The sequence below is a fragment of the Oryza brachyantha genome, chromosome 1 (genome assembly GCF_000231095.2).
Source record: "Oryza brachyantha chromosome 1, ObraRS2, whole genome shotgun sequence".
NCBI classification, from domain to species: domain Eukaryota; kingdom Viridiplantae; phylum Streptophyta; class Magnoliopsida; order Poales; family Poaceae; genus Oryza; species Oryza brachyantha.
The window spans coordinates 14,987,271-15,059,359 of NC_023163.2; the positions used below are offsets into that span (position 1 = coordinate 14,987,271).

Here is a 72,089-nt window from a genome sequence, read left to right on the forward strand (position 1 = left end):
GATGCCGCACAAGCTTCATTATGGATATCTCTCTCTTAATCTGCAGAAAACAACAAGTAAGCTCGTGTTTTGTCAACCCTGAGACATCAATAATTCAGCTAAGTTATGCAACTCTACATCGCGAAAATAGGTTGGTAAATCTGCTTTTTTTTTTAACCTTTCGAGCATAAACTTGTGATTTTTTCTACAATGGAGGCTTATTGACATAATTAATTTAAAAGTTTCTACGACAATAACATCTTAATATGTATATAGGTATATACAGAAGATGAGCAAACTGATCAGTAGAAGTCTAAAATTACGATCCGATTCATCAATCCTGGTATACCACTATTGCCACTTTGCTGTGGGGATAGGAAGCCCCGGCACGCCAATTGGACACACAATCATCAAACGCTTGACAAACCGAGGATAATTAGGTGCAAAAGTGGACAAGAGGAGGGTCAAATTAAACATCTCTCGATCCATTCTCTACCTCAATACCACTAGGCAAAATTATTGCATGTACCAATCCCCAAGCTAACCCAACAAAAATTTTCCGGGAAGAGAGAGATAGCTCCGGGCACTTGATCAACGCCGCCAATAGAGACAATAGCACAGGAGATGGGAGGCGGGGGTCACCTGATCCGCCATCTTGTGCTTGAGGATGGAGGAGCGGTCGACCACCTTCATGGCGACGCTCTCCCCGGTCTCCGTGTTCTGCGCGAACTTGACCTTGGCGAACGTCCCCTCCCCGATCGTCCGCCCCACCTCGTACTTCCCCACCCGCCGCAGCGGCCCTCCGCCTCCTCCGCCCACCATCGCTCGCCGCCCCTCCCTCCCCAGCCGCGGTGGCCCAACCGCCGCCGCCCCGACCCCCCCTCCCCACCCGCCCGCCGGGAATCCAAGACGTGGTGGGGGGAGCTGCCTGCCTGCCTGCCTGCCTGTACTCCACCACCGCTGCTCAGGTGCTCCAGCTGCTCCACATCGCCATTGAGATGGGATTCCGAGCTTTCAAAAGGGAGACCAATTTGTTTTTCTTTTTTTTTTTACTTTATTAAAATTTTTTTCTAGCTGCTCTCTTCTCTTGTGCGTGGAGTGTGGACTTGTGGGAGCAGCCGCGCAAAAGGGTCTGAATCGAGGGAATTCCTTTTGAACGGGAATTTTCCGAGGGATTATTTTTTTATTTTATTTGTGGCCGTGAAATTTAGAGGTATAATTTTTTTTAAAAAAGAGGGGAATAGGAAAAATGGGTTGCGTTTGGTCAAAAGGTGAAGGAAAATCGCACGGACATACGGGATTGGATTGGCCTAAATGTCAGCTGTATAATAATTAAACAATGTTTTCCGCTTGACCTCGTCGTCTAGCTCCACAACAAACCGTCACTTTTATGGTGAAGCAAGATATATATATTCTATATATAAATAAGTGAAATGATATATTTGTAACCTTAAAATAATTTATAATTAAATGTCTGATATATGTGTTTTTAGTGATAAAAAAATCAAGGCCAGAAAATAAACTACGATGAACATCTTAAAATTAACTGTTGAAAATCTAAATTTTAGCTTTAAATACAAGTAAAAAGATGAGAATGCAAGTAAATATGCCACCGGTTTGTGAAACTGTCGTATTAATATAGTGATTTCCTTTCAACCGGTTTGCCTGTTGCATGGTTGGTCTGGCCAAGTTAGGTCGGGGCTAGTTTAAACATGCTTAATTTAGGGTGTTTGATTTTCCCTCCAATGCATGTAAGAAATGTGAACTTAAATATTTACATAGAGTATTCAAATCTGGCCAATGGGATGGTAGTCTCCGATCTCATAGGGCAACTTGTCTAACATGTGTTATATTGTAGGAACTAGGTATAAAATTCTAAGTATTATTGCAGGAGTAAAGTGAGACGAATAAGACAAATGTGCCAAAGGATTAGGAATTTGAGGGAAATTCGATTGAAGGCAATATAAATCTCCCTGATTACGCTTCTAAGGCATATTCCCTTCAAGATATATGGAGACCAATATTCAAGTGCTATCGGCAACTTATAATATGCTCCCGTATTGCTACCTTGGTTACCAAAATGCCCCTCTGACCCCTTAGTGGGTTGAGGACACTCGTCACTCATGTAGTTTCCTAAGGTGATACTGAGGCTGTGAAAGCACATCACCTCTAATGTAAAATTAGTACCCAATGGGTAAACAGGTACGGGTATGGGCAGACACTACCCATACCTGCTTCACTCGTTTATATAAGATTGATAGGTGGGCCCAACTATCCATATATATCTAGGAAAATTTAGGGTTTCCATCCATAGCCAAATCCTGATCTGGTTGATCCACTCGCCCCCACGCCGATTTCCTCACCCTCCCCGCCGCCGGCACCAATCCCCTCATCCCCATTGTCACCAGCATCGCCAGGCCGCCGGCGCCCCCATCCGACCCTGTTGCCTGACGCCGGCCGAGGTCGCCGTCCTCGTCCTCATCCCCACCAACGCCGCCTGATGCTGCCGTCCATGTCCCCGTCCCCGTCCGCCGCCCTACCCCCGTCGCCGTCGTCCCATCCCGGCGGTTTCTGGAGGTGAGGCTTCCGCATTGTTTTTCCATCTTGAAGATTTTTGCGGATTTAGTTCTTCCATCTTGCTATTATTCTAATCAGTGACAGAGAATCTTACTTCTTTCATCTTGAACAAGAACAAGGCTGTCAAAAAAAAACTGCAATTGTGTTGTGGCTATCATTGTGGTTGTATTTATGTTTTGGGTGGGTATACCCATGGATATACCCACGCGGGTATGTAGTGCCCACGTAACAGCGGGTAAACGAGTATGCCCATAGGTAAACGGTGCCTGTGGGAAGCGAGTATGGACTGGTTTTATACCCGTTACTATGTCACGAGTATACCTACGGACACAGATTCGTCCGATGGATACGGGTATGGGTACCTAATACGTGTACCCTGACAAAATACGGGAAGCAACCGCACAACCTTGTGCTGCATTGCATACGTGTTTATATATGCTGGAACAGCCCCAACCGTGGCGAGGTTACAAGATAGATCGCATCTCCTGGATGCGTACAGATATTGTTCACACGTGATAACAAATCAATTAACGAACTAACCAATTCTTAAGAGATAACATCTATCTACTCAAGCTAGATCATTATCGCACGTGGACTCCTCTTGTACGTTCCTTTAAGTCACGGTGGCAGATATACTCTAGATTGTTAACACCCTCTCTCAATCACAACTGTACTAAGTTGAGATTGTATTTGAAATTCTCCATTAACCGTACAGACAACGGTTTAGTAAACCCATCTGCCACTTGATCACCAGAAGGCACAAAATCTATCTCAAGCAGTTTTTGATTTACCCTTTCACGAACAAAGTGATAATCAACTTCTATATGTTTAGTCCTGGCATGAAATACAGGATTAGCTGATAGATACTTGGCTCCTAAATTATCACACCAGATGTTTGCTACTTGAGGACATCTTATACCAATCTCATTCAGTAGGGTCTGTACCCACATCAATTCTGCTGTAGCATTAGCAATAGCTTTATATTCTGACTCAGTGCTAGATCTTGACACTGTAGGCTGTTTTCTAGCACTCCATGATACTAGGTTTGAACCTAAAAAGATTGCAAACCCCCAGTTGATTTTCTATCATCGACACAGCCAGCCCAGTCTACATCAGAGAAACCACTTACCAAAGTAGAATCTGACTTATAAAATCCTACTCCCATTTTGGTGCACTGTTTTATATATCTTAAAATTCTTTTAACAGCAGCCCAGTGTACAGCAGTAGGAGAATGTAAGAATTGGCAAACTTTATTGACTAAAAAGGCAATATCTGGTCTAGTTAACGTCAAATATTGTAAGGCACCAACTATACTTCTGTAGCATGTAGCATCATCTGCTCCCAACGGTGAGCCTTCATGCAAAGACAGTTTTTCACTTACTAAAAGCGGTGTAGCCACTGGTTTGCAGTGTAACATTCCCACCTTTTAAGCAGATCAGTAGCATACTTGTCTTCTGTTAGAACTATACCATCACGAATCTTAGTTACCTCTATTCCAAGAAAGTAGTGAAGTTCACCAAGATCTTTAAGAGCAAATTCCTGTTTCAGCCCATGCAACAGTGCATTGGTTGCCCTCTCTGAAAAACTGGCTACAATAATGTCATCAACATAAACTAGAATATATATGATTACACCTCCTTTATTAAAGAAGAAGAGTGATGTGTCAGCTTTGGAAGCAGTAAAGCCAAGTCGAATCAACTTATTGCTTAATCTAGCAAACCATGCTCGTGGAGCCTGTTTCAACCCATACAGAGCTTTGTCAAGTTTGCAGATGTAGTGCGGCATATTGGGATCCTCAAACCCAGGTGGCTGCTGCATATACACTTCTTCTTCTAGATAGCCATGCAAGAAAGCGTTCTGTACATCTAGTTGTCTAAGGCTCCATCCATTTGACACTGCTAGGGACAGGACAATTCTGATCGTGGCTGGTTTAACTACTAGACTAAAGGTGTCCTCATAGTCTATCCCATACCTCTATTTAAAACCTTTGGCAACTAGTCGAGCTTTGTATCTGTCTAGTGAACCATCAGCTTTCCTCTTTATTTTATATACCCATTTACAACCAATTATATTTTTCCCTTCCTGTGGTGGGACTAGGTGCCAGGTTTTATTACTAAGCAGAGCATCAAACTCATGATTCATTGCAAGTTTCCAATTTTTATCTTGCAAAGCTTCTAAATCATTTGATGGTTCACCAGATGCAGTAAAACATGAGTATTTAATGGTACCGTCAGTGTATACCTTTTCCTTGCGTATCCCACTCTGCAGCCTAGTTCTCGGTCTATCAGGTAGTGTGTCATCTGTTGTTAGCTGATATTTGGGTATACCTGTATTATCATCATTGTTAGCACCAGAAAAAATACTCTGTCGACTTGCCGTCGCATCACTGGTTGCATTGCCATGCGGTTCCGGTGAACCCGAGCGTGACACGCTCGCGGGTGAAGACGACACGCTCACGGGTGAAGACGCATCGTCGTCTGAGAGCTGCGAGTGTCGCCCCGAGTCCGCTGCTTCATGCGCTGTATGCTGACCACGCTGACCCGTCGCTGAATGCTGTGAGGATGCCGAGGCCGTCAGCTCGTCAGAGTTGTGTCCCCTCGGGGCTTTTAACTTTTTGCCACTCTTGCGGATTTTCATAACAAATTTGCCACTTGACCCACTTGTCATAGACTCATGAGGTCCTACATGTCATAGACAGCGAGTGGCAAATCTGTTTTGGCCGCTCATAAGAGTGGCAAAAAGTTAAATTTCTCTCCCCCTGGTGCAGACGCTGCAGTAAAACATGAGTATTTAATGGTACCGTCAGTGTATACCTTTTCCTTGCGTATCCCACTCTGCAGCCTAGTTCTCGGTCTATCAGGTAGTGCGTCATCTGTTGTTAGCTGATATTGGGGTATACCTGTATTATCATCATTGTTAGCACCAGAAAAAATACTCTGTCGACTTGCCGTCGCATCACTGGTTGCATTGCCATGTGGTTCCGGTGAACCCGAGCGTGACACGCTCGCGGGTGAAGACGACACGCTCACGGGTGAAGACGCATCGTCGTCTGAGAGCTGCGAGTGTCGCCCCGAGTCCGCTGCTTCATGCGCTGTATGCTGACCACGCTGACCCGTCGCTGAATGCTGTGAGGATGCCGAGGCCGTCAGCTCGTCAGAGTTGTGTCCCCTCGGGGCTTTTAACTTTTTGCCACTCTTGCGGATTTTCATAACAAATTTGCCACTTGACCCACTTGTCATAGACTCATGAGGTCCTACATGTCATAGACAGCGAGTGGCAAATCTGTTTTGGCCGCTCATAAGAGTGGCAAAAAGTTAAATTTCTCTCCCCCTGGTGCAGACGCTGCAGTAGAGGAGTGGTCAGCAGAAAACTGTGATGCAACGTCTGTTCCTGCATTGTCGAGGATGGGATCTTCTGTGGCAACATGTGGACAAGAAGCATTAGCACCGTGCGGTATTTTATGCACTGATGGATTAGTCATGTGGTTAGACAGCCATTCATCCCCATTAGGCAAAAGAGAAATTTCAGATCTGAGTCGGGCACCAGCATTTGGATTTAAAGTGGAGAAGGGAAAGATATTCTTGTCAAACACAACATCTCTTGAAATATGATAGACCCGACCTGATGAGACATCTAGACACTTAAACCCTTTGTGCATGTTACTAAAACCAAGAAACACGCACTGTTTGGATCTAAACTGCAATTTGTGATTATTGTAGGGGCGCAAGTTTGGCCAACAAGCGCACCCGAAAATTCACAAAGCAGCATACTCTGGTTTTTGATCAAATAAAACCTCTAGAGGAGTAAGATTATTGATAGTTCTGCTAGGAACTCTATTTATGAGATACGTGGCTGCTTGGAAAGCTTCATTCCAAAACTTGAGTGGCATGGAAGCATGGGACAAAAGTGAAAGTCCTATTTCAACAATGTGACGGTGTTTTCTTTCTGCAGACCCGTTTTGTTGATGAGTGTGAGGGCAAGAAACTTGATGCACAATACCAATTTTGGTAAAGAAGGAATTAAGGGCTTGGTATTCACCTCCCCAGTCGGTTTGCATGGCAAGAATTTTTCGATCAAAGAGACGCTCAACAATAGCCTGAAATTCCTGAAACTTCTCAAAGACCTGAGATTTGTATTGTAAGAAATAAATCCAGGTAAATTTGCTAAATCATCAATAAAACTCACGTACTATTTCTTTCGTCCTACAGATTCTGGGGCAGCTCCCCATACATCTGAGAATATAAGTTGTAGGGGATGTGTAGAAACACTATTGGATACAAGAAAAGGTAGCTGGTGACTCTTTGCTTGTTGACAAGCATTACAAACTAACTGACTTGAGTGGAACATGGAAGCTGAAATTTATTAACTACTTGTTTGACAACTGGAAACGAGGGATGACCAAGACAACTATGCCACCGGTCCAAGGAGAGCTTCTCAACGCTGCAGGCTTGCTTCAAGGATGGTTTTGGAAGGGGATAGAGCCTGCGCCATGAGTGTCCCTTAAGCAGAGTTTTCCTTGTTTTTTGATCCTTAAGGGAAAAATAATCAGGATGAAGTTCAAGAAAGGCAGAATTATCAGAAACCAATCTATGAACAGAAACAAGATTTTTCTTTGCTTGAGGAACATAAAGCACATTTTTTAGCTTTATTTTATGATTATTAGGGGTATGAATAGTAGTAGAACCAACATGACTTATGTCCATACCTGCACCGCTGGCGGTGTGGATCTGATCTCTTCCTTCATATTTCTCCTTCATGGTGAGCTTATCTAGTTCACCCGTTATGTGATCGGTGGCGCTGGTGTCAATATACCAATTGGAATCAACACCATATGATGGATTCGAGATCGCAGTGGCGACATGTTTTGGATCCGGCACATATTAATCTTCGAATCTGTGCCAGCATTCTGCAGCGGTGTGTCCCTTTTTAAAACACACCTGGCAGGTCGGGCGTCGATCTGGGCCACCAGTTCCTTGACCACGCCCACGACCTCCTGTGAAGCCACCAGAACCACGACCACGGCCGCGTTGTGCTCCAGTGTTGCGGCCGCCGATGTTAGCTCCCCGGCCGCCAAAGCTGCTGCGATTAGCAGAGTTGACAACTCCACCTGATTCCTGTCCACCATTATAGAGTGCCCTGCGAGTCTCAAAATTGAGCAGTTGTGAGTACAACTCACTCAAAGTGACTGGTTCAACACGAGCACAAACAACAGAAACTACTTCACTATAATCAGGTCCAAGACCCGTGATAATATATTGAAGCAAATTTTCATCATCAATCATCCGGCCGCCAGCTAGCACATCATCCCGGAGAGCTTTCATCTTTGCAAAGTATTCACTAATTGACATGTTACCTCGCTTGGTTGTAGTTAGGGCAATACGAGTGTTGATGCACCTTGCACGAGTATGCGATGAGTACATCTCTTCGATTACCTTCCAAGCTTCGGCTGCAGTCTCGCAAGTTGCGACTTGAACAAGGACATCTCGCGTCAGTGACGAGAGGAGATATCCAAGGACCTGTTGGTCCTGTGCCTCCCAGTCTTCGAAAGCTGGGTTGATCTTCTTGGTGATTTTGCCGTCGGCGGTCTCGACGATCTCGGCGTCAGGCTTCTTGGTGGTGCCGGTCAGGTGTCCCTGGAGACGAGCTCCACGGACGGTGGCACTAATCTGTGCCTTCCACAGCGTGTGGTTGTTCTTTCCGAGTTTCTCTGAAACCGGATTTCCTTGGAGCGGATTGCTTGATCCTGAGTTGGAAGAGGAGGACGCCATTGCTTTGCACGGCTGGTAGATTGCAGCGGAACGTGTTTTGGAAGGTGGATTGGATCAGAGCGCTGATACCATGACAAAATACGGGAAGCAACCGCACAACCTTGTGCTGCATTGCATTCGTGTTTATATATGCTGGAACAGCCCCAGCCGTGGCGAGGTTACATGATAGATCGCATCTCCTGGATGCGTACAGATATTGCTCACATGTGATAACAAATCAATTAACGAACTAACCAATTCTTAAGAGATAACATCTATCTACTCAAGCTGGATCATTATCGCACGTGGACTCCTCTTGTACGTTCCTTTAAGTCACGGTGGCACATATACTCTAGATTGATAACATACCCGTTACCTAGTAGTGATATGCTGATAGCCCTTCATGAATGAGGTATATATACGAGGGCAGCGGTACACTCGAGTTGTCAATATTCCTGTTGACTGCAGCACAGTAACATTTGCCAGAAATCTCGTTAAAATTTCATGCAATCGGGGAGATCACCAAGTTAATCACCAACCCTTATTTCTTATACTCGATAGGATTCTCCAACCAAAACACAAGTGGTGCAAACCTTTGTCCAGTCCATGAGCTCACACATACATACGTAGGAGGCCTATATATCAAGCTAAAACCCAATTAATATACAACCTGCTGCACATCCAAATCCATAAAACCTATCTCCACTCAGCGTGCGTCGAAACCAAAAAACACATCCAAACCGGCAACAAATCCAAACTTTCGCGAGGAAAATTAACCGGGCATCAAGAAAAAACTTGTCGTCGTCGTCCCATGAGTGTTTGCACTTTGCCTGCCACCTGCTAGCTCATTCCATTTGCCGTTGATCTGCAGCGATCTTGAACAAATCGAGCGACGATCTTCCATGGCCGGATTCCCGGCGGGAGCGGATGAACTCCGGCACGGAGAAGCACCGGTACCGTGCCGGCCTCCCCGCGGCGAGGAGCTCCGGGAGGGGCCCAAACACGTCGGAGGCGTCGCGCTTGGCCGGGTTGAAGAAGACGGCGATGGAGACCCTGGCGTCTTTGCTGGACTTGATCACCACTCTGTGCTCCACGCTCTTGTACTCGTCGTTTGAAACCACCTGGTAATTGTGGTGTAAGTACGAATAGGTAACTTCTAGGGCATTGTTACCGTACCTCGTACAACTAAGGGTATAGTAGTGTAATAAAAATAAATCTAACTATATATTTTTATAAGTATATTAAATATTTTATTTGAAACTTGGGTAAGATATATTTACTACTTCATCTATTAATTCTAATGTGATATATTACACACAAAATTATCGTAATATTATATACTTTAGTTTTAATTTTACCCCTACAAAAAAATTTCTACTACACATAGACTTTATTATATAAAAAAATTCCAAAATGAATTATTTTAAATTAATCATTGTATTGGAGTTTGACAAAGTAAAAGACAAGTTTATTGGGTTTGGAGAAGGTGGTGGACAATTGCATTGAAAATTAAAAATTGAAATGAATTTTAGTTATTAGGTTATATATTGGGGCTTGTGGGATGGGAGAAAGATGGAGTCTTTTTTAAGACGGAGACAACATATATGAACGAGAGTACGCACAGTAATACATTCACGAACTTCAGATCTTCTTATAAATCATAAGAGATGATATACCTTAACTTCTTGATAGCTACAGATCTATTGAAGCATATGTACCATACTACAGATTTCGCATGAAAACATTTACATGCAATTGATATATATTGTCTAATTTGTAGGAAATACATAAACCGTTCTTATTAGATGCCCCTTGGTAAAAAGGAAAAAGAGTCAGCTTAGCCCAAGTATTGGATTTGGGTCTAGTTAACCCACTAAAATATAAAAGCAAGTATTCTACCATAAAGTATAATGACTGGCTCAAATAGTCACACAGAGTGATTTGTATATTGTTTTACTATGTAGATAATGACATGCTTTCATAGCACAGATAATATTAGAACACGTACAAAGGTGCTTATTAGTTCACTCTCTCAATTGCCACTAAGCAAATTTAGTAACGTGAAGAAAAGAGAGTGAGGAGAGAGAAAAAATATTGTAATGCATGGCAACGACTTAGAGTCGACTATTAGATTTATTAAAGGAAACTTTTTTACATAAGGGTGGATAAAAAGGAAACTAGCATAATAAAAAATATTTTATTGCATTAACGAAGAAACCATATCTGACTTTAACTTTACACGTATCGTTATAAAATAAGTTCTTGTTGCTGACGTGAATCAGATAAGAGTCGATAATGAACATACTCTACCTTAAAACATGCCCTAGTCCATTAAACCCAAGTTGACCCGCCTATTTCTTTTATCACACTGATTGGCGAGTCTCAAAACCATATGCTATCATAATGTAAATAATTATCAAGTCTTTATACTTGTGAAAAAAATTACTTCAACTGATCTTATCACCGTCATGGTCTCCCGTAGCCCACGTGGTCAAAATAAAACCATCGTCATGTTATCATGTCAAATATTTCTAAATTTCTTTCTATTTTATTAGTTATATTATAATTACGTCATCCATCACTGTGACGTGTCGGGTTACAAAGATAATTTAATAATATGATACCAGTTAAAATAACCTTATTTTTATTCATCAAACGTATAATAATAAAAAAGAATAAAATACTATTCACTTTATTAAATCTCAAGCTATCCCTAGTTATTATTATCTTCGATTTATAATGTAAGATGTTTATTTTTTACAATGTTTGACCATTCGTCTTATTTAAAAATTTAGTATAAATATAAAAAAGATAAGTTGTGTTTAAAGTTCTTTTGATAATAAAGTAATCATAGGCAAAATAAATGATATTTTTATATTTTTTGAATAAGACAAATAGTCGAACATTAGAATAAAAAAGTCAAATATCTTACGTTTAATAACGGAAGGAGTACTAATATATTTACTTACTTTAATACATACTTAAAAATAAACTTATTCTAGAACCGGCCGGAATGGATAAATAATCTTATTTTTGGGACGAGACACTAGTGAGTGTACCTTGAGCATGTCCCCGACGTTGACCAGAAGGGTTCCGGCAACCGGCGCCACGTCAACCCACCCTCCGCCGCCGCCTTCTTCATGCCAGACCTGCAGCCCGCCGACGGCGTCCTGCGCCAGGACCGTGAAGAGGCTGGGGTCGGTGTGCTCCAGGGTGCCGACCACCCGCTCCGGCTCCGGGCACGGCGGGTAGTAATGGCACGCCATGAGCCACCCCTCCACCTGCATCGCCCGCTCCAGCCGCTCCGCGCCGACGCCGAGCGCCTCCGACAGCAGCCCGGCCATCTCCTTCCCGAACGCCGTCAGCGACCGCTGGTACTCCGGCAGCGCGTCCCGGCAGGCCGCCGGGAGGCGGGCGAGGTCCGGCGCCGGCCCCGGGCCGAAGCGTACCACCAGCGAGTCGCGCCAGGGCAGCAGAGGAGACGCCGCGGCGGCGTGGCGGTGTTGGTCGCCGGATTCTTGCAGCGACGCCTGCTGGATGGGGATGGTGGAGTAGGCGACGCCCCCCGCGGGGGCCAGCGAGTAGCACGCCGAGCGGGACGCGACGGGCTGCTCGTGGAACGCGCGCACGGCGGCGACGGCGGAGGCGACGGTGGCGGCAGTGACGCCGTGGTTGGTGACGCGGAGGAGGCCGCACGACCTGGCGGCTTCGCGGACGAGCGGGACCGTGACCGAGCGCGGGAGGGAGAGGTCAACGCTTGGGATTGCGAAGGCCGCGGCCGTCGTCGCCGCCGGCGTGGTGCCTGGCGCGAGGAAGAGTGGCGGCACAGCGGTGACGCCGGACTCGACGAGGCCGCGGACGCCGGCGCCGGACGCGTGGAACTCGGCCAGCGACGCCGCCATCCTCTTGCTCACCCTCACTGTCCTGGCCAAAATGGCGTGCTCTCTCCGTTTGATTTCTTGAATTCCATGGTTGATCTCTCTCTCTTAAATGAATAAATGAGTAAAACTGTGGGAAGGATTTAGAGTACTGAGACCACTGAATTTTCTTGACAACCTGACTTAGATTGATCCAAGTAAAATTCTGAAAATCTCCATCCAGAAAACGGGCAAACCACATACCACACGGGCAATTGACCAATAACAGGTCGAAACGTTTAGTGATAAACCCTAGTAGCTCTCTACTGCTATGTTTGAGGCAGTTTAGCAAAAATTCAGAGCAGTGAACAACACAGCATTACAGGCCAACCCAACACCACCAATCAGCGAACGATATGAAAACCATAGTCAAAAAACATGGGCCGAAACATATGCTGATATGCATCTAGTCTTGAGTTCTGCACCTACCCAACCCAAACAAGAACATCATTAAAAAATAGTGAATTTGTCATCGCTTCACCAACAACTCTATCTTTTTATTTATTTTTTTTTTCCAAAAGGTGGCTGAGGTACCACGTATCATCTCTCCCCCACCACCTCCCTACTTTATATACGAAAAAAGAAATACTTTATGATCAATATATACATGAATTAATAGATGATATATACAAAAATAATACAAATAATAAATTAATAATAATTTTATTAATTAAAATCCCGTTAGAACACACATGCAATATAACAGCGAAAACAACCGAGAGAACCTATCAAAGAACTGAAGGTGTCGCAGATGCTGATTTTCATTTGATATGTTTGGCAGTTGGGCCTAATTGTGTTAATGGGCCGTCAGATTATCTGGATATCTGACTCAAAACATCGATCGGGTTTGTGGAACCCATCGGTACGTAAGCATTATCGTTTTCTTTTTTCAGTTTCTGCTAGCATATTAGGGCACATACGGATGATTATTAGGTAACTCTCATCGTCGTCACGTGAACAAATATAATGATAAAATGAAAGGAGAAGGGATAAAAGAGAAAATTGATTGTTATGTATGATAACGGTTTAGAGTTGACTTTTAACATTTATTTAAGGAAATTTTGTTGCATGTAGTAGAAAAAAAGAAAGAAGAGTAATAATAAAAATATTTTATAGTATTAATGAAGAAACTATACTAACTCTACTTTTATACGTATACCTATAATAAGTTAGCGTTGCTGATGTGGATGAGAAAATAGTCAATCATATATGCTCTAACTTTGAACATGTCGTTATATTAGTGGGACCAGCCTATTTATTTGTTAAATGTGTTTACATGTTGTTAAAAGTAATTAGCTAAAATATACTATTACAATTAGCATTGTAAATGAACAATTACATTGTAAATGAATAATTACAATTAAGAAAAGTCTAAAAGTTTAAGATTAGATAGTCAAAAAATCAATATAACCACATTAAAATTTAAAAGTTAGTCAGAATGCAAACTGATATACTCTCTTTTACGATTAGTTGTGGAAGATGCACGCTCTCACACATCACTCATGCACATTAGACTCGCGAACTCCCTAAGACAATATTTAAGAAATGATTTTTAATTGAAGGGTCTACTCGTATGTAGTATGTTAGATTATAAGGCACCAGGATTTAATTCTTGACGAGTGAAATGCGCCCAATCATCACACCATTAGTGTTTCTCTCAAAGTATATTTATTTTAATATGCAACAAACATTGTTATTATGACATCATGCCATTTGCAATTGTCCCAACCATTTACCGTGTGCCATAGTGCATCTTATAAATTTGCTGTGTCATTTTGCAATTTAGCGTTAATATACTTTTCTTTTTTTTTTCTTTTTGCAAAACGTTTGGGCTTAGGCCTAGTTGGTGGTGTGCGCTGGAGGCTAGCACATCTCACTCGTTTGCTATCAAGACGGACGTGTGGAAGAATCATAAATTAAAAATGTTGATATTTGATCAGTCATTTTACTAGGATTTCTCTACGATCCAACGGCAGGTGTTCCCTGTATGTTATGTTGTATCTGACGGTCTATACATCTTTGATAACGTGGCTCAGCCATATTGTATTTTGGGTTTCACTTTTTTACCCATAGGGATTTGTTTGCCCATCTCACTACTACAGAATAGGTTTGTGTAAATAGGCTAACACGATTTTTGCATGGGGTTGGGCTAGCCGCATGCGAGAAATCGTCTGCAAAGATCGCCATCTTTCCATGCGGTCAGGGCACCCGTATGCAAAAATCCGATTTTTGCATACAGACGCTTAAGCCGATCGCATGCAAAGAAAAAAATCACGAAAAAAAAATAAAATTCCAAAAAAAACAAACCCTAGCTGCCCGCCGCAATCTGTCCCCGCTCCCGCCGTCGCAGCCAGCTCCCGCTCCCGCTGCCCCCGATCCCGCCGGCCACTCCTTACGTGGACCGCGCGCAAAAATAGTTATTAAAAAATTAATTTAAAAATATGAGAACTTTAAATCAAATTTTATGATATTAAATGAACTTATACGAAAAAGTTGTCAAAAAGAAAGTTGTAGAACTCGTTGAGATCTACTAATTTTCTTTTGTGCATTTCTTCATCCGAGTTTGATTGAACTATATAAAATTTGAATTTTAAAATATGAAAAATTCAAATAATTTTTTAGTAGTAAATGATTTCAAATGGAAAAGTTATCAAAAACAAAGTTGCATAACTTGTCAAGATATATAACTTTTGTATTGATTATTTTTCTATATGACTTTGTTTGAACAGTTTGAATATGAATTTCAAATTATAACAACTTCAAACAACATTTTCAAATACTAAATGATTTCATCTGAAAAAGTCATCAATAACAAAGTTGTATAACTCATCAAGATCTATAACTTCTATTTTGGTCATTTCTTCACCTAACAAAGTGATTTGTAAGATTTTTCATAAAATGTATATTTTTTATACATCTCTTATCTTATATCGTTTTATAAGAGATGTGTATTTTATGAACGATCTTACAAATCACTTTGTCGGGTGAAGAAATAATCAAAATAGAAGTTATAAATCTTGATGAGTTATACAACTTTGTTATTGATGACCTTTTTGGTTGAAATCATTTATTGCTTCAAAATATTATTTAAAGTTTTGAAATTTAAATTTTTAATTGATAAAACAAAGTCACGAGAAAAAGATAGCCAATATAATAGGGTTACCGTCACGAGAAAAAGATAGCCAATATAATAGGGTTACCGTCAAGAACACAATAACATGATAGAGCATGATTTTAGAAACATTTAGAAAAAAAATCATTCAATTTGGTGTTAATATGAGTAAGATACACTGGTTTTAAATTTTTCAAATTTTATTTTCGCATACGGTTGCTTAAATGGCCCGTATGGAAAAATCGATTTTTCATGCGGGCGCTTAAGTGAGCCGTATACAAAAATGACCTTATTTTTGCATGTGGCCCTCTTAAGATGTCTGGGCCACTTAAGCAGCCGTATAGGAAAATGATCCTTGATTTTTGCAGGCGTCACTAGTCCATTATCGTTCATTTGTAAAAATTATGGAGTCTCTTAGAAAAATCACTTTTCTAGCGGTGTCTTATGCATGCGATGGCATATATTGACGGTAGTAATTCGATTGCTAAATGTCCTGTAAATCTCTCCTGCTGTTCTCGTTTATTGTAGACAATAACAAAACGACACCATCGGTTACCTCACGGGTGACATCGCCACGCAGATAAGAGTGTACGTGGCAGAGGCGACGACAGATCATAAAGATAAAGACAAGACGAGACAGAGATAAGCACCAATACAAATGCAATTAAGTATAGTAGTAGCTGTTCTCAGAAAAAAAGTATAGTAGTAGCTAACCAGCCTGCCAATGAAAGCGACCTAGCTAAGTTTAGTCCATCACCCCGGTGTTTCCGCTTCGGTTTATGTAATTAAAACTAAAATTATCAATCTTAAATCTAAAACTGATTTTATAATTTTTTTATCATACTTTATTTTTAACTTTAGCTTTTAGATCAATAAAAACATATATATAAAAATTTTATCATAAATTATTTTTCGTTTGATTTTCTTTCTGTATATGCTAAATGATCAACCTTTGTGGTGGTTTAATTAGCGAAGAAATAGTCTCGGTTGGCAACAGGCAGGGATGGTCTCGGTTCAACTATTTTGCATAGAAAATTTAAGAACCGGATTTAAAACAGATTAAAAATAAAATTGTATAGAGTTTTTAATTAGAACTTTTTTAAAAACTAAAGTTATGAAAGAACAGCCCCCTTGGCCCATTCCCACTTCTAGCAACAGGTAAGCATGTTAAAGTACAAAATGCTCAGCACACACGCGCACGCAACACGTACAGGAGATCGAAATATATGATGGATGGGACGGGAGGAGACGTGAGACATGGGGAAGAGAGGGACGTGCGCAAGAGCAGGTAGAGAGCGTGTGGCGTCCACAGGCAGCTCGGGGTTGGAGACCGGAGAGATGCATCGAATCTTCGTACATCACATCGAATCTTTGGATATCTAAAGTATTAAATATATATAAATATTAAAATTAATTATAGAAAATAGTGAGACGGTTCTTTTGAGTCTAATTAGGACATGATTAGCCATAAGTGCTACAGTAACCAACATGTGCTAATGACGACTTAATTAGACTCAAAAGATTCGTCTCGCTGAAATTTGTTTGTAACTAGACTAAGTTTAATACTTTAAATGTATGTTTAAAGTTTTGATGTGATGTTTTTGCAAATTTTTTACAAACTAAGCAACCCCTATATATACATATACTCGGATGGCACCAGGTGACACCCGGAAGGGGACAAGATGGATTGCGCCATCTTAGTCTCGCCTCCTGCTAGGATTATTCTTAGAAAGTTTAAGGGGTGTTTAGATTGAGAAAATTTTAAAAATATCATATCAAATATTTGATCGAATGTCGGAAGAGATTTTGAACACGAATGAAAAAACGAATTTCACGGCTAGCCTGAAAACTGCTTGACGAATCTTTTGAGCTTAATTAATTTATCATTAGCACATGTTGGTTACTGTAGCACTTATGACTAATCATGGACTAATTAGGCTCAAAAGATTCGTCTCAACGTTTATTTCATAACAGTGCAATTAGTTTTTTGGTTCATCTACGTTTAATGCTTTATTTAGGTATTCAAAAATTCGATGTAATGTTTCTGGAAAAAAATTTGAACTAAACAAGGCTTAATATTGTGCGAGAAGCAGCTGCTACGATAAATTTCGCTTCTAATTATTAGTTTTTTTTTGTCAATTTTAGCTTTTCATAAGCTGAGCTTGTTTGACGGCCCAATCTTTTACTTATGCTCGTTAACATTTAAATTTTTAACCTTAAAATTGGGGTATATTTTGTGTTTTTCCATCCAAGTTTACTTTTTAGTCTTAGCTTTTACTTTACTAAGAACACGTATATAAAAAGTTATATTCACAATTTACTTTTTTATTTATAAGTATATCGTTTGGCTAAAAAAACAATCACCCACGGGTTTCTTAGGGAACTGAAGCTACCGCAAGCTCCTCTAAACGAGGCTTGTAACCTCGTATTTTCGTTTATACTTATAAATTAAAATTTATATTTTTAATCTTATGAATTTAAAGTTAAGTTGAGGTTTTTTATCGTAATTTATTGTCAATCTTAATTTTAAATTGCTAAGAACATGTATATAAAATTTTTATTTATAAATTATTTTTTATTTGTAAATACGTATATGTAGGTCCCTTCGCATCGTCTTTGGTTAGTCCAGATGGGCACATAACGTGTACGCCGCGGATCGGATCACGCAGCAGACTGTGATCATTGAGCTACACAAATCGAATTCTCCCCTTGCAAAAGAAAAAAAAGAAACCCAGATCTCTATATATAATATGTATGTGTATGTACATCGATCGATGTAACAGTAGACCAAGTCAAGTCAACTGAAAATAATTTCAAATACTCACTCTGTCTTCGACGTCACTGACTTTTTTATACATGTTTGACTATTTATCTTATTTAATTATTTTTATTAAATATATAAAACTATATATATACATAAAAATATATTTAATAATAAATAAAATGATATAAAAAATTAATAATTATGTAAATTTTTTGAATAAGATGAATGGTTAAACATGTATAAAAAAATCAACGACGTCAAATATTTATAAACGAAATAAGATTATTTTTTAGTTTTTTGATACAATGTTTTGACTCTTCGTCTTATCTGAAATTTTTTTGTGATTAATTTTTTTGTTCTTACTAGATGATAAAACATAAATAGTATTTTATGCGTGACTAATTTTTTCTAAAGTTTTTGTACAAATTTTTTAAATAAGATGAATGGTCAAACGTTGGACACGGAAAAACGAAAATGAAGTTATTATGGGACGGAGGTAGTAGCTACCTGTTATATATATATATATAGCAAGACTAATACACGCACCCCTTAGTATAAGATATTCTACATCTCTTCCTTTCAAGGCCTCTCAAGGCCCATCCCACCTCCCACCCCTTTTTCCTAGGTTCAAAGATCATTCCCACCACAATTAAAAATTAGTCGAAGAATTCCCCACGTGGGTCAACCCCTTATGGGTTTCCCCTCGTCTCTCAGGAATTCCGTAGTAACACGAAGAAAAAAATACAGTAACACGACAACTAATTCGTAGTAACAACGTCGAAACATACCCACGAAGGATCTACTTTTTTAAAACACTTTTTTTCTAACAATTCGGTAGAAACATTTTTAAAAAATAATATATAAAGTGAGAGATAAAGTTGTTTAAAGTTTGGATCTTAAAAAATATCTATAAGATTTGTATTAGTATACACTAATGTTATAGCAATAGTTATAGGAACGTTATACATTCTATACAGTGATAATGCCATATTACTATAAAATATGAGTATTGTTACTGCAAATTATGCAGTAACATAACGATATAAGTACAGTAATACGTGTGTTGTTACTACATAATTACAGTAACGTCGTAATATAAATATAATAACATTATGATTGAAGGGTAATAACACGAAGTGTGACTGCATACTATTGGTACAATACAATTAATACATGTGAGACAACTAGAAGGTTGTATTTCCAATCTTTAGGGAACAATATCTCATGTGTTTTATATTATTTTTTAAAACCATTTTCACTACCGTGATTAAAAAAATATGATTTAAAAAACTAGATCCGTCATGATTGTTACTGTATTTTTGCCTTCGTGTTACTGTACTTTTTAAACAGACGGGACTAGACAAACATGAGATGTGGAGGAAGGTCAAAGGACAAGTTTGACCAACATAAGAGAGCTTTGACCAGACTAGAAGATAGGTTTTGGGCCCTTAGAAGAAGGTGGGAGGTGGGTTTGGGCCTTGGGCCTTATAAGGGGAGAAGAGCATAGAATAACTTATTCTATGGGACTGTACATATTAGTCTTGTTATATATATATATATATATATATATATATATATATATATCGGATAACCACGACAACAACTAATGTGAGACACGAGGCAGAGAGTATTGAACTCCATGTGATCAGAGCATGTACAACAGCAGACTATAAGCCAGCTATAAACATATTTTAAGAAGATAAGAGAGGAGAGAGAATGGCATTAGGCTACTAATTTGTAGCCAGCTGTAGCACGGACTCTAAGACACATGTGTGTATGATAGATGAGATCAAATATTAGTTGTGTAGTCTATGATATTGTATGAATTGAGACTATAGACAGGTGGTGCAACCGTTGTTGTTTGTACTATTGAACTTGCTCTCATATGATGGTAAATTATAATCAAGGATAGAACATGCGGCACGCACGGTGCCTTCCATTGGGCTTTTACCCAAAATATCGTTGATCAATTGAACTAATTATCACTTCCAAGACGACTACAAATTAGGAATCCTAGCTGAGATGAATAACAAGAAAACTAATTTGTAAATCAACCTAAAAGACCATCAATATGAAAAATTCAATTCCTAGGTATATGCTCAGTGTGAATTCAACTGTTCAGTGGCAGACGTTGATTGTTTGGCTTTTTAGGAAAAACATTAAATGGTATGTTTGTAAAAGAACTAATTTGTGAGTAAAAGTTTTATATACATGTTCTTAACAATATGAAAGACACGGCTAAAAAATAAACTACAATGAAAAAATCTCAAAATCAACTCTAAATTTAAGGTTGAAAATTCAAATTTTAACTTATAAACATCAATTATAACAATTGAAAAAGATAGGAGTGATAATTTTCTTACAACCTGGACAAATACGTTTGCGAGCGATTTTAAACGTCAGTGAACGTTTGAAATAACAAGAGTGGTATAGTTAATCCCCCAGCGAGGTCGAGCAGCCGGAGTTAATCGCTGTACTGAGAAGCCTTAGCCTTACTTAAATTTATTCATAGATAAATATAATATATATATATATATATATCTAAATTTATTAAGATTCATATGAATCTAGACAATACACATTGCGGAGGGAGTAGTGATCGGTAAAAAAAATCACGCAAGAACGTGGGGAATATATACCATCTCTATTTTAAATCTCTATTTTAAAGTATAAGTATTTATATAATTTAAATTTTATGTTATAATGTAAATATTTATGTACTGTTTTATATGATTTCAATCATTTTAATTATTCTAAAACCAATCGGATGCTAATCAATTTAGAATTTAAAAATTAATCACTAAGTGATAAAAAGAATTATTAATATTTATTTAAGCTAGTCTAGATAATAGAAATGTTTACATTTAGAAACGTACGCAGTATATCCAAATATTAAGTGAGGAGCAGATTGTACGGTTGTGCAGGTCAAGCCACATGCCGATGCCGATCGAACATACCTAACACATGTCCAAATTAGTCACCACCACGATCCCCAAGCGTGCACAAGTAGCATTTTAGTCCACGTTACTGTTTGAAGTATTAAATATAATGTTTAATAATAATTAAAAGTATTAAATATAGATTATTAATAAAACCCACATCGGACTCTGGACTATTTCACGAGACGAATCTATTGAGTCTGATTAGTCCATGATTCGCGAATATGATGCTACAGTAAACATTTCCTAATCGTAGATTAATTAGGCTTAAAAATTTGTCTAATGAAATAGCCTTTATTTATGCAATTAGTCTTGTTATCAGTCTATATTTAATACTCCTAATTAACGTCAAACATCCGATATGATAAGGGACTTCAAAAATATCTGGATCCAAACAACCACGTAAGACTTTTAAGACTTTTATGTATACGATCCAAATAGTCGACACTATATTTTTTATATATTTAGAACGTCTTAACTAATATTTAGTATTATAATTATATCCAAACTATTTGTATTTGGCATGTTCTTTATTAGTTAGTGTGTATTATAATCATATCCAAACTATAGTTATGGATTACAGAGGTGATTTAGATAAAATATTTCTTCTTAACGAGCCTAACAAATTGAACATGCCAGTTCATGAGCCAAACCAATCTAAGCTTTTAGATTCTTAATGCTAACAAAGCAAGACGATCTGGCTCGTCAAGATAACGAGCCTAAATAAGCTAAGCCTTCGTCATTACTAAACTTCTACATACGGTTGATAATAACCTGTGTAACCGTTGTTTCTTTCTATCAGCTTAAAAGTTGCATGTAATTTTGTTTTGAATTTTAGAACTAATTAAGTGACTTTCTTTTTTTTCTATTTCCAACCGTGGTTTTTTTAGCATAAATATGAAAGTTTAACTTTAACATTATTCAGTTTATAAGACGTAGCAAAAAAAAAAAGTAACTGAGCATAGATAAGTCGCTTGATATCTTTATGGTGGAATTTGTTTATCTAGATTCAAGTATCACGATATTAGCATTTTCTTACTACTAATGAGACAATACTTATAGTGTTATTAGTTCGGTAGTGACTTATGTGACCGCGCTATGTAAGGCTATATATTAATGAAGTAAAATATATGGTCGGTCCTTAAATTTAGGAACAGATATTATCTAGATCCATAATTTAACAATTATACATCTAGATCCTTAAACTACTCTAAAATTGAACATCTAGATACTTAAACCTTAAACCTGAGAGTAGATATCATCTAGGTCTGTAAACTTAAAAATTACACATTAAATCCATCATCGTGGTTTAATGAATCATAGCCAGTTAAAATCTCATTTGGCTGAATTGACTGCGAACAGGTTATTTACAAATCTAGTACCTACGAGCATGCATAAAAGTTTATTTATAAATTATTTTTTATTTGCAAATATGTCGTAACGAATACTAGTATAAAAGACATTATATTTTAATATAATATTTAAATTCTAGAAATGTATTTGACAACTGTAAGGAGTACTACTATCACGCACCATATAGTTTACCTCGATAGCTCCAAAATGATCAACACGGTGCCTTCCGGTAATGCACAAACTGAGGAACGCGTGCCAGTGTGACCGCACGAAGAAAAATACCTTGGATCTCAACATCTCTGACTGATACGTTCTTCAGTTGCAGCGTGCAGGTAAAGATCAACGTTCGCTTCAGGACTTGTTGACACACACAATAGCACGCATGTGCGCAGAGGGATGCCCACGCCGTACACATTGGACTCCAGTCAGCTCCTAGGCCCAGCTGCGATATCCCTGGTTTGGTGCCGTTTACTAGGATACTAGCATATTGCCCACGTTGCCTGTGGGTTATAACATAACTTAATTTTTTAAAAAATATCATAACAATATTATTTTTTATATACCATATTTATATTTTAATTGTTACATATATTTATTATTGATATATGGGTCTATTGATCTTAATATTTTTTCTTCTCATGATAAGTTGAGTTAGTGAGAACGAATAAGTTATGAAATTCATAATTATTTATTTTAAAAAATATAGTATACATAAAAAAAAGAAGTTGGTGAGGATGATAGATTTACTACCACTACCACTACTGGTATAGGTTCTTTTCTTCCCATAATAAGTTGAGTTAGTGGAAACAATTAATATATGGAATCCACAATTATTTATTAAAAAATAAAGTATAGATAAAAAATAAGTAGTCCGTAATGGTGACAAATTCACTGCCACCAATGTTAGCAATGTTTATAGTAGTATAGTGTTGACGTAAAAAATATGATCTGACGTGTCACATACGAAGGTTTGAGAGTCAATCTTAGACAGCTTCAGTGCAGAACCTAAATTCTTGGGTGTGCCAGTCAGTTTCATCTTGCAACTGACAAGATAAACAGTAAAACAAGCCGATCGGTTATCGAGCCGATAGGTAACAAAATATCCCGTCGATAGGATGTTGGTGTAGCAACGGTTAGCCGATAGGATAAGTGATCGGCTCTAAAAGGCTTGGACCGGCTAGAAACTTGATATAAATATACTTGAATTAAATATTAGGCCAATATAATCCGCCAAGTTACTTATTAAGCTTAGTCGATTGGATGAGCTCCTATAACCAGATCGAACCAAACATACTTTGACTTAACCAAGACAGTATGTAGTCGAGCATGATATAATTATAGGAAACATGGATCGATAAGGCTAATAAATAACCCAACGAATTACATAGAATAATATTAACTCAACAATGAATGCTTTGTTGCGATCGGCTAAAACCAATTTGCGTGTAATTCTCGCGAGCCGATGCAACATAAATAACTATCGATCTAACTAAATCAGGCCGATTGGTATAAAAATAACACAGTAAGGCAATCAGCTACTTTATTGATATAAATATAACAAGCATGTAGATCGACAAAGATTATCGGCTATAAACGACAGACAATCAATCGAGATGTATAAAATATCTAACTTAGCTTACTAAGAATAATCATAGCAGATCGGACCCAACCGAGACAGTTCAAGATTACGCCTAGCAATATCAAGCTAGATACTAAACAGATCTAGATCCCTATCAAGCCAATGCGCCGATGACTGATAACTTATCTGCTGGTACTCCGATAAAACTATAGGTTAGTTATCCAGCGTGAAAAATATAGTAATTGATTAGTATATGATTAATTAATTAATAATTATAAAAAATATAAAGTAGATTAATAGGATTTTTAGAAATTTTTATAAAAATACACCGTTAGCAGTTTAAAAGACGATTTTTTTATTAAATAAACCTTTTTAGCAAATAATTTTTTACTAAACAACCGAACAAAATGTTTTCAAAACCAAACCTATTTGGCCACGCCAGTGTTGGTGGTGTGGTAAGACAACACTGCCATGTAGCCTGGTTGACGTGGCATTGCATGGCATGGCAGTTTTGCCTGGTAAGACAAAGCTGCCACGCCACCGACAATGGCATGGTTGTCCTGCCTGGTAAGACAATGCTGATAATGGTGTGGCAAGCCGTTTCACCACGTCAATGTTGGTAGCATGGATAAAAGGTTTATACGGTAGAAATGTTTTTCCTAGAGTTTAGTAATAAAATTATTTATTAAAAATGTTTAAAAAATTAAAAAAATTCTTTGAAAAGCATGCCACAAAAAATAAGGCCATATACAGTGCTCCGACGTGGCGTGTGACTCTAGCCCACCACGTCGGAGCACACTCGACAGCTGTTCGTAGACCGTCCCTCCACAAGGACCCGCGCGACCTAGAGGGCACGCGACGCCTTGTTAGAGTGGGTCAGAAAGTGGGAGAAAAAGTGAGAGGGAGGAGAGAGACACCGAGGTCGTCCATTGCCGCCTGGGCCGCGTCCGTCACCGCCTGGGCCAAGGTCGCCGTCGCCTCCCGAGCCACGTCTGTCACCGCCCGGGCCGAGGCTACCCGTCGCCCCCGAAGTCGGCTAGTCGCCCGTCGGGATCGTCGTCGCCTCCCAAGCTCCGCCAGGGCGTTAGATCTACCGCCGCTGTCACCGGGATGGCCCCGTCGCAGCTCGGACGGGAGGGAGACAGAGAGGAGAGGGAGAGAGATTAAAAAGTAAAAAGTAATATTTATGTAGAATCTAAATAGAACACCTTGCATTGTTAGAGAGGTATCTTATCTATGAGTTCATCTTACGTGACATTTTTTTTTTCTGTAGTGCTACTCGATAGAGGTGCGTGCATGCACTAAGGGAATCTACAAAGGGAGAGCAGTACCGGATTAGACCTCCTGCTCCACAGGGCAGACTCGAGAGACCACGACCTCAGCTGCCTACACGAGGAAAAATAAACCAAGCAGCATATCCCAAAAGGAAAAAAAAAATTCCCCACGATTAATTTCACGGCCACGCCAACGTAATCCCGCATTCCCCGCATGCTTATATCGCGCGACAGCGCAAGCCAAGTTACCAAGCCTTGCCACCGCCACCACCCCGAAACGCAGGCTACCAACGACGATCAGGGCGGGGTGAACCACCCTGCCGATTCTTCGATTCATCTTCTTCCCCTCACCGGCGAGCTGCCCGCAGTTGCTTCTCTTCTCTTCTCTCTCTCTGCCGCGATATTGTTCCCTTCCCTTCCCTTCCCTGGGGGGATCCAAGGGGCGGGATTCAGTGGCAGCAACCAGCAAGCAGCTTCCTTTGTTTTGATTTCTCTCTCTCTCTCTTTCCTTTTTTTTAATAAAAGAAAGAGCTTTCTTTGATGAACTCTCTGGGCTTATCGGTGGCGGCCGCCGGTGCCACGACCACCGGCTCTCCCTTCCACGACGTCTGCTGCTATGGGGCGGGAATCGCAGGTGAGGCCGTTTGCTTCCTCTACACATTCTCTTCTCTGCTACTGCTAGAGTAGTATACTTCTCTCCCATCTCTCCTCTCCTCCCATTTTTTGGATGCTCTCCCGTTCTTGGCAGTTTTGGTTGGATTGGGGAGACAGTTCTTGGCACTTCTTCCGTGCGTATTTTGATTGTTTTTTGCTGTGACGCAGGCAACATCTTCGCTCTGGTGCTCTTCGTCTCCCCGCTGTAAGTCCCCCTCTTTTTTTCTCAAGAAGAATTGATTTTTTTTCCCCTCAATCGCTTCAATGGCGGACAAACTGATGAAAATGGCTGACGATTCCAGGCCGACGTTCAAGAGGATCGTCCGGAACGGGTCGACGGAGCAGTTCTCGGCGATGCCGTACATCTACTCGCTGCTCAACTGCCTGATTTGCCTGTGGTACGGCCTCCCCTTCGTCTCCTACGGCGTCGTGCTCGTCGCCACCGTCAACTCCATCGGCGCCGTCTTCCAGCTCGCCTACACCGCCACCTTCGTCGCCTTCGCCGACGCCAAGCAGAGGGTAGCTTAACCAGCCTCTACCTGCCCTGCCACCTTCAGATCAGATTCCAGCATATGCTCTTGACCTTGACTTTTTCTTTCTTTAGTTTCTTCTTTATCTTTATCCGTTTAAACTAATGAAGGTGGCTTGTTGCTGGCATTGCTGCAGGTGAAGGTGTCCAGCCTGCTGGTTATGGTGTTCGGCGTGTTCGCGCTAATTGTGTATGCTAGTTTGGTGTTGTTTGATCACCAAACTCGGCAACTGTTCGTCGGTTACCTCAGCGTCGCGTCGCTCATATTCATGTTTGCTTCACCCTTGTCCATCATTGTGAGTTCTAATGAGTTGTAGTTTTTAGTTTTTTTTTCTAATTCACTTAAAGTTGTAGATTGAAGTAAACATTATATGCATTTTTATGTAGTTAAGCTTGACTGGTTTTTCCATAAATGTTCTTTAGAACGGTGTATTCATGTTTATTATGTTTCTATGCATTTTTGTCTTCAATAGAACTTGGTGATCAGGACGAGGAGCGTGGAGTACATGCCCTTCTATTTATCGCTATCTATGTTCTTGATGAGCATATCATTCTTCGCGTATGGAGTTCTACTGCATGATTTCTTCATTTATGTAAGATTTCAGTTAGCTGTACCTTTTGCTTAGGAGGCTGTCTTAGATTCTTATCCGCTTGACGCGTTCATTCATTCATTCATCTTGTTGAATTGTCAATTTCAGATTCCGAATGGGATTGGAACCGTTTTGGGTATCATACAATTGGTGCTCTATAGCTATTTCAGAAAAGGATCTACAGAGGACAGGCTCCCATTGCTTGTCACACAAACATGAGCAAGGTCCTACAAGCAATTTGCCACTCCCTTCTCTTGAAACTTCCTCGCCTGGTTATCACAAATTGAGGTTTTGTGGTGGTGGTGATGGTGTTTACTGTTCTTTTGTAAAATTATTCTGTGGTATGAAATGTACAAATAGCTTTTTGTGAAAATATTGAGATGAATGGATAGCTCCAGCTCTGTTTGTTAGCTGCCATATCATTTCTTGATTCTTTGTTCCCTTTGTTCAAAGCTACCGTAAAATGTAAACAAGAATAGTCTGAGAAAAAAATCGTCAAATTTTCAATTGGAGTCATAACAGGAGAAAAATTATCTACCTGAGTTTGTAAGCAAGCAGTAGCGCTTATTTACTTTAAATTATATTTGTAGCGCCTAATTTATTTTAGCCAAAGGCCAGTAAGAAAATTCACGTGGTCTCAACTGGGCCTTTCCATGGGAGTAGCTTTCATTGAGATCACTTTCTTGCAAGCTATTTCTGTCTCAGTACAGCTTGCACGTTTTGTTTTGTTGATCACAAGAACACAAAAATGTCAGCAATCTACTTGATTCATTTTAGGATTCTAGTACAGAACAGTTGATGTATTAAATTGGAACTGGTCCTAAATCAATCCAGTTGCTTTCTTCTCCCAAATTCTAGCTATTTTACCAGATTTGCGCGAAATTGCGAACAGGAAGCTTGGATTCAATTCTCTGCTGGATGGTTACATCTCTGTTTGACACCTGATTGAGGTGATCTGAAAAATTCTGAAGATATAACAAGTGTATGCGGTGGTTATCCGAATTGATCAGTTTTTCTGTAAGAAAGATCGCTGCTTCTTGATCTCTTCCATTCGTACACGGCGACGCAACTAAGCAAGCGATCTTTCTTTTTGATCGTTTATAGTACCGGTCAGCTTTGCTGTAATGTCATCGAGTTATTATTTGTTTAGGTACAGTGTTCCTTAATTATACAGAATTGTTGTTGCGTAGACTTCATTCACGGTTGTGATTTGTACACAACAACATTAATGAGGCAATAATATTATAAATGAGTTTTTTTTAACTTCACATGACATATCGTGGCCTGTCACACTTATTTGCACCCTATCTTTTTTTTTCTTATACTTATAAATTACTTTCTCTGTTCCATATTATATAGGATTTTAACTTTCTATTTGTAATATTTGATCACTTGTCTTATTAAAAAAATTTAAAAATATTATTTATTTTGTTTATTATTAAAAGTAGTTTAAGTATTACTTATATATTTTTATATTTACACTAAATTTTTGAATAAAATAAATTGTTAAAAATTACAAGTGAATATTCATGATCTCACATAATCTAGGACTAAGGGAGTAATATTTAAATTTTCAATAGTTGATTTAAAGACTTTTTAATCATAGTTTATTTTTTAGCCTTGGCTCTAAAATCGTTAAGAACACGTATATAAAAGTTTTATTTACAAGTTATTTTTCGTTTGTAAATATACCATTTGATTTTTTTCTCCAAAAAGCGAAAAGATGACTCACGGTATTTATTAAGATAAGTACAGCTGGACCAACAATTAATTTTCACGTGCCTCACGGCTTTGGCAAAGACAAGTTGCCTCCGAATTATCCAGGTTTGGCAAAGAAAATTTTGGTACTGTATGAATAACGATTATCTAGCAGGTGAATTGATCAAACTGACAACACGAAAGCATTCAAACTTGGACCATCGACAATTCCACAAAATTTCAAGGGGTCACTACTGAAGAAATATGTTTTGTTCTTTTGGCCTGGAAGGTGCACAAATGAGACGAAAACAGCGTTGCATAAATTGCATAAACATTGACCAATAAAAGAATGCTAAATCTCCTTCTATCAGAAAGACTAATCATCTTTCTGCCCTAGACAGGGTGATCCCAACTTGTGTACAAGAATGACTATTTGCCTTATTTTCATTTGCTCTGGTGATAATGGCATGTAAAAAAATACAGTAATGATGAAGTTACCAACAAGGCTCTGTGGTTAGTATATTCGCTCAGCAGTGGTGACGGGGCGAAGGAACACGACGATGACAGTGATGTTGTCCTTGCTGCCCCGCGCTGCTGCCTCCGTTGCCAGTCTCTTGGAGCACATTCCAGGCTCCTTTACTGTCTCCTTGATGATGGACAGGACATCCTCGTTGCTCATCACGTCCCACAGTCCATCACTAGCCATCACCTGCAGGTAATCAAATGAAGTAATGCGAATCTATAATGAGATTTGTTATCTTTGATGTCATGTTGCAGTGCTTGGAATTTGCACAAGCACTACTCTGTTTTGAGGTTCATTGGTAGAGTATTACTCCTTATAAATGAAGTCAGAACTTTGGAATGGCATCTCTTTTTCGAAGAGTCGTGTTTACATTAAGTTAGGAACAGAAAAGAAATGCATATTAGAAGCAGCGTCCAACAATGTAGAAAGAGCTTCATTGCAGCCAAGCAGAGACAGGATTTTCTAGTGAAGGGGTTTCTCAAAGAAATGTAATTTAATTACATACCTAACGAATAATTAGAAAAAATAATTTATCAATTCAAATGCATATCAAGTTTCAGAAAACTATGCATACTTTGACTAAATTATCACACAACTATAGATTTAAGGGCGTTAATCACAAAACTACAGATAACACCAAATTTATCACAGAAGTACATATTGAAGGTATTATATCACAAAACTACAGATTTAGTGAACTTTATTAGCAAAACTACAAAATTTAGAGTTTAGAGTACATAACACTTACTTTTTTTAAGTTACAAAAGCTGTAATTTGTGATAAACTTAACGTTAAATTTGCAGTTTTGTGATAAAATATCTTAACTATGTAATTTTGTGAAAGTTTTGGTGCTAAATCTATAGTTTTGTGATACACGTTCTCAAACCTTTAGTTTTATGATAGTTCATCAAAGTATATGTAGTTTTGTGAAATTTACTCTAAAAGTTTTGAAAAAGTAAATAATACTGGATTACTGATATCCTTACCAACACAGGAAAGCAAAATTTTAAAAAAAGGGCGATTGGTCTATTTCTCAGCACTTAAGAATGATCATACACATGTTTGTATTTACCGCTATGTTTTGGTGACAGTTATTGCTCAGTGTTCTTATATAAGGAAAAAAAAGTACCTCCCAGCAGAATATCTAAACTTTGAAAAGCTGATGTGATCATTCAAGTGACAGATTAACAATCAATCAAACAAAAAGTACATAATATATTTTTGTGGCGTACTGATGTCAACTTTGTTCTAAGACATAACAATTGATGTATGAGAAGGATAAGAAACCGCACAGATTAAAAACTATGGTACCTACCAGGAACTCATCATCAGACGATAAAATGGTTTCTATAACCTCCGGTTGTGCTGTGACTGCTGGCTTGAGATCATCATCACCAATGGACCGTGTGACCTGTCAAAAAATAGCCACTCATTCGTGTAAACTACAGACCCTACAGTTTATCTTTTTTCTTCTGCAAGAAACAGGATTATCAAGCCATAATTTATAGTGTGAAAGATTATAGAACGAATTTTCTTAAACCAATTAACCCAAGTAGAATTTTGGGCAAAGTAGCATATGTATGTTTGGTTGGACCTCAACAATTGTGGCTACCATAGTGTATGATGCTCACATGATCACATGCCAGAAAGAGTACCTGAAGAGCAGCTGCCCCAACACGCCATGTATCAATTTGCCATTTAACTTCAGTTCCTTCCTTTATAATCCGTTCTCTTTCCTTTGGGCAACTAGCAACATGATCCTACCAAGATAGAATGGAAACATATCTTACGTTATATATGCTTAAACTTCAAGAAGAGTGAAAAATAAAGAAGAAATATGTGCGAACCCTAGTCACAGGAAATGGTTCACCAGCACGATTCAGAATCGCTCGGCAATCACCAGCATTTGCTACAAAAAGCTTGTTCCTCACTACCAGTGCTGTCACTGCTGTGCAACCAGGATGCCAGTTTTTCTGTGTTATCCTTTTTGATTTCTGGTGAAGAATTAATTCCTCTCGAAATGCTCTGTCAGTCCTTACAAAGGCTTCTGTAAGGGCATTAGTTGGGCTAGGAGAAAACAAAAGTTAGATGTAGACCTCAGGCATGAAAGATGTCACCAGATTGTTTGCATTCATTCCATACCTTGTATTGGAATCAAACTGCTTCAGAAAACCAGGGACTGCTCGAACTGAGAACTCAGCAGCTGCTGAACCTGTAGGAACTGTGGTGTAAGATACAATAATGCGAGTTAGTAAAGAATTAACATTGTTGAGTGTTGAATTGTAGACCTCTGTGACCATCAAAAATGCCAAAAGCATGCAGATCCTTTTCTTCCCTCATGTTGGGAAGCATAAAATGGGTATCCTCCATTGTTTCTCTTCGTCCACATGTTGCAAAAGATCCCCAACTTAATGTTGGACAGTACTTAGAGGACTGATCACAAGTATCAGACAAATGATCAACTTTACAGCCCAATTTGTTTCCTTTCTTCACAAACAACTCCCCTTGGTTGAACCAGTTCAATGCTTCTTGATAGTGGTGTACTTCTGTGTTGCCATTTTGACTCTTGTTTACAGGAGATGCAGGCGGGCAAGAATTTAAAGCTATATCCTTTTCGATGATTTCTAACTCTTCAGTTATATCTTTAAATGATGGTCTCTGCTGAGGATCGGGGTCCCAGCAATGCTGAATAAGTGACAAAAGGCTAGGGGGAGCACCAGACTCAGGAAGGGCAAGAGCTGGGCGCAATCCTTGAGAAACAATCGCTGCTGTAAGTTGTTGTTCAGTGTAAGTCATTTCAAGTACGGTGTGTGCCTAAAGAAAAATCAGTGAGTTCTCAATTGTAGAAAATAGTGTACCTCACATGTTTTCTGCTGAATCTGTATTATATATGTAATTATAGCTAATCAAGGGCTACAGGCACGCATGCATGATCATACAATTGAACATATATGAAGATAAATGATGTTACAATTTCAAGGATTTGTATATCACATAAATAGGGCCACACAATCGAACTACAGATTACAATCAACCCCAATTTCTGATTGGTAAAGAATGTCAATGTACTTGTTTTACTTTTCTACCAGGGCAGCAGGAAATAAATGGTATTCATGTGTGGGGATGGATAGATGCATGTCCAATTAGCATTTTTAACAAAATGACATCATGTAATTTAGAAAGAATACAATATTTGAGTGCTGATGGAGTGAAAGAAACGAAGGTAAAGAACAAAAAAAAAAAAATGTACCTGTGCTTCTGCTCGTAGGTCTGTATAAGGTACCACACCAGTAAGTAATTCGCTGTAAATTGATGAAAACAAATGAAACCGTTAACACATCAAAACCAACAAAGATAGTTTAGTACTTTAACTTATTCTGAACAAAATTTTGGCATACACAGGGTAAGTGGAAGCCTGAGAAAGAGTGGGAGAGTGTGTGCAAGATTTGGAACTGTGCAGCTTTGTTTTGAATGAGCTAGAAATCTCACCATGGCAGTCATATGAATTCACATCAACTGTATACAATTATGATTTAGCCAAACATGTCCCATCTCCTTGTACAGTTATTTATTACCAGTTGAAGTGAAATCATTAATATTAACAGTTCACCAGAAGAAGCATGTGTCGTGCAGATGTGCAATTAGTCACCATATCAAAGCATTTTTCAGAAGTTAAACTTGTATACATTTGTTTACAAACAGGCCTTAACAAGACATGATCATAACACAATAAAAATGGTTAATTCATTGCTTACCTTAATAGTGTTAATATCTCTGCAAGGCAAACAACCAAAATAAAGCATGCTTCCTATGAACTAGTATTCAACAACGGAGAATAAAATGGTATGAGTGTCACATTGTGTGAACACGGCACTTGTTACAAATGTCAGAGAACATTCATGTAGATTTCCATGTCCAACATTTGTTCATCAAGACATATATCACCTAGCAGAAATGTATATGTAATGGAAGTCTATACGGGAAGCGTCAATTCCTCCAATACAGAAATGACAATTTACCTCCATGCAACCATCTTCATATATGAATGTGTGGACTGGTTATATGAAACAAACTACAATCAGAAGCAACATGTCATGCATACCACCAAAAACAAAAACGTATTTTCTCAAGCAATGGAGTACACATTATTGTATGTTAAAAAACAATTGAAGTAGATGGGGCCAATCTACAGTTAATTCAAAGAGAGAGAGAGAGAGACATCTTACTTGATAGATATTGCAAAGCTATATACATCTGATTTCTCCGTATGTATGTCCTTTCTCAAAATTTCTGGTGCCATGTATATTAGTGTCCCAACCATATTCTTTTTATGGAAACCACCAGTAGGCTTGCCAGATGATCTCCAGTTTTCAACTGAAACATGTTTAATGTCCTTCTGGTACATGGCTAATCCAAAATCTGCTAGATGTGGATGGAAGTCCTTATCTAGCTGTACAAAATTATCAGATATTGTTAATGCATGTACAAATACATAATGTATAGAACTTAAATCATCCAATATACAAGACAAAATCACAACATACCAAGATGTTTGCAGGTTTTACATCTCTGTGTACTATGCCAATGTTGTTTAGGTATTGGAGAGCCTTTGCTGCAAATTACAATGGTGTTCAATTCCAGTTAGGGCCAGCAAGACACTGCATTAGCATAACAAACTAAATACAATCACATATTTCTTATTCTGAATTAATAAGAACTGATTCCTTAATTAATAGCCATTAATACTTGGTCCATGAACTTAAAAACACCTCATTATGACGCTCTCATCTACTACCTCCATCCCATGATATAAGGGATTTATTATGGGAAGGAGAGTATATTTCAGGAGCAATATTTTGTATTTCACCTTATATTCAGGGGAAAATAGCTATTTATGCATTACTTTTACATTTGCACACATTCATTTACATAATAAGTATCATACCAGAAAAGGTTAGCAGAGTAATACAGTGGCATGTTAATCATAAATGAAAAATCTTTCAACAATTGCTGCATATGAAAGGACAAAAGTGATAGCGCAAAATTACATAGTTTCAACTGAACTGCTGCAAATGTGCCAAAACCACTTCTCATGCCATTCTTTACTCTAAGATCAAGAACAAGATGTGCAACAAGGATTTCAGAATGTCTACATTGAAAATAGTACAGAACCATTATATTACTGATCCTATCCATATAAAATAGTGATCTAGAGCATATGAAAATAATGCTGCCTAGGATCCAGATCTTAATTACCTTACTTAAAACTGCTAACACATACATAAATTAAATGCATTAGATGACACCAAAGTTAAATTGAGAAATAGAAAATGTCCAAGTAGGCCAGAACTCACATGTTATCGAGTCCAGAATACATATGATGACAAGAAATCATTACGTCAAGCTCAGAAGTGATACTGAGTTAAAAAATTCCTTAGTTGCATGAAACAAGTGAGAAACTACCTGTTTATGATTGACTCAACTTATTAAGATGGGCCCTAACTCCTTAAACAAGAGTATTGTCCACTTTTAAGAGAGCCAACGTATTTTACACTTAAAACAGTTTGTCTTATTCTAATACAGAAAAGCAACACATACATCACATGATACAATCTCTTAAGGAATAAAAAGAAGGTTAATTGCAACAAATTGGGACCTAGATCACTGGCAATGGTGACCAGTTGCTGTACAGAAGGGTTCCACTCCTCAACATGTATCTTGTCGGCAAGGTTCGGAGGCTCAAAAAAGTCAAAGAACATCAAGTAATTTGGAGGGCGTGCATGTGCTGCAACCAGCCTTGCCAACCCTGGGTGATCCAGTTCACTGCATACACAGACCCATTTCATTTGAACAAACCAGTCAAGAGCAATTCTTGAAGAAAGTATGTTTTCACTTATTCAGGATATGAAGTTACAAACAACCATTCAAACCAACAGTTGAAAGCTGAATTGACATTTTGCAACTTTTACAAGTGTTACATGTCATAATTAAAGTATCATAATGTATCAATTCTACTAGATTTTAATTGTGAAATCAACCAATATTTACAATAGGTTCCTTCCATCCAAAACAAGATTACAATACCATACTATAATTGTTTTTCCGCTACCATGTTATTGCAGTTGCATACAAGCTTATAATTAACACTCCATTCGAGTTCACCTTATGTGCTAAACAGTTGTCGAACAATAATGGCAGCATGAGCTCCAGTCATTTTGACCCTTCGACGGTTTATGATCAGAAGTCTCTACCAAACTACAAAAATGCTAGTATTGGTTTTGAGCGCTAGCTTCCTTGCCGGACATGAGCCAACCAAACGACGACAGCAGAAAGAGGAATTTGGTGGGCAACGAAACAAACATGTTGGGGGGGAGGGGGGTGACAGAGACCCACCAGAGCAGCTGCAGCTGGTAGTGGAACTTGTCGAGGTCGTCGGAGGTGGACAGCACGGGCTTCTTGGCCGCGACGCGCTCGCCGGCCAGCCGCGCCTCGTACACGGTGCTCTCGGACCCTGCACGGGAAGGGCGGAGAACCAAAATCCCCCGCCTCAGAACACAGGCACACAGCGGAGAGCCGGAGAGAGGCTTCGGGCCGTAGGAGAGGATTCACCTTTGGCGATGGGGGAGAGGAGGGCGAAGGAGGAGGCCGGGAGGTGGAGCGGGATGGCGGCGCTGCGGCAGCACCCGCGCACGCACCGGTTGGACTCCTCCGGCGGCATCTCCAGCCCCATCCCCATCCTCCTCGTCGGCGAGCGCCGCCGCCGCCGCGCCGAGGGAGGGGGGCACGGACGGATCGAACCGGCGGCCGGCGGGACGATGGGAGGGCAGGAGGCGGCCAACGGTTGGGAGAGTTGTTGTTTGGATGGATTGGTTGACTTGTTCCACGACGCACCACCCACCACCGCAAGTCTCGCGCGGCTTCGTTTGCGGTCAAGTCAGCTTGTCTCCTGGCTACTGGCTACTGGTAAGGAGTATTGGGCTAACTATAAATATATTTTAAAAAAATAAAAAAAAGTGAGCCACTATAAATTAGTTGTAGCACGAGCTGTAAAACGTATAACAGATGAGATCAGATATTAATTGTGTAGTACTTCCTTCATATTTTTATTTATGACACCGTTGACTTTTAGAATCACGTTTGATCATTTGTCTTATTCAAAATTTATATCTAAATATGCAAAATTATAATGCATAATTAAAGTTTCTATAATAATAAATCATATTATAACAAAATAATTAATAATTATATAACTTTTTTAATAAGACGAATGGTCAAACGTGGACCTAAAAGTCAATGGCATCATATAAAAAAATATGGATGGAGTATATGATTAGAGCAAGGCTAATAATATAGCCAACAAACTGACTATAAGACTTCTTATAGCCAGCTCTTAGCCCATCCATATATTAGTTAGTTCTTTCTCATTAATGCATGACTCACATGTCACTCTCATAGAGTTTTTTGGTTCTTGTGCCTGAGTTAGCTACAAGCTTACAGCTTGCTTACCCTCTTTCTCATCCACTCTCTCCTCCACATAAGCATTAGCCAGCTTATAGCCTGCTATTATACTTGCTCTTATTGTATGTGTTGGCTACTAAGTTGACTATGGACCATTTGTTGCCAGCAGATATCTATACTATTGAACTTGCTCTACTAGAGACTAGAGATGTCAATGTCGTGTTACCATTTCTTGCTGGAAATTCTCGTATTAAGTACTTCCTCTAATTTTATTTATTTAACGTTAGTTATTTCAAACATCATACATTTGAATATGAATATGAAGTAATAGGATGGTTCTATATGATTTCTTAAAAAGAATTAAATGAAGAAAAATATTTTTCCTGTTAGGTTTCGTGAGGATGGGTATGGTCCTTAGTCTCCATTTCCGTTCCCCGTAGAGATCTGATTATATATATATATATTAATATGGATTAGTGAAATATATTCATTTATTGATATAAAATATGGATTATATATATGATTTGTGATGTATGTTATGTTGTTTAAGTAGGGATGGAGAATCCACGGGGATCGATTCCCCATATGGGGATGGGTGTGCGAGGATGAGTATGAGAAAATTCTTTATGCGTTACAGTTATCAAGGATGGAGATATGAAAAATTCTAACCCGTAGGGATGGGTAAGGGGACGTAAACTTGACGGTGGATTTCTTGTTGCTATCTCTACCTACGACTGCTCTCTGATGGCATGTACAAAACTGTAAACAATATGCAGACATCTAAACATACTAGCTATATAATTAGTCGTCTACTTGGTCGTCTGTATAATATTTAGTAAACTTATTTTTTATATTTTGTATTTGTAAACTTTTTCTGAAAAATTGCGTATAACTTGGGAGCACGCGTCTGAGCAGTAGATAAATGAAGAGACATCATTTAGGTTTTCTTGACTTAACGATAACACGTAGGATGATTAATCTAACATGAATATATTTTAGATTATTGTCCTGTACATTTCTTGATTGCCAACTCGCATCCGTTATTCATTACTACCTCCATTTCATAATATAAAATATTTAAATTTTTTTATAATATTTGATCATTCGTCTTATTCAGAAATTTAGTACAAATATAAAAAATGACAAATCATGTTTAAAGTTCTTTTGATAATAAAGTAAATCACAAACGAAAGAAATGATATTTCTATAATTTTTTGAATAAAACAAATGATCAAACATTACAACTAAAAAGTTAAATATTTTGCGTTAGGAAACAGAGGGAGTATCTAAATACCAATTCCAACGCGGGCCCCGGTCTACGATCATTTCATTAGCAGTAATTACGAAGACTGTTATGTATGGTGAGGCCTCGGACAGGCGATCGGCGGCTGAGCGGCAGCGTGTTGGCGGCGAAACCACGCCCTCTGGAGTTTTTTTTAAAACTTTTTTAATAAATAATTTATTACTAAAACTCGAGTGAAAATATTTCTCCCATATAAACCTTTTGGCCACGCAGCGGCGTGGCAAGACAAGTGGCAATCCTGTCATGTTAAAACTGTAACATACCCAAGCCCGTAAACCCGAGAACTAAATTTAACTTAAATGCATCATGTGGTTGGGAGTGATTTTAATTGTTTTTGGATCTTAATCATCTCATCATCACATGCAATAATAGACCTAGAGTCACAAAAATAATTAATTTGGTATTTATGTGCATCCAAAAATTCTGCAAAGTTTCTGAAAAATACCTTGATATGTCAGAAACCAACCCACAAATTTTCATAATTTTTAATTAAGGTTTGATAACTCTTTGATTTATTTTAATCTCTCCAAAAACCTGAAAAACTGTTAGTAGATTTAAAGTTGCTCTCTTCGAAAAATTTATTTAAAAACCTCTTTTAAAAGTTTTGTTTCAGCCAAAGTCTTCTACTAACTTTCTTCTAACACCAAGAGGAGTGGCACACGCTGGATCGCTATCTAACCATTTCTTCTCATCCTCCAAAAATCCTTTGCGGCCAACTCTACTTGACTTAGCCTCCAAGCCAGATTTCAAATTTCTTTCAATGACAAGTGGGCTCCACACCCCTAGGACCCACATGACAGCCTCCCACTCTCTCCTCACAGCCTCCACCGCCCCCCATGGCCAATGGAAGCCCAAGAAATCCCATCATAGCACCAGCCACCTTCTCTCCCTCTCTCAGTCTTTGTAAGCATTTCGTCGAACACCTGGCGGGCGTCTTCCTTGGAGTGGAGAAAACAGCACCCCTAGCTTCCCACCATGCCATGTCGGGCCTTCTCCACGAAGCTAAGATGTTAGCCGACGCTGCTAATGGGTCTAGACACCGTGTCTCCATACCCATCGTCCACCTCGCGCCATTCTCCCCAATCACCACCCGGGTACGACTCCATTGAAGGTAGACGAGGCCGTTCCGACCAAATCACCGCGCCTAGACCAAATCTCCTCCTCCACTACTCTTCCACGGCACGCTGCACACGTCCTGACGCGCCCAGCCGCCCTGTTCCATCATCGCACGGCTCGAGAACGCAGGGACAGAGCTTAGGCCATGGACCGAGCTCACGGGCACCGCGTCCAAACTCCACCTTTAAACCAGCCCTCGCGCCAGCAGGCTCTCCTACCTCGCCTCTTCACGTTCCAAGCGAACTCCTGGAAGGAAACCCCTTGGGATGGCCGGAACGCGAGCGCCCATGTCGGCGCCGGCGAGCCCACGTCGCCATTAATCTCTCCTAGGTGACTCTCACGAGAAACCGTCCGCGTCATCCTTCTTAGCATCCCTCACTGAACCCATTTTACCCTTGTGCTCAGACGAAACATCACGCCGAGCTCATCCGTGCCTCTTTTGCCCAAGAAGCAACCTATCGAACACGTGGTGGGCGTCACCGACCTCGCCGCCGGCCAACGTCTTCACCGCTCCCGTGGACATCGTTTCATCCGTTTCTTCGCTTGGTGAGCACCCTAGTACCTTGAGACATCTCTGGCACTAACTATTTTGCACTAACCGAGCCCTTGCATGAACTAACCAAGCCACTACAAGCACATGCATGGCCATACCTAGACATGTCGTCGCTGTTGCTCGTGTTCCATGGGCTACGGACCACCATTTCCCTCACCACCACCACTCACGGATGCACAAGGACTCCCTCTACATTTTCTCTTTTGCGCTCGAATTGATTCGGGCCACCGATCGTCGCCGGCGAGCTGAAAATCCAACTCACCCATGGCTGCCCCTTGTTTGAGCCGACCAGGGACCTCCTTCGGAGAATTCGACTAAAGCTAGGGTCCTATCCGAAAACTGCCTAGACACATATTACTGTAGCAAGGGAGTGCGGGTTGATTTTCTATCTTACGAGGGCCTTTCTGCAAAACGCCGCTCACTTCAGAAAACGCCATTCACTGACATGTGGGCCCGGCTGAAATTAAATTTTGAAAAATGATTTCTTTTTTTTTGCTGAGAATGAGCAGAACTTCAAAATTTTGTAGAAAATTCATTTTAACTCCGAAAATTGTGAAACCAGTTTTGTTAGATCCGTGGAACTGTGAACTCTTTTAGAAAAATATAAAACTTGGTACTTTTTGTACAAACTTTTCCTTTATTTTTGTTTTTCCCTAAATGTCTCCTAGAGCTTGTTAAATCCATAACAAATTGAAAATAGCTCTAAAAATTGTGAAACCACTTCTGTTAATTTTCTAAAATCATGCTCTTTAACTTTGTAAAAGTAATTTTCTTCACTTCTGTACAAAAATGTTGCTTAATAAAACTTAGCCCTTTTTAAACCTTTTTAATTATTAAATGCATATCTCTGTAAAACAAAGTGATAAAATAAAAATTTCTTCACTAGAGGCCACCTGAGACCAGCACACACTCACTGCATAAGTCTCATGCATTTTCATGCGTTTTTGGTTTTTATGCATTTTTGTATTTATCGTATACGCGTATTTTGAATAGAGGAAGAATACGTCGAAGAAGAAGAGGGTGAGTTTGTTGAAGACCAGGTTCAGGTGTTTGCGGACGAAGGCAAGTCAGCCCCTCCTTTGACCACTTTGATCCTATGTTTTAATGGGCTAAATGATTCTATTGCAAACATGCATATGTTAGCTAGTATTAATTTTAGAAAAAGAAATTTTATAAATATGGGAATGGTAGATATGACCAAATTGCTGCATAACCTACCTTGAAATATTGAATCCTTGCTGGTTGTAACCATAGGGTGCTCTTGGATACAATTATTGTGTTATTTGGGATTATGCTATGCTTATATTGCCGCTTACAAATTACTCATTTTGATAAATGTTATATGTGAAAAGGGTTATTTTGATGCTGTTGGACAGAATTTTAAATGTGTGAGTATTGTGAACAGAAAATAGAGAAAACTTGTTTATAGACTTGGGCGGCGAGTGGTGTACATATGGTAGTAGATGTGCACCGATAGGGGGAGCGTTCGCCCGGGTCGATTAAGGACCTCACTCTATGTCACCAACTAATGAAAACAGTACAAACCACATGTGCTAAGTATGGGCTGGCCATAACCTATTAAGTTGTTTAGAGTTTAGCCTTGCATCTTGGTAGGCCGAAGAGTATGAGTTACCGGGTTTTGGTAACTTATCGGAACTTCCTATGGTTTGTGATGAAGTTTATTAATGACTTGTGGTATGTGATGATTTGAGCGGGCAGTCTGTCCAATACAACGGTGCCGTGCCTCGTGAGGGATTCCGGGTAGAGTTCCTTACGGCGCTAGGTTAAAGCGTGGGCCCGCTACCTAGTGGCGCTACTTTGCTAGTAGCGTGGGTAAAACACACATCGGGCTGGTGCAAGGCTAGACAATAAACAATGTAACGGTTTTGTTATGACCTCTAGATCACACTCAATGTGTAGAGTGTGGTGATACCGACGGGTATCGGACAAACTAGAGCGATCCATATCATGTGGGCTTAAAAGTTGTACAAACTCTGCAAAGTCTAAAACTAATCGATTAGCTGTGCTCACGGTCATGAGCGGCATGATGAAGTGTCATGAGTATAGTTTGTGATTTTGATAAACTCTTGTGAACTTGGAAAATTGTTGGAATGTTTTATTGGTGAACTTAAGTAAAGTTCGGTGAATGGTGATGATATGATGGTAAGTGGTGATGATCTACCTTGAGAGGTAGACGCGTGTTATTTATTTATTTACATTACAAGTTTTACTCACTCTATACTATTGTAAAAAAAAATTCCGTTGAGAAAATGTTGTGAACTAAAACTGGCATTTATGCAAATTAACCTATACACAGCTTATCCTTGAGTATGGCCAACATGTAGCATGCTAGGGTTGTCACCAACTTGCCAGTACATTAATTTGATTAATGTACTGATTTCTTGCTTTCTTTTACTTGTTTTTGGTTCAGACCCTGCTGCAGGTATTGACTGTTTGGATGAGGAGTTTGATGCAGCTTGTGATTTCCAGGATGGTTCTAACTAGGGATTTACCCTGGCCGGTTTGCCTATGGGCTTTTGGGTAGCACGCTTACCGCATGAACCAATATGTATGGCTTGTCGCCAAGTACTACTTAGAACTTATTAAGACTATTTATGCGTTATGCTTAGAACCACTTATAATTCGGATATCGTGCTTGAGATGAGTTATGTGAGACTATGTTGCATTCCTGGGCAACTAGTCCCACATGAGGATGGGTTTGAAATGGTTGAGATAACCGGGGAATATGCCTTTGTTGAGATCGAGTCTCTGGGGTACGCTTTTGGTTGCTACCATCGAGTGGTTGACGGGCGTATGACGTAGATGACTGGCGTGGCTATTCCAATGGTTATGTCTTCTATTTCCGATGGCTTAGAGCCTTTGTAGTGCCCTCTTCAAGACATGTCGGGGTCTGCGATGAGGTTGGATGGTTACCGTAATTATTTGGGTTTAATTTGAGGCCCCATCCATCCAGATATTTCGCGCTGACATGTCTCGGAGCATTGCACCACCTAGGCTTTGGGACGTCCTCACAGCTTTCTGGTATCAGAGCCATGACCGACTGTAGGAAATCCCTGGAAAGAATAGTCGTAGAATGGTATTCTCAAAACTATCTTAGAAAAAAAAATATTTTTGAAAACCTTATTTCTAGAATTCCTACCCTTTCTAGGTAATACCTTATTTTGAAAAACGGTTTCCTCTCCTCTTGATGCTATAGGCTACGAGAATCTCATATATTTTTTTTGCCATCTGCAAATGTAGATCTCATTTAAAATAATCAACTTAAAACGAGTGCCAACTAAATTAGAAACTGAAATTAAAAGCTTATGCAAAACCCTCCCATGAGAGACGTTTGTTTTTGCCAAAAATGCTTAGGTTAATTAGTTAAGAATAGGCTTTTGAATGACATGAGCAAATAAAATTTTGCTAGAACTTCTAGGATGAGACGCTGGGTTGGTCGTCTCAGGTTCAGCAAAGAACCCTCACAAAAAAAAAACCGTCTTGGCCTAGCATGGGTAGAATGGGGCAGGACGGCTATCTAGGATTTTGTTTGCTTTCTGTAGCTTTCAACAGTACTCACCCCTGAACCAGATTAGCTTAGTATCAACTTAGCTTCATGTAGAAAAATTTTCTTAATTTTTGGGCAACTAAAACATGACTTAGTGAATTATTTAGTAACTAACGATTATCTGTCAGGAGTTGGAGTTAGCAGTCTTAATCTTTTTGTACAGGATAGACCGTAGGTGGGAAAATTTTGAATCTTGGCCAGTTGTTAGGAGACCCTTGTAGGATGTTGCTTGAATTTTTGTGTGATTTTATCTTCAGTTTTGCATGGTCTAAAAATTCGAGCCACCCATTAAACCCGAGGAAAAACAGAACTGCACCCTTTAGCTTAAATTTCTTGTAGGTCTTAAAACTTGTTCAAAAATTCCTAAAATTTTGAGGGGGGTAGAAAACCTGTACAAAAACTTAGTTGTGCAAAAAAAAAATCCTTTTTATCAGCCACCTAAATAGGCTTTTCCCCTATTGTTGCTATGGTTTGCTCCAGTCCAGAACCTGAAAACTAAGTCCTCTTGTTTGTCCTTAATCCTCCCTTTTTCTTAAGGTTTCTAATCTACATAACCATACCCTAACCTTGTAGATGGCTCTCTTGGAACCCTCTTACTATTCCGGAGGCTTCATGACAGGCACCATGCAGCAAACACTCTGGGAAATGATGCAGCACGCCGGCTATTCTCGGCGACCCCAGTACACTGTCTTCACGCGAAACTATAGCGCCTCTCAAAGGAGCTATCAGGTTGAGCTAGTCCTTCCATCGAGGGACAATGACAGACACCACACTATGGTGTACGACACTGGGTCGACTGCTGTGGGAGCCATGAATGATGCTGCCTACACTGCTACCGGCTTTCTCCGTGACACGAGCCCGGAATGCGCCGTGGATTACCGCTTTGTTCCCTCTAGGCCGGGTGCTGGTCGCTTTGTCACCTACCCTAGTCTAGAATCTCTTCAAGGTGAACCGCCCTCCCCTCACCTCCGTTTGGGCTACTTCGTTAGGTCCCAGGAGAGGATCATCGAGGATTTGATGCATGAGCTCCATCGGGCGAGGCGGCGCATCGCTATTCTCGACCGTGAGATGGAACCCCGAGCTGGAATTTGGGGCATCCCACCCGAGGTCGTGTACGGCGAAGACGCCATGCTACCAGCTAAGGAGGAGTTGCCCCCTCCATCGGGATACTACCAGTTGATTACACCGTCCCCTATGTTCAAAGGGCATGGTGGTAGTCACCGGGTTGTTGCTGATCTTCCACCCCCTTCCGGCCTCCTTGTTGAGGGGCCAAACCACATCCGATATCACCGTGGGAGCTGTTACCGTTTGGTGATGCAGACACCTCCACCACTTGATGATGGTGTGGAGATGACTTCTAGCTCTTCAGGTTCTCCCGGACCTTCTGACAGTACCTAGGCTTGTTCTAGCTAGGTGACTTAGATAGTTTCATTAGCATGAGATGTATGATGACCTCTGATGTACTCCCCTTAGCCACATTTTGGACGTGCACGCGTTTTGTAAACGTGTTTTGGTGGCTATTTATGTAAGCTCTTTTGTATGAAACCTTTAATGGAATGAATGGCGCATAATAAGCGCATTTATGAACCATTTTCGAGTATCCATGCTTGCTGTCCAGAAATTCTAACTGATGATTTGTTGTTATCAAAGTTAAAATAGTGCTTAAATACTTGCTTTTAAGTGCCTATATCTTTCCGTACCTTTGGATTGGGTTAATTTATTGCAATTCCTTTAAGCACTACTTTTATATTTTTGCCCTTCCTTTCAGCTTAAATATGCCAATTCTATCAATCTCAACAATTTTTTTTCCACTTCCGTGTTTTGTGTGCAGAATGCCTGTTACCCGCTCTAGGCGCAATATAACGGCAGACTCTGCAGAAAACCAAAACAACAACCACGATAACTCGCAGCCTCCACCATCTCCCCCTCAGGATTCAGGAGCGAGTGGTAGCCGTCCAACCGACGAGATGGATCCTACTTTGACTCAGATTCTCGCGGCGCAGAATCAACTCTTCGACCGCTTGGTCGCGACTCAAGAGGCCTTGGGCAATGCTCTCCTCCAGAACAACCGTCAGCCACAGTCTAAGCTGGCTGAAGTGCAGCGAACACAACCACCCGTGTTCTCTGTTGCTGCTGATCCTCTTGACGCGGATGACTGGCTCCGCGATATCGAGAACAAGCTTAACCTTGTCCGTTGTGATGATGAGGAGAAGGCGACCTATGCCGCCTACTACCTTCAGGGTGCTGCAGCTGCCTGGTGGGAGACTTACAAGTCTACACTTCCCCAGGACACCGCCATCACCTGGAACGTGTTCAAGCAAGGCTTCCGCACTGCTCACGTCCCAGAAGGGCTTATGAAGGCCAAGAGAAAGGAGTTACTCAATCTCACTCAAGGGGACTTGCCTTTCATGGAGTTTCTCAGTCGCTTCAACTACCTTGCACGGTATGCGACTGATGAGCTAGGCACTACTGAGGCGAGAAAGGTGCAACTTTGCCTTGATCGCCTTAGCCCAGAGCTGAAGCACGGTCTCTCTACCCATGAGATCGACAGTATGAAGACCCTTGTTGACAAGTCCCTCCGTTGGGAGGCAAGTGAGAAGGAAGTAGCTGTGGATCGCAAGCGCAAGTTCATGGCGCGCAGGGCTACTGTCAGCCATCCGAGTCGCCCACGCACTTGGCAGCCTGCTCCAGCTGCACGTCCTACTTCTGTTCCACCGCAGCGTCCCCAGTACGCAGCTCCACGTCCACCTGCTGTTGTGCCACCGCAGGCTAACCGTGGTGCACCGCAGCCCGGAGGCTACAATCGTGCTGCAAATGTTAACTACTTCAATTGCGGGAAGTTGGGACACTACTCCAACAACTGTCCTTACCCGCGTCGCACCAGTGCTCCTCCTCCACGCCCCACAGCACCGTAGCCTCGTGGTGTCCCTGCTGCTGCTCCACGTGGGGGCCGAACTGCTCCCAAGCCGGCTCAGAACTTTGGGCACGGTCGTCTCAACCACGCGACCGCAGAGGAGGCTGTTGACGCACCCGATGTGGTGCTAGGTACCTTTCTTGTTCACTCAGTTCCTGCTTTGGTGTTATTTGATTCTGGTGCATCTCATTCCTTTATATCCACCAAAGTAGCAAAGCAAAACAACATACCCAACACACTTTTAGACACCCCCATGATAATCCAATCCCCTGGGTCAACCTTCAAAACCAGAACAATATGCAAGGATGTGACTATCCTCATTGATGAGGTAGACTTCAAAGCCGACCTAATCCAGGTGAGTTCCTTAGGATTAGATGTCATCCTAGGCATGGATTGGCTTTCCAAACACAAGGGGAATATCAACTGTGCTTCCAAAACCATCTCTTTTGTCAACAGCGATGGGAAAACAGCCACCTTCACTTCCAATAAAGCCGCCACCTCATACCAGTCATGTATCAACTCTCTCATCAAACCTGAGCTTGAATCAATACCAGTGGTGTGTGAATATCCTGATGTCTTCCCTGATGAGCTACCAGGAATGCCACCTGATCGTGACATTGAGTTCGTGATTGATCTTGTTCCTGGTGCGGCACCTGTCGCTAAACAACCCTACCGTATGACCAGTGAAGAATTGGTTGAGCTCAAGAAGCAAATTGATGAGCAACTAGAGAAGGGTTTCATTCGACATAGCATCTCTCCTTGGGGCTGTCCCGTTCTTTTTGCTCCAAAAAGTGATGGTACGGTTCGACTGTGTGTTGACTACCGTCCACTAAATGAGGTGACAATTAAGAACAAGTATCCACTCCCCCGCATCGATGATCTCTTTGACCAAATGACCGGTGCGCAAGTATTCTCCAAGATTGATTTGAGGTCTGGATATTTTCAACTCAAGATCAGACCGGAGGATATTCCAAAGACAGCTTTCAGAACCCGCTATGGTTTGTTTGAATACACCGTAGTTTCTTTTGGCCTAACCAATGCTCCTGCCACTTTTATGAACTTGATGAACAAGGTTTTCATGGAATACTTGGACAAATTTGTGGTAGTGTTCATTGATGACATTCTCATTTTCTCGAAGAATGAGGAAGAACACGCACAACATCAAAGGCTAGTGCTTGACAAACTTCGTGAGCATCAACTCTACGCAAAATTCAACAAATGTGAGTTTTGGATGAACGAAGTGGCCTTTCTCGGTCATGTGATATCCGGGGGTGGTGTCGCAGTTGATCCAAGCAAAGTGGAAAGTGTGCTTAACTGGGTACTGCCTAAGACCGTAACAGAGGTTCGAGCTTTTCTTGGCTTAGCCGGTTATTACCGCCGGTTCATTGAGAATTTCTCTAAGATTGCTAGACCACTGACCCAACTTCTCAAGAAGGAGAACAAGTTTGTATGGTCAGAGGCATGTGAGGCAAGTTTCCAAGAGTTAAAGAAAAGGCTCACAACGGCCCCAGTGCTTATAATGCCCGATATCCACAAAAATTTCGATGTCTATTGTGACGCATCTCACAATGGCCTCGGGTGTGTATTGATGCAAGAAGGAAAGGTTGTGGCCTATGCTTCACGTCAGTTGCGCCCTCATGAACTCAATTATCCAACCCATGACTTGGAATTGGCAGCCGTAGTTCATGCCTTGAAAATCTGGCGCCACTACCTTATCGGTAAAAGATGCGAAATCTATACCGACCATAAAAGTTTGAAGTATTTCTTCACCCAACCAGATTTGAACCTAAGGCAAAGAAGATGGTTGGAACTCATCAAGGACTACGATCTTGGCATCCATTACCATCCCGGTAAAGCCAATGTTGTAGCCGATGCACTCAGCCGAAAACTTAACCACATTTCTGCTTCCGAACTTGTTCCACAACTGGAGTTGTTATGGGAATTTCAGAAGCTCAATCTTGGTGTGGTTGAAGAAGGTTTTGTTGCTGCCCTAGCACTTCAACCGACCCTCCTTTCTCAGATAAAAGAGGCTCAACTCACTGACCAGGAGGTAGTTGAAATTAAGAAGGAAATGGCAAGTGACAAGCCAACTATCTTTTCCTTAGATGATGATGGTGTTGTTGTTCATGGGAAGCAATTGTTTGTCCCCGACACTCAACATCTTCGGGAGCTTATTCTTACAGAGGCACACGAGTCTCCCATGTCCATCCATCCAGGTTGCACCAAGATGTACCAGGATATCCGCTCTCTTTATTGGTGGCCTACCATGAGGCGTGACATTGTTGCATATGTTGCTATTTGTGATGTGTGTCAGCGTGTCAAGGCTGAGCACCAACGTCCTGCAGGTTTACTTCAACCCTTGCAAATTCCTGAGTGGAAGTTCGATGAAGTTGGAATGGATTTCATAACAGGTCTTCCTAAGACTTCTAATGGACATAATTCCATATGGGTCATCGTTGATCGCTTGACCAAGGTTGCCCATTTCATTCCGGTGAATGTCTCCTACAATGGTGCAAAGCTGGCAGAGCTCTATTTGACTCACATCGTTCGCTTGCATGGGGTACCGAAGGCCATTGTATCAGACCGTGGTCCCCAGTTCACTTCCCGGTTTTGGGAGAATCTTCATGAGCTCCTTGGTACTCAGTTGTTCTTTAGCATAGCTTTTCACCCACAGACTGGAGGTCAGACTGAGCGCACCAATCAGATCTTGGAAGATATGCTCAGATCTTGTGTCCTCAGTTACAACACCAATTGGGAGAAATGTCTATCCTTTGCCGAATTCTCATACAACAATAGTTACCAAACTAGCCTTCAAATGTCACCCTTTGAGGCTTTGTATGGAAGAAAGTGTAGAACCCCACTCTTCTGGTCAGAAGTAGGAGAAAGACAACTCTTTGGTCCTCCTGTTATCAAGGAAGCCGAGCAAAACGTCGCTCTCATCAGAAACCGGCTAAAGGAGGCACAATCCCGCCAAAAGAGTTATTCCGACCGTCGCCGTCGCGAATTGAGCTTTGAGGTTGGTGACTATGTCTATCTAAAGGTCTCGCCATTGCGGGGCACTCGTCGATTTCGGGTGCACGGAAAATTGGCGCCTCGATACATTGGTCCATATCAAGTTCTTGCCAAGAGGGGTCAAGTTGCCTACAAGTTGCAGCTACCATCTCAACTCTCAGATGTGCATGATGTGTTCCATGTTTCGCAGCTCAAGAAGTGCCTTCGAGTTCCTACGGAGTTCACTCCATTAGAAGACATCAATCTCCAATCTGACCTCTCCTACCAGGAGTATCCAATCCGTATTCTTGAGGAAGCCGAGCGACACACGCGAAGCCACTCAATCAAGATGCTCAAAATCCAGTGGAGCAACCACACTCCTGAAGAAGCAACGTGGGAAAGGGAAGACCGCCTTAGAGCCGATTTTCCTAGTTTCTTCTCCTAGATCCTATCAAATCTCGGGGTCGAGATTTTGTTTAAGGGAGGTAGGTTTTGTAACATACCCAAGCCCGTAAACCCGAGAACTAAATTTAACTTAAATGCATCATGTGGTTGGGAGTGATTTTAATTGTTTTTGGATCTTAATCATCTCATCATCACATGCAATAATAGACCTAGAGTCACAAAAATAATTAATTTGGTATTTATGTGCATCCAAAAATTCTGCAAAAATTCTGAAAAATACCTTGATATGTCAGAAACCAACCCACAAATTTTCATAATTTTTAATTAAGGTTTGATAACTCTTTGATTTATTTTAATCTCTCCAAAAACCTGAAAAACTGTTAGTAGATTTAAAGTTGCTCTCTTCGAAAAATTTATTTAAAAACCTCTTTTAAAAGTTTTGTTTCAGCCAAAGTCTTCTACTAACTTTCTTCTACCACCAAGAGGAGTGGCACACGCTGGATTGCTATCTAACCATTTCTTCTCATCCTCCAAAAATCCTTTGCGGCCAACTCTACTTGACTTAGCCTCCAAGCCAGATTTCAAATTTCTTTCAATGACAAGTGGGCTCCACACCCCTAGGACCCACATGGCAGCCTCCCACTCTCTCCTCACAGCCTCCACCGCCCCCCATGGCCAATGGAAGCCCAAGAAATCCCATCATAGCACCAGCCACCTTCTCTCCCTCTCTCAGTCTTTGTAAGCATTTCGTCGAACACCTGGCGGGCGTCTTCCTTGGAGTGGAGAAAACAGCACCCCTAGCTTCCCACCATGCCATGTCGGGCCTTCTCCACGAAGCTAAGATGTTAGCCGACGCTGCTGATGGGTCTAGACACCGTGTCTCCATACCCATCGTCCACCTCGCGCCATTCTCCCCAATCACCACCCGGGTACGACTCCATTGAAGGTAGACGAGGCCGTTCCGACCAAATCACCGCGCCTAGACCAAATCTCCTCCTCCACTACTCTTCCACGGCACGCTGCACACGTCCTGACGCGCCCAGCCGCCCTGTTCCATCATCGCACGGCTCGAGAACGCAGGGACAGAGCTTAGGCCATGGACCGAGCTCACGGGCACCGCGTCCAAACTCCACCTTTAAACCAGCCCTCGCGCCAGCAGGCTCTCCTACCTCGCCTCTTCACGTTCCAAGCGAACTCCTGGAAGGAAACCCCTTGGGATGGCCGGAACGCGAGCGCCCATGTCGGCGCCGGCGAGCCCACGTCGCCATTAATCTCTCCTAGGTGACTCTCACGAGAAACCGTCCGCGTCATCCTTCTTAGCATCCCTCACTGAACCCATTTTACCCTTGTGCTCAGACGAAACATCACGCCGAGCTCATCCGTGCCTCTTTTGCCCAAGAAGCAACCTATCGAACACGTGGTGGGCGTCACCGACCTCGCCGCCGGCCAACGTCTTCACCGCTCCCGTGGACATCGTTTCATCCGTTTCTTCGCTTGGTGAGCACCCTAGTACCTTGAGACATCTCTGGCACTAACTATTTTGCACTAACCGAGCCCTTGCATGAACTAACCAAGCCACTACAAGCACATGCATGGCCATACCTAGACATGTCGTCGCTGTTGCTCGTGTTCCATGGGCTACGGACCACCATTTCCCTCACCACCACCACTCACGGATGCACAAGGACTCCCTCTACATTTTCTCTTTTGCGCTCGAATTGATTCGGGCCACCGATCGTCGCCGGCGAGCTGAAAATCCAACTCACCCATGGCTGCCCCTTGTTTGAGCCGACCAGGGACCTCCTTCGGAGAATTCGACTAAAGCTAGGGTCCTATCCGAAAACTGCCTAGACACATATTACTGTAGCAAGGGAGTGCGGGTTGATTTTCTATCTTACGAGGGCCTTTCTGCAAAACGCCGCTCACTTCAGAAAACGCCATTCACTGACATGTGGGCCCGGCTGAAATTAAATTTTGAAAAATGATTTCTTTTTTTTTGCTGAGAATGAGCAGAACTTCAAAATTTTGTAGAAAATTCATTTTAACTCCGAAAATTGTGAAACCAGTTTTGTTAGATCCGTGGAACTGTGAACTCTTTTAGAAAAATATAAAACTTGGTACTTTTTGTACAAACTTTTCCTTTATTTTTGTTTTTCCCTAAATGTCTCCTAGAGCTTGTTAAATCCATAACAAATTGAAAATAGCTCTAAAAATTGTGAAACCACTTCTGTTAATTTTCTAAAATCATGCTCTTTAACTTTGTAAAAGTAATTTTCTTCACTTCTGTACAAAAATGTTGCTTAATAAAACTTAGCCCTTTTTAAACCTTTTTAATTATTAAATGCATATCTCTGTAAAACAAAGTGATAAAATAAAAATTTCTTCACTAGAGGCCACCTGAGACCAGCACACACTCACTGCATAAGTCTCATGCATTTTCATGCATTTTTGGTTTTTATGTATTTTTGTATTTATCGTATACGCGTATTTTGAATAGAGGAAGAATACGTCGAAGAAGAAGAGGGTGAGTTTGTTGAAGACCAGGTTCAGGTGTTTGCGGACGAAGGCAAGTCAGCCCCTCCTTTGACCACTTTGATCCTATGTTTTAATGGGCTAAATGATTCTATTGCAAACATGCATATGTTAGCTAGTAGTAATTTTAGAAAAAGAAATTTTATAAATATGGGAATGGTAGATATGACCAAATTGCTGCATAACCTACCTTGAAATATTGAATCCTTGCTGGTTGTAACCATAGGGTGCTCTTGGATACAATTATTGTGTTATTTGGGATTATGCTATGCTTATATTGCCGCTTACAAATTACTCATTTTGATAAATGTTATATGTGAAAAGGGTTATTTTGATGCTGTTGGACAGAATTTTAAATGTGTGAGTATTGTGAACAGAAAATAGAGAAAACTTGTTTATAGACTTGGGCGGCGAGTGGTGTACATATGGTAGTAGATGTGCACCGATAGGGGGAGCGTTCGCCCGGGTCGATTAAGGACCTCACTCTATGTCACCAACTAATGAAAACAGTACAAACCACATGTGCTAAGTATGGGCTGGCCATAACCTATTAAGTTGTTTAGAGTTTAGCCTTGCATCTTGGTAGGCCGAAGAGTATGAGTTACCGGGTTTTGGTAACTTATCGGAACTTCCTATGGTTTGTGATGAAGTTTATTAATGACTTGTGGTATGTGATGATTTGAGCGGGCAGTCTGTCCAATACAACGGTGCCGTGCCTCGTGAGGGATTCCGGGTAGGGTTCCTTACGGCGCTAGGTTAAAGCGTGGGCCCGCTACCTAGTGGCGCTACTTTGCTAGTAGCGTGGGTAAAACACACATCGGGCTGGTGCAAGGCTAGACAATAAACAATGTAACGGTTTTGTTATGACCTCTAGATCACACTCAATGTGTAGAGTGTGGTGATACCGACGGGTATCGGACAAACTAGAGCTATCCATATCATGTGGGCTTAAAAGTTGTACAAACTCTGCAAAGTCTAAAACTAATCGATTAGCCGTGCTCACGGTCATGAGCGGCATGGTGAAGTGTCATGAGTATAGTTTGTGATTTTGATAAACTCTTGTGAACTTGGAAAATTGTTGGAATGTTTTATTGGTGAACTTAAGTAAAGTTCGGTGAATGGTGATGATATGATGGTAAATGGTGATGATCTACCTTGAGAGGTAGACGCGTTTTATTTATTTATTTACATTACAAGTTTTACTCACTCTATACTATTGTAAAAAAAAATTCCGTTGAGAAAATGTTGTGAACTAAAGCTGGCATTTATGCAAATTAACCTATACACAGTTTATCCTTGAGTATGGCCAACATGTAGCATGCTAGGGTTGTCACCGACTTGCCAGTACATTAATTTGATTAATGTACTGATTTCTTGCTTTCTTTTACTTGTTTTTGGTTCAGACCCTGCTGCAGGTATTGACTGTTTGGATGAGGAGTTTGATGCAGCTTGTGATTTCCAGGATGGTTCTAACTAGGGATTTACCCTAGCCGGTTTGCCTATGGGCTTTTGGGTAGCACGCTTACCGCATGAACCAATATGTATGGCTTGTCGCCAAGTACTACTTAGAACTTATTAAGACTATTTATGCGTTATGCTTAGAACCACTTATAATTCGGATATCGTGCTTGAGATGAGTTATGTGAGACTATGTTGCATTCCTGGGCAACTAGTCCCACATGAGGATGGGTTTGAAATGGTTGAGATAACCGGGGAATATGCCTTTGTTGAGATCGAGTCTCTGGGGTACGCTTTTGGTTGCTACCATCGAGTGGTTGACGGGCGTATGACGTAGATGACTGGCGTGGCTATTCCAATGGTTATGTCTTCTATTTCATATCCGATGGCTTAGAGCCTTTGTAGTGCCCTCTTCAAGACATGTCGGGGTCTGCGATGAGGTTGGATGGTTACCGTAATTATTTGGGTTTAATTTGAGGCCCCATCCATCCAGATATTTCGCGCTGACATGTCTCGGAGCATTGCACCACCTAGGCTTTGGGACGTCCTCACAAAAACCCTGCGTGGCAGCGTTGTTTTGCTACGCCAATGTTGCTGGCGTAGCCAAAAGTTTTATTCGGTGGAAATATTTTCTCGCGAGATTTACTAATAAATTATTTAATAAAAATGTTTAAAAATAAAAAAATTTCCTCTGGAGATGGAGGGGTCCTGAGAGAAGCAATTCCTGTACGGCTGTACTGGGCCTAATTGGACAATTTAGTTAGTGGGCCGACCAATCAATTCACACGGCCCCACATGTCAGGGAATCACCAATAATACAAGTCACGGTATAGATAATCCGGACGTACTTATATGAAGCGTTAGCATTTATACAGTTGTTCAGTAGGAATTAATATTAAAAAAATTATAATGTCCCTTAATAAATAAATAAGAAATAAATGTAAGTGAAGATGTTTGGTGGAATAAAATGGAAATAATTGGCTTTAAGATTTATCTTTGACTATTTGTCTTATCAAAAAGTTACAATATTATTAATTATTTTTTGTTATTTAATTGATTAATAAATATATTATAAGTATAATTTATAATTTTATATATTTATGTAAAAATTTAAATAAAACTAACTATGAATTTAAAAGTCTAATACATCCGATAAAACAAATAAATATATTTTAGAACGGAAGGGAGTTGTTACTACGTTTAAAGAAAAAAAACATCAACTCAGTATACAGTACATCGCCTGCTTGTACATACAATGAATCTGGACAAACCGCGGAATACAGAAGTGCCATCGTCGTTTCCCCCGTGAGGCTAGAAATTTTTTTATTTTTTAAATTTTTTTAATAAAAAATTTTAGTACTGCACATCCGAAAAAAATATTTTTATCATATTAACCTTTTGCTACGCCATCAATATTAACGTGGCGAAACGACTTACTACTGCCATGCAATACTATGTCACACTAACCAGACTATGTTATCTTGCCACGCCTCAACACTGGCGTAGTCAAAAGGTTTCGTTTTAGAAAAAAATTACCTGGTTATTAATTGCTAAAAAAGTTTATTTAATAAAAAATTTTGGAGGCTATCACTTCACTCAAACTGGTGGGGTGGCCACTGCTGCTCGCCTCGGTTGCTCGCCTGCGCACCTCAGATCGATCCTCCCTCCGCAAGATCCACCGATGGCCGCCACCGCAGACCGCCGCTTCAAGATCTTCGCGGCCGCCGACGGCTTCGGCCAGCCGCTCAAGGACGCCGTCGTCGCCCACCTCCGCGCGCACCCCTCCGTCGCCGGCGTCGTTGACCTCGGCGTCGACAAGTACTACGCCGCCGCGGCCGCCGTCGCACGCAGCGTCGCGTCCTCCTCCGCCTCCGACCCCGCGCTCGAGGCCCGCGGCGTCGTGGTCTGCGGCACAGGCGCGGGCGTCGCCATCTTCGCCAACAAGTACCCCGGCGTGTACGCCACCCACTGCGCCGCCCCCGCCGACGCCGTCAACACCCGCTCCATCAACGCCTGCAACGTCCTCGCGCTCTCCGGCATGGCCACCCCGCCCGACGCCGCCGCCGCCATCGCCGACGCCTGGCTCGCCACCCCGTTCCGCGCCCCGTGCCCGGCCTCCGGGGACGCCCCCTGGCCGGAGGACATCCAGCTATTCTTCGACTCCGCGCCCGCCGAGATGGCCGCCATCCCCGAGGGCTCCGACTCCGCCTGCGCCATCTGCTGCCTGAGGAAGGGGATGGAGTTCGAGCCGGTGGGGATCATTCCCGGCGGCGAGATGCGGATTGTGCGGGAGAGCCCCACGTCTGCCTACGTCCGGTTCAAGGCCGGGAGCGTGGAGCCGGCGCACCACCACAAGTTCGGCCACGACCTGGTGGTGATCAGGGGCAAGAAGAAGGTCTGGAACCTCACCAAGAAGGAGACCTACGACCTGGTGGACGGCGATTTCCTCTTCACGCCCGCCGGCGACGTGCACCGCGTCAAGTACTTGGAGGACACCGAGTTCTTCATCCGGTGGGACGGCCATTGGGACATCTTCCTCGACGAGGACCTCGACGCCGCGCGCAATGCCATCGATGCAGAGCTTGGAGCAGCAACCTGCAAGTGATGATGATGTTGTTTGCCAAGGTGCCTTCATGTCCCAATTTCCTTGTGTTTTACCATGTTTTGTGCTATTGCTGAGCTTGTACTTTGCTGGAACCGTGTCCCTTTGTTTCTTACAATACCACCTTGATATGCTTGTACAATCTAAGCTGGATAATAAAATGCATATTGCAAGGTTGTCGGATCCTTAGTCAAGTTAAACTTCATGTTTACTGTCACAGTTATGAATTGTTTAACGCTACTTCTTCGTTTCATATTATAAGAATTTCTAAGTTTGACTAGATTCGTATCAATGTATATATTTTATATATGTGCTTAAATTTATTAGCGCACAAATAAATCTAGGTAAGACCGGAAAGTCTTATAATATGGAACAGAGGGAATAGCTGTCTTGTAACCACGAGATGTTTTGGCTTGATTAGTACTTGATTCCATTTGTTTCATGAGTAGTGTCCAGGAATGTATGAAATCGTTAGATTTCTTTATTATGAAATATGACACTGAAAGATAGATTTATCTCTGATGCAAAGCATTGAACCAGTAGCAGTTCTTAAGCGAAATAAGACTACAAACTCTAAAAAGAATAGTTAATAAGTCCAGCTTATGTTTTTTTTTTCAGAAATGGAGTAGAAACCAGATTAAGTTTAAAACAACATTTGAGAACTTGGATTATTTAACTATGAATCGATTACAGTTCTAATCGAGTGCTGGACCTGCTCCATTTCTCTTTTTGAATGGAACCTTCTCTAAATTCAACTGCAAATCTGACAATCATCTGATGACATATGAAGGATGAAGTCCTTTTCAAGACATTTGAGCCTTACAGAATTTGGAACTTTGTAATATTCTTGAGAATCTCAAGTCCGCGGTAGTTCTAGCATGGTCAACTTCTTGGAGTCTTCTTGTGGATGGTAAGATTTGATTCCAAGCCAGGCAATATTGTTGAAGCAAACAAAAAAAGGACATGTTATTCATAGTTATTTTGTCATGACAACGACCAAAGATCTGTCTTCACATTTGGTTCCGAAACATTTGCCTGTTGTTTCTCCGTTGCAACTATTTTACAGCCTTTGGCAGAACGCTGAATAAAATGTCCACAGTGGTTGAGCTGTTGCCATGGGTCATGGCTACTAAAATGTGCTGCTTTTCTCTCCATCCTCCATCCTTATAATTCCACATTATTCATCAGTCAGAAGAAGCATCTGATAAACCAGGATCATATAAAACATGATCAATTTTATTTCTGGATAGGATAATCATTTCTAAGCCATAGAGGTTGTTCTGTCATTTTTTAGAAGTCACATGAGCAATCAGTATACTCTTGTGTGTAATGGATTTTCCCTGCATAGGCTAGTGTTCTGGCCTCCTCTCAAAGTATTAAACACCCCTGTTTCTGCTTCTTCTTATAAACTAAAATTTAAATTTTCAACCTTAAAATTGGAGTTGATTTTGAGGTTTTTTAACCGAAGTTTATTTTTTAGCCTTGATTTTTAGATCAATAAGTATACATATATATTATTCACAAAGTTATTTTTTTTTGCCATTTGACATTTCTGTACTACTTCACCTCGTTCCACGTACGATGTGTGTTTCTCTAAAAATAACGACGTGCGCACATAGAAAAAAAGAAAAAACAAAAAAAACTACTCACGCACCTAGCAAAAAATAAAAAATAATACGCATGCAAACGAACCCACCTGCACACCAAGAAAAAGAAAAAAAAAAGAAAATATCAATGCAACAACCACGAAAAAAGTAAAACAAAACAAAACAAAATCCACACGTAACAGCACACGTGGAAAAGAAATATCAATTTAAGTCCTTTATTATTGGTGGCTTAGAATTATACGTATATCTTTTCCTTTTTAACACAAACAATAGGATTTCCCTATCGTAATGATTTTAATATAGATAAAATACATATGAATCTACGATCACTTGGTTTTATCTGATTTTGCTTCCACCGTTAGTCTAATCAAGAAGGTCAGTTCCTAAGTGTGTGTATATATATATAGGAAGTCTCTATCCTACTACCAGGTGGAGCTACTCCCTCTACGTCTAAGGTGCAGAAACACCTATATATATATATAGAGCAAGACTAATACATGCACTTTCTTAATATAAGCTATTCTACAACCCCACTCTTCCCGGGTCTCCCAAGGCTCATCCCACCTCCCACCCTCCTCCCAAGGCCCCCAAAACCACCTCTACCTCATTTAAAAGTTGGTCAAAGGGTTAATCCCATGGATCAACCTCTCTATGGGCTTCCTCTCATGTCTATCTAAGCTCACCTCTCGTCTCACAGGAATTGTGCAGTAACATGACAACTAATTTGCAGTAACAACATCGAAACATACCCACGAGGGATCTACTTTTTTAGAACAATTTTTTTCAAACAATATGGTACAAAAGTTCTTAAAAATAATATATACGGTGAGAGATAAAGTTGTTTAAAGTTCGAAATCTTAAAAATATCTATAAGTGTAGTAATGATACGTCTTCTATGAAGTAATAATACAATGTTGCTATAAAATATATGTATTGTTACTGCACAATTACAGTAACGTCGTGATAGAAGTGCAGTAGAATCGCGATATACGTGTAGTAACATGTGTGTTGCACAGTTACAGTAACAACGTGATAGATATACAGTAACATCGGGATAGAAGTACAGTAAGATCATGACTGTATATTGTTGCTACAGTACGACTAATGCATATGAGAGAGTACGACTAATGCATATGAGAGAGCTAAAAATATTGCATTCCCAATCTTTAGAGAGCAATATCTCATGTGTTTTATATTATTTTTCAAAACCGTTTTCATCACATTGGTTAAAAAATATGATTTAAAAAACTAGATCCGTCATGACCGTATTTTGACGTCGTTACTGTATTTTGTAAGGTATGTTACCGTATATTTGCCTTCGTGTTACTGCACTTTTCAGATAGACGGGAGTTGGCAAAGGTGGGGTGTGAAGTAAGGTCATATGATGGGTTTGACCGGCGGGAGACAATTTTGACCAGGCTAGAAGAGGGGTTTTGAGTCTTTGGAAGGGGGTGGGAGAGAGTTTGGGCCTTATGAGGGAAGGAGACATAGAATAACTTATTCTACGAGGGGTGCAGATATTAGTTTTGCTATATATATAGAATAGCTTATTCTAGGAGGGGTGCACATATTAGTTTTGCTACATATATATATATATATATATAGCAAAACTAATATGTGTACCCCATAAAATAAGCTATTCTATATCTCCCTCCCCTTATAAAGCTCAAACCCTCTCCCACCCCCTTCCAAAGGCCCAAAACTACTCTTCTAGCCTGGTCAAACCTCTCTTGCGCCGGTCAAACCCGTCCTTTGACCTTGCTCCACACTCTATCTTTGTCAACTCCCGTCTATCTAAAAAGTGCAGTAACATGAAGGCAAAAATACAGTAACATGCCTTAAAAAATACAGTAACAACGTCCAAAATAATCATGATGGATCTAGTTTTTTAAATCATATGTTTTAACTAATGTGGTGAAAACGGTTTTGAAAAATAATATAAAACACATGAGATATTGCTCTCTAAAGATTGGGAATACATTATTTTAGCTCTCTCACATGCATTAGTTGTACTATAGCAACACTATATAGTCATGATGTTACTGTACTTCTATCTTGATATTACTGTATTTGTACAACGACGTTACTGTAGTTGTGCAACACACATATTACTGGACGTATATCGCAATGTTACTGCACTTCTATCACGACGCTACTACAATTATGCAGTAACAATACATATATTTATAGCAACATAGCGTTATTACTATATAGAAGACGTATCGTTACTATACTTATAGATATTTCTTAAGAATTCGAACTTTAAACAACTTTATCCCTCACCTCATATATTATTTTTTAAGAACTTTTGTATCATATTGTTTGAAAAAAATTATTTAAAAAAAGTAGATTCTTTGTGAGTATGTTTTGACGTTGTTACTGCAAATTAGTCGTCGTGTTACTGCATTTTTGTCGTTATGTTACTGCATAATTCCTGTGAGACGAGAGGTGAGCTTAGAAAGATATGAGGGAAAGCCCATAAGTGGGTTGATCCACGGGGTTAACCCTTTGACTAGTCTTTAAATGAGATGGGGTGGTTTTTGGGCCTTGGAAAGAGGGTGGGAGGTGGGATGGGCTTTGAAAGGTCTTGGAAGGGAGGGGTATATAGAATAGCTTATACTAAGGGTGCACGTTATATAAAATTTTATGCTCATATAGTGCTGTTCAATAATAATAGTAGACCATATGAATTAAGCAAACAAAAAATGGATAAGTACTAGAAATGCAATTTCAGATTTTACACATTGAAAGAATACTCTCCATTGCTGTCAAATGTTGGTGTCTACCCTTCTAGAACCAGTGTTCTCACATAATCAACTTTATATTGCATTTTCTCGGGCCATTTCAAGGAGCATACAAAGACGTACTAACTTATTAGAACTCTTCATACAATTGCTTCTTTGTACTTAAAAAAATTCTATTGCAGTATTAAATGAGATATGTTTATATTATATGGGCTGTTTAACTTATTCCATAGTAGTATGTATGGATGTGAAATATTTTATATATTATTATTTTTGTTACATGTTTTACTTAAGATTTATCGAGCTTATACATTGTTGATATACTAAAAATAAAATTTTTGAGCTAACTTTTTTTTCACAAGTATAGACGGACATGTAACTAGTTCCATAAAAAAACAAACAATCACCCCTTTTGTTGGAGGGAGGTCACCCTGGAGTTTCGGGGGGTTGTCTTTGAAGTGTTGTGTGTCCTTAGAGCATCCCTAGGAGCTCTTTTATCTGATCATCTATCCTAAAAATAGAGGATGGAGGATAAAAATAGTGCTCCAACAGATCATCTATTCCATCCTCTATTTTTAGATGTCCTCTATATCAGGAGAGAGAACATCTATATTTAGATGTTCTCTCTCCATCATCTAAAACTTAACTGTCCCCACTTTGGCCACTATAAAACATAAAACAAATGCATGGTAGTTACATATATAAATAAAATATAATAGACTAGAATATAGATGCTCTAATATGGATGATCTGCTAGTGCACACAAATATATGGAGGATGAAACTGTTTTAGATGACCATCTAAACTAAGATATAGAAGACCAAATTTAGATGAGCTGTTAGGGATGCTCTTAGTGGGCAAAATGACTATTACCAATCCGAAGTGATGGAGATTGATCTGTCAGGGGAATTTGGCGAAGAGTGGAGGGCCCAGTTGATGAAATTCCTTAGAGAGAGGACCGTGCCCGATGATGAAGCCCAAGCGAAGAGACTGCGTGTAATCCTAGTCGAAGACTTGTAAGCGAAGAGATCGTGGCAAAAGTGAACCAGGTCTTGCTGGCGGTCGCGGTAATCCTAGTCGAAGTCTTGTAAATTGCAGCTCCGTGTCTGTGCCGTTTTTTTGATACATTCGTTTTTCAAGAACTTATTTCGAAATTAGTCCGTGCCAAAATCTTCGACAAAAATAGGCCGTGGGCTCAACACCATAGTCTTTGATGCTAAGGTCCTACATGAAGACACCACATCTGTTGGCGCTAGATCCTTGCCAGCATGGAGATCGAGCCAATCCCCTGCCGATGTGATAGAGATCCCAGCGTCAAATTACTTGGCGCTGACTTGTTGGAGATCAATGCCAAAGATATTGGCGCTGAGATCGCAAACCAAGGCAGGCCGCCACAGGCCACCACGGCTCCTCGTCTTCAGTTAATTAACACGTCGTTTTCAGTTGTCAATTGCAAGCTTCTGCATCTCTACTGATGCTTCCAGGCTTGTAGCTCTTTACCGAAAAAAAGAGAAGTTTTTTATGAGCAGTTGTTGGTGAGGGCTTGTGCTGCGTAACTGTTGCAATTAATTACTGCATTAAACAATATGCAGAGAGAGATTATTGTGTCGATTTGCTGTTCACTAACGGGAGGTTTTCATTTGCTTTTTGCAATAAAATGTTCAGTTTTGTTAGCCCAAAAAAGGAGCTTTTACAAGCACTATATGGGATCGTAATATTTATATTCATATATTATTTAATCTCATGTTAGTTAAATTATTTTTCTAAAATAGGTCTAATTGCACTTTAATTTGATTCAAGTTATATATCAAACATACCTATGCTAATGAATGATGATATTTGATAATGAAAATCAATATGCAGAGAGAGATTATTGTGTCGATTTGCTGTTCACTAACGGGAGGTTTTCATTTGCTTTTTGCAATAAAATGTTCAGTTTTGTTAGCCCAAAAAAGGAGCTTTTACAAGCACTATATGGGATCGTAATATTTATATTCATATATTATTTAATCTCATGTTAGTTAAATTATTTTTCTAAAATAGGTCTAATTGCACTTTAATTTGATTCAAGTTATATATCAAACATACCTATGCTAATGAATGATGATATTTGATAATGAAAATCAATTAACTGAAAGAAATTTTATGTTTCGGATATTGCACAATTTTAGCTATCATAGTCATGTTCAAAAGAATTTCATGGTCATATACGTAACATTCAATATGCTATCAAGACATATGCAAACAAAAGATGTACTAAATAGAAATCTTTTTGAAGACGTGCGTATGATTCTTTATCAAATTCGTGCAAGCCCATTGAATAACGTTCTTTTACTACAATATAACAGAAATTCACTACAAATCACAGGCTAGGTAAAAAACTTAATTATATAAAATTCATAAATATAATTGTGTGTGTAATAATTAATCTTATAAATTTCTAAAACTCAACAAGCCAGGACCACAACTTTACCGCTTTAAGTAATTATATGAATATACATACACAATATATATGGCATAATTGTAGTAGCTATATAAATGGAAAGTGTATATATATTTATATTTTATATGAAGTTTGTAATATATAGAAAGAATTTTTCTATGCATGACAGTGGAGGATGTATAGTCAATTTAAGTCATTCGATTGATATACATAGATCTATATCCTTGGATATGTCCCGTGAGACAATGAGTCATGAGTCATACCAATGAGCAGTGCTATATGTACGATAATCGTACATATCATTAAACGGCATTGCAACGGCGTGTAGCAGCACGCATACGGCATTGCAACGGCGTGTATCGGCACGACGAGAAATCATGGGGACAGCGGCTTAAACTGTAAGCTGCTCGTACGATGAAACGCTGCTCGTACGATTTCATCGTACGTACAATAATTTCCCCTACCAATTGGTGCACTATAGGATAGGATAGGATAGATGACTATATGAAAGGTTATGGCTTAAGTCTCCATGGTTTGTAACAACAGATAATACAACAATTCAATAAATCCATGAGTTTTCGTCATCAACCAAGTTATAGCCACAGATAAAAGTAAAGTATGGACTGAAATAAAAGTAAAGTAAACAATTAAAATAATCATTCACTGTCCAATGTTACACCATGTTGCAATAGGCCCAAACCACTGTCCAGCGTTACACCACACTGCAACAGGGTCAACCCTCTGTCCAACATTAAACCACGTTACGATAGACCCAAACCACTGCCAACGTTACACCACATTGCGCAGGGTCAAACCAGTTCCAAGGTTAATCAGGTTATTAATGGTTCAAGTAATCCCAGTGAGTCTGTCAGTTCGCCCAATAACCGCGGGCACGACTATTCGAATAGTTTTACTCTGCAGAGGTGTACAACTTTACCCACAAGACATGGCTGCAAAGCATGTTACCATGCCCCAACGTATCACCACGATACCTCAGTACGGAAATCATGATAAGACCTTTCACCTAACCCTCCCTAGACAATCGCACCACACTTCAGGTTTCACCCCCTCCTTTACACCAAGTCGGGCAGTCCCCTCTTGTGCCTTGGTAGATCCGGAAGCAGCAGAGGCTTTCGTTACACCACGATTGCCCGTCCATACTCCATCACGCCTACCCTTGCCTCGGTACGTTGAATAGGGACAAGTTAGATTACGAGTCTCACCGTTGCCCATTCTGGCTTGTGTGGTTAGTACGTTTAAGACTTTCAGGTTTTTCTGAGAACCGGTCCTTAATTGCCATGGGCACGACTCTCAAAACCATGCACCCACGGCCCACCATAAGCAATATTTTAGTTGTATTAATCCACATCGGGAGATTAATAATGATTACAACCATTAAAGGTCTATCAAAGTCTAATCAATAATTAAATAAGAATTGGTGAGCTAGTTGAACTAAGCATGGCTAAGCATTAACTAACCCTAATTCTAGTCAAATTAACCCTGCGATGACAATAATAATAAATGGGGATCAACGGGTATAGAGGTAAATGCCCAATAGATAAATAAAGTAAACACATTTGAATACAATGCATGTTTGAATGTAAAGCGAGGAATTTTATAAACATAGGTTCAATATGATCAAAGAAGGGTGCCACTTGTCTTGCTTAGACCCACAAGGAACTTCGGCGACGACTTCGGGAACGAACGGCGCTACGACGGGGTCAAAACCTACGATAAACAAGACAAAACAAGAAAAACAGGCTATAAAACTACTGAAACAGAGAAAGAAACTATTTTTAATGGATTCTTGGTATTTTTATGGATTTAATGAAACTTCAATGGACCTAAACGAAGACTAGATGAATTACTTATGAATTTTAGAAGATTATCCGTGTTTTTAAACTAAACAGAAAACCTTAATTGAATTATTGCGCAATTAATGGTGCTGCTGACGTCAGCGAGGAGAGAGGAGCTGACGGCTGACAGGTGGGGGCCACCTGTCGGTGGGAGAGAGGGTAAGTGGGTGGCTGACAGGTGGGGGCCGGGGAGGGGGAGAGAGGAGACCGACCGACGAGTGGGGCCCGTCTGTAGGCGACCTTGGGACAGAGAGGAGGGGGACGCGGCCTCGGCCGAGAGGGGAAGGCGACACCGGCGACGGCGCGACCGGCGGCGACGACGGAGAAGGTGGTCACGGGCGAAGGGACGGCGACGAGAACGGCGACGACGAGTCGGCGCGGAGGAGGTGGAGACGGCGACGGGGTTGCGCGGCTCGGAGTGGCGACGAGCGGCGGGATCGGGTGGCGGCGGAGGACGTCAGCCGATGGCGAGCGGCAGGACGCACTCGCGGTGGCACGAAGAAACAGAGGAAGGGAGGAGAGCGGGCTCATCGGGGTAGCGCGGCGACGACGGCCGATGCGACAAGATTGATCGGCGCCGGGCGACGGTGGCGCGGCGGCGCGAGCGGGAGCGGCGGCGCGAGCGGGAGCGGCCAGAGGAGCTAGACGGGAGCACGAGGGAGGAGTGAGGTGGCGTCGGCCAAGCAGCGACGCAGCTTGGCGGCCGAGCGGCGGACGCGACCGGAGCAGCGGCGCACGACGACGGCGCAACCGGAGCAGTGGCGCACGGCGGCGATGGCGAACGGCACGGCAACGACGGCGTGACGGCGACGACGTCGGGCGGCGACCCGGCGGCGGCGGCGCGTGGCTCCTGGCGCTTGCCGACGGCACGGGGAGGTCGGCAGCGGCGGCGCGAGGGGAAAGAAAGAGGGAGAGAGGAGAGGAGAGCTCACCAGCGGCGACGGAGACGGCGGCACGTCGACGAGGGCGAGGCGGAGGTGGGGACGCGGACGAGCGGCGGCTTGCGACGTTTGGTGGCTAGATCGGCCGACGGCGTCGAGACGACGGGGCACGGTGGCGGGAGGGACGAGGGGGTGGCGACGATGCTCGGGTGCACACCGGCAGCGACGGAGGCCGGCGGGAGGTCAGCGAGGTAGAGGCGGCGGTGGTGACGCGGGTGGGCGGCGACGTCCGACGGCCGACGAGGAGATCGCCGGCTGACGGCGACGGAGGGAAGCTTCGGGCGGAGAGGGGGAAAGTGGCGGCGGGGCAGAGGCACGGGGATTTTATAGGGTGGCGGCGCCGGCTAGGGCGGAGCGGCCGGTGGAGACCGAGTCGACGACGCGGCGAACTCGGCGGCGGCGGTGGCGGTGGCGGCGCAACCGCGCGACGTCCGGAGGAGTCGGGGCGGAGGCGGACTCGGCCGGCGCCCGGGTTCGGTCGCTGACAGGTGGGGCCTGCCTGTCAGTGGCGCAAGGAAGGAGGGAGGCGAGGCGGACTTCGCCGCGAGCGAAGGGCGCGAGCTGGGCCGAGGCGGCGGCCCAGGCGGAGGCGCGCGCGCGGGGAGGAGCGGGAGACCGGTCGGCTGGGCCGGCCGAGGGAAGGTGGGCCGGCTCGGCTGGGCCGGCCCGGGAAGGAGGGGAGGAAAAAGAAAAAGGAAAAAGAAAAGGAAGGGAGGAAAATTGGACTTCGGCCCAATTTGAGAAGGAAGGGAAAAAGAAAGGAAAAATGAGGAAAAAAGGAAAACCCCATTTTTGCCGAGTTTTAAATTAATTTGTTTGGCCAAATTTTATACTTCTGCAATTTGAATTTAAATCCAGTTAGTCGATTTGCGAACCTCGATTTAATTAAATTAATTCCTTTAGAGGGATTTTTCCTGAGTTAATTAAGCCAATTGTTATTTACGAATTTCTTTTACATATTTAGGCTTGGGATAAAACTCCGGGCTTGACATAGATATATAGAAAGAATTTTTCTATGCATGGTAGTGGAGGATGTAGAGTCAATTTGGGTCATTTGATTGATATAGATAGTTCTATATAGTTGGATATGTCACGTGACAATGACTCATGCGTCACACCAGTGGGCAGTACTACACGTACGATAATCGTACATACGATTAAACAACATTGCAGCGGTGCATATCAGAGCGCATAGCAACACGTATCGGCACAGCAAGAAATCACGGGGACAACGACTTAAATTGTATGTTGCTTGTACGATTTCATCATACGTACAACAATTTTCCCCACTAGTTGGTGCACTATAGGATAGATGACTATATGAAAGGTCATGGCTTAAGTCTCCGTGGTTTGTAACAGCAGATAATACAACAATTCAATAAATCCATGAGTTTTCGTCATCAACCAAGTTATAGCCACAAATATATAACGTTTACAACTGTTCATGTCCATGTCCATGTAAAAGAAATATTGCTAGAAATGTAATTCATATAAACAAATAATTTATCTTTCTGTGAGCAATTAATATGAATGATGGAATTAGCAAATAGTTTGTGAAACTATAGTAATTTGAAACTCTTATAGGAGATATAAGAAGGGTGAATTTTCTCTATCTAAAGTTACTGACAGATACAAAATAACATAGCTAGATCTTTTTCCCATAGAACTTTAGAAAAAAAATTCAAATATACTATGAACACATGCAAACCCAATACGAATGGCAAGAGCTCCACGATTGGCCCGAAAGATTGCTGGTCGTGCACCACATCTGGCAGCTATTCATCGTCCTCTCAGGCGGATGCATCAGGCGTACACGAGGGCTGAGGATAAATTCTGCATGTGTGTGAGATGAGGCGTAGATTTTGGGTGATAGCCTGACATACATAGGCAGTGGGGTCTGGATGATTTTGGGTGCGGGGCTGAGGGAGGCTCTGGTTCGTTGGATTTGATGCGAATTAATGCGTAGAGTCGGATATGTCACACGATGACGATGATGAGTAAAACATGTTTATGCACTATAGATACGCATGCTCAGTCTGTGTCAATTCTCTGCCGAAAATCTCTGTCTCCACGCTCTCAGAGATATTAGCTCCCTAAAAAAACGCCTTTATTTTGTAATCTGAATATACACGCCCAACAGACAAGTGCATGCATCTGTAAAAGATACGTTCAGCACTGCGCGTGCGCTGACAGACAAGTGCATGCATCAGTAAAACAGAATTGCATATATAAAAGAGGACGAGGAGCAGACCAGGTGAAGATCTCAGCGCCACTATGTTTGGCGTTGAGTTTCAATAGGTCACCGCCACGTAATTTGACGCTGAGATCCCTGCCACGTCAGCATGGGATTGGCACGGCCTCCACGCTGGCAAGGGTCCGGCGCCAACACGAGTGGCGTCTCCATGTAGAACCTTAGTGTCAAAGAGTATGACGCGGAGCTCACGACCTATTTTTAGTTGAAGTTTTTGGCATGGACTAGTTTTGACTGGTCCTAAGAAAAATTAGCACACACCAAGAAGAGGTTGTATGAAATTTATATAAATTTCACAAGTGTAAACCTAAAAAAGGTAAATAAATAAGTAGACATGTTTTTAAGAGGTAGTTTTGTCAAAATGATAGTTACAGTGGTGAAGGGTACTATTTTACCAGATTACCAGAGTTGGTTTCATAATTTTTATATCATGTACGAATTTATTATGCATTATCAAAATTGCAAGTGATTAAAGGGGCACCTAAAGCTACCCATATTTTTAGAGATAAATCATGTACAGGAGTTGGTACTTTTTAATCCGTAACAATGAAGAGTATAATTGTAACTCAAACATGGAATTGTCTTCCACAAGTATGTGTGTTGCTCATCCGTCCTAAGATCATATTACACTTGGTCCAAATGATAGACCTAGTTCAGGTATGTGCATGCCTATGATCATAACTGCATATTGTAGTATCAATTGCAGAACATGTGAAAACATCTTGTTGTTGTCTTGAAAATCCATGAATTCTTTGGGCTCTCACAAACCTTGTCTCCATAGAGTCACCTCCATGCTAGCGGCAGTACTCTCCAATTCAATGCTTAGGCCTCATTTTATAGAGCAAGTAGGAGTAGACAATTGGCCTCTTGTAAAACAAGAAATATGATTACCATATGTATGATTAATTGATTATTACTATAGAGAAAATCACACAACACCCCGAATATCACTTTGAGTTTGAGACTACCCAAGATAAGACAATTCGTTGCAAATTGCCTCATCCTAAATTACCTTGCTTGATCTTTAGTTCCTTTTATTGATGAACATGCACATCATGTGGCCACATCAGCTCCTTAAAACTGCGTGACAAGGTTCATTTGCACCCATTTTGACCAGGTGTCAGTATGTCAAGCACTGAAATTCTGTTCCTAGTCCAAATAATCAAAATAAATCGTCGAAAACAATTCATTGAAGTCTAATCAAGAGCAAAACACTGAATAAAATTATTTAAATAAATCCAATTAGCACTTGCCAGGATATTTTAAAATATTCTGCAAGTGTCAAAATACGCTAACAAGACATAAAGTGGAATGCCAATTCACCGAGATGGATAAAACAATTATTAAAAATCTGCAAAAGGGAGGTAATTCCCCTCTCCCTTCTTTTCTCCCCTTTCCCCCTTCCCCTTGGCCAGTGGGCCACTCCGGAGCACCTATCCTCCCTCCCATGGCTTGCCAGCCTACTGTTAAAGCCATAATATGGAAAATTGCTGTTGGAAACTAAAACAAGATTAAGACCAAATCGGATGGGGAACAAGGCAATCGGACAGGATGCAATTGGAATGCGACTCGGATTCAACCGATGAAGTCTGGATCGGATAAGAAATAGAGTGCGATGGGCCTAGGATGTTACAGATAGATTCGAGAATAATCATAGTCTGTGTAAGTTAATTCTATCAGGTAATTATATTTAGTTAGGATTTTTGTTTTATCTCTAAGAAAGTTAGAGTTGCCGCCGTGTGCCACGACATGGGCATGCGCGCTGCCGTCATGCGCTGCAAGCTGCTACCACTACCACACGCATTGCCATGTGCGCTTTGCGCTTTGCGCCGCCGCGCCATTGTTCCCTATTTTGTTTGGTCCATGGACCGACCTTGGACCTGATCCACAGTGGAACCATGGGCCAAGTCATCAATGGATGGAGCCCACCCATGGGCTCTCCCTCCCCTCGGCTGACATGAGCACCTCTTTTGTTTGCGCTAAGATTAAACACCCCGCATAGGTTAATGGAATTAAAACGTGTTTATTGGAGGGTTGGGGGTGCATAGTTTTGATAGTCGCGCCAATGACAATTAAGGACCGGTTCACGGGAAACCATTTGACTATCTATGCCTAGCTATTTTTAATTGTAGAATTAATTTGTGCTGTGGTTGGGGTTAATGAGTTAATGTTGGTTTCATGCAAAAAAGTTTGTGCGTAAATAGATTTGTTTTCCCATTTGGTTCAGTTGAGTCATTTATTTTTATTTAATTTGGAGTTGAGCATACATTGATTCCCGATCAGCACCTCTTCGCCCGCTTCTGCGAATCATCAAAATAAATCATCAAAAACAACTCATTTATGTTTAATTAGGAGAAAAACACTGAATAAAATTAGTTAAATAAATCGAAGCCTTTTTCACGATATTTTAAAATGTTCCGCAAGCATCAAAATGCGCTAACAAGACATAAAGTTGAATTTCTATTCATGGAGATAGATAAAACAATTATTAAATATCTGTAAAAAGGACGTAACTGCTGTCCTTGTTCTTTTCTCCTTTGCTATATTGCAATTTGATCATATACAGTAACAAAATTAACTCTAATCGGTAAAATTGAAATAACTTATTGTTGAACAATAACTTGAACAAAAGTGTATATGCCTAATATATTATTCAAATACTAGTTTATTTATCATTGCCAAATATAAATGTTGTGAAATTTTAGCTCTCCATTTTGACATCATGAAATTTCAATATAACCTTCAGCCTAACCAATTTCATCTTTTCACCAGATTTAAAATACTTGAAATTTATGTGTGAAACATTGAAAAATCAAACCTACAAACCAACACCTATCACCATACCAAGTTGCATAAGTTTTTAACAAGTTTTACATAGCTAGTCAAATCGATTTTACGGAGGGAAAGAAAATAAATCATGTAAGTTGCAAAAAAGAATCGATACTCAGTTTTTTACCCACCTGTCGCACCTAGATAGACAGCCAAGACTTGGGCCCACTTGTCACTGACCTTGGGTGCCTCTTTAGCCTCAAAACACAACCTTGGGCGTGCTTCCACCTCAGGACTTAAGTGGGTAGAGAAAACCCCTTCTTCCACCCCTTGCGAAGAACCTTACTTCACAGATCTCGACGACGGACAGAACCTCACTTCACCCTTGCGACCCAGGCTCTAGCACTTGCTCTAGTGGGGGAAAAATTAAGCAGGCTAAGTATAAACAACAGTACACAACAAGTAACACCCGGGAAAAGAAGAATAATGAATACACTGGGATATCAAGGTTAGGCTAAGGTTAGTTTGCATAAAAGCAACAGTATTTAGCAAAATAGTAAATAAAATAGAATAAATAAAACAAGTAAAGTAAATACATGAACATAACCACCCACTGTTTAACGTGACACACTGCAATAGTACCAAACCACTGTCCTACATTACACCATGTAGCGACAGGGTCAACCCTCTGCCTAATGTTAGACTACGTTGCGATAGACCCGAACCACTGCCCAACGTTACACCACATTGTGACAGGGTCAAACCAGTTCCAAATTAATCAAGTTATTAAAGGTTCGACTAATTAATCCCAGTGAATCTGTCAGTTCACCCCATAATCACTGATAGCGCTATTTAAATAGTTATACTCTGATCAGAGGTGTAAAAATTTACCCACAAGAGATGGCTCCCACAACATGTTACCATGCCCAAGGTATCACCACTATACCTAAGTAAGGAAACCATGATAAGACATTTCACCTAACCCTCCCTAGACAATCACGCCACACTGCAGTTTTCGCCCTGTGACGCCCAAAAATTTACACCAATTTCCAAACAATAGCATGTATTAAATCTCAGTCCAGGAATCAGCCCGAGTACACACTATACCAAATTAATACACAGTTCCACGACTTAAAAACAAATAAAAACAATTATCTATAAAATGGAGTGGACACATGGTTCCACACCATATGCATTCTTGACGGTGGACTAAGCCTCACTTCAACCTTGGGAGCTACCTCCTTCTGGCACAGGCTCTGCCACTTTCTCTAGTGGGGAAAAAAATTAAGCAAGGCTGAGTACTCAACAAGCAACACCCGGAAAAGGAAGAATAATGGATGCAA

The 72,089-nt window shown here is 41.0% G+C and overlaps 5 protein-coding genes and 1 non-coding gene across 6 annotated transcripts in view; 2 read left to right on the plus strand and 4 right to left on the minus strand.

Annotated features, from left to right (window-relative positions):
• LOC102715165 (CBL-interacting protein kinase 8) overlaps positions 1–1,071 on the minus strand; it is a 9,576-nt gene extending 8,505 nt beyond the window's left edge. The window contains exons 1-2 of the mRNA XM_006645908.3: positions 622–1,071; positions 1–40 (exon numbers count right to left, since the gene is read on the minus strand). The exon at positions 1–40 is cut by the window's left edge and continues 23 nt beyond it. Coding sequence (XP_006645971.3) covers positions 1–40; positions 622–801 — 220 coding nt within the window. The 5' untranslated portion in view covers positions 802–1,071. The remainder of the gene's footprint in view (positions 41–621) is intronic.
• Positions 1,072–7,699: 6,628 nt separating this feature from the next.
• Positions 7,700–7,838, minus strand: LOC121053339. The gene has a single exon (XR_005811022.1). It is a non-coding gene; the product is annotated as a small nucleolar RNA Z247 (small nucleolar RNA).
• Positions 7,839–8,829: 991 nt separating this feature from the next.
• Positions 8,830–12,205, minus strand: LOC102715718 (1-aminocyclopropane-1-carboxylate oxidase homolog 4-like). Its single transcript, XM_040524196.1, has 2 exons — positions 11,363–12,205; positions 8,830–9,424 (listed from the first exon to the last, which is right to left on the minus strand). Exons 1-2 carry the CDS (start codon positions 12,203–12,205, stop codon positions 9,149–9,151), a joined length of 1,119 nt encoding a protein of 372 aa, XP_040380130.1. The 3' UTR covers positions 8,830–9,148.
• Positions 12,206–25,495: 13,290 nt separating this feature from the next.
• LOC102711024 (bidirectional sugar transporter SWEET2a) lies at positions 25,496–27,685 on the plus strand. Its single transcript, XM_006644228.3, has 6 exons — positions 25,496–25,875; positions 26,064–26,100; positions 26,198–26,414; positions 26,562–26,720; positions 26,898–27,017; positions 27,123–27,685. The coding sequence occupies exons 1-6, from the start codon at positions 25,782–25,784 to the stop codon at positions 27,231–27,233; spliced, it is 738 nt and encodes a 245-aa protein (XP_006644291.1). The 5' UTR covers positions 25,496–25,781; the 3' UTR covers positions 27,234–27,685.
• Positions 27,686–28,921: 1,236 nt separating this feature from the next.
• Positions 28,922–36,116, minus strand: LOC102715996 (protein kinase and PP2C-like domain-containing protein). Its single transcript, XM_006645910.3, has 12 exons — positions 35,845–36,116; positions 35,629–35,746; positions 34,892–35,058; positions 33,780–33,847; positions 33,462–33,685; positions 32,486–32,537; positions 31,524–32,049; positions 31,378–31,447; positions 31,083–31,302; positions 30,891–30,995; positions 30,551–30,646; positions 28,922–29,421 (listed from the first exon to the last, which is right to left on the minus strand). Exons 1-12 carry the CDS (start codon positions 35,969–35,971, stop codon positions 29,227–29,229), a joined length of 1,968 nt encoding a protein of 655 aa, XP_006645973.2. The 5' UTR covers positions 35,972–36,116; the 3' UTR covers positions 28,922–29,226.
• Positions 36,117–55,129: 19,013 nt separating this feature from the next.
• LOC102717116 (DNA damage-repair/toleration protein DRT102) lies at positions 55,130–56,390 on the plus strand. Its single transcript, XM_006645913.3, has one exon. The coding sequence runs from the start codon at positions 55,215–55,217 to the stop codon at positions 56,136–56,138; it is 924 nt and encodes a 307-aa protein (XP_006645976.2). The 5' UTR covers positions 55,130–55,214; the 3' UTR covers positions 56,139–56,390.
• The last annotated feature ends 15,699 nt before the right edge of the window (positions 56,391–72,089 follow it).

Excerpts from the sequence above, each read along its gene's own strand:
- LOC102715718 (XM_040524196.1), bottom strand. The coding sequence starts at position 12,205 with ATGGCGGCGTCGCTGGCCGAGTTCCACGCGTCCGGCGCCGGCGTCCGC. Across the intron at positions 9,425-11,362 it reads ACGTCGGGGACATGCTCAAG|GTGGTTTCAAACGACGAGTA; the intron begins GTACACTCACTA and ends CACAATTACCAG.
- LOC102711024 (XM_006644228.3), top strand. The coding sequence starts at position 25,782 with ATGAACTCTCTGGGCTTATCGGTGGCGGCCGCCGGTGCCACGACCACC. Across the intron at positions 26,415-26,561 it reads TCGCCGACGCCAAGCAGAGG|GTGAAGGTGTCCAGCCTGCT; the intron begins GTAGCTTAACCA and ends GCATTGCTGCAG. Across the intron at positions 26,721-26,897 it reads CTTCACCCTTGTCCATCATT|AACTTGGTGATCAGGACGAG; the intron begins GTGAGTTCTAAT and ends TGTCTTCAATAG.
- LOC102715996 (XM_006645910.3), bottom strand. The coding sequence starts at position 35,971 with ATGGGGATGGGGCTGGAGATGCCGCCGGAGGAGTCCAACCGGTGCGTG. Across the intron at positions 35,059-35,628 it reads TACCAGCTGCAGCTGCTCTG|TGAACTGGATCACCCAGGGT; the intron begins GTGGGTCTCTGT and ends CTGTGTATGCAG. Across the intron at positions 29,422-30,550 it reads CGTCTGATGATGAGTTCCTG|GTGATGGCTAGTGATGGACT; the intron begins GTAGGTACCATA and ends GATTACCTGCAG.
- LOC102717116 (XM_006645913.3), top strand. The coding sequence starts at position 55,215 with ATGGCCGCCACCGCAGACCGCCGCTTCAAGATCTTCGCGGCCGCCGAC.